The sequence below is a fragment of the Excalfactoria chinensis genome, chromosome 1 (genome assembly GCF_039878825.1).
Source record: "Excalfactoria chinensis isolate bCotChi1 chromosome 1, bCotChi1.hap2, whole genome shotgun sequence".
NCBI lineage: Eukaryota > Metazoa > Chordata > Aves > Galliformes > Phasianidae > Excalfactoria > Excalfactoria chinensis.
The window spans coordinates 24998976-25071064 of NC_092825.1; the positions used below are offsets into that span (position 1 = coordinate 24998976).

Genomic DNA, 72089 nt, shown 5'->3' on the forward strand with positions numbered 1-72089 from the left:
GTCTGTGAGACATTGCTTTAAGCCCTTCAAATACGCTTCAAGATGTGCCAAGGTTTGCCCAGACTTGGCAATTCAGAGCATCCCTACTGCCTCATGAATTGAAAAACCTGGTTGAAAAATACCCCAGAAACCTATTATCTGTGGATCACTGACATGATAAACCAGAATAGCTTTCAAGGAATCATTTGGGTCAGCAGTGTTGCTTTGTACACAGTGCCTGGGGAATCTTTCATCCATCACTCATTTACACAGTCCAGAACCACTCCAGACTACCCAGGTTTTTCTGAGGGAGAATCAAGGCAAAAAATCTGTACAACCTCATAAGCTCAGCCTCCTAAAAACTCTTATAGAGGCTTCTGGTTAAAATTATTGATCTGTGGATAGCTAGTTTTCAGCATTAATTTGTTGTTTTAAAACACGCGCCTGCCATGGCTTTGGCCCTTATTTCCACTCTGGCATCACTTGGAAACCGAAGAACTGTGTCAGCTTCCAGGAGGTTAATCAGAAGATGTAGCTAAAAGATGTGCAGGGTTTTTGTGTCCACTATTTCTCACCCACAAGAGCACTAAAGATAGCTAAAGATATAAATAACTGCAGGACATGGGAACAATAACAGGCCATCACTGACCTGTCTCTAACTTCTTCTGTTCCTCCAGGTTTTAAGTGTTTGTAATCGAGGTCTGTCCTGATCTATTGCAGGCATGTAACCTGGGATCCAGCTTCACAGAAAACAGCCACATTGTGAGAAAAGGTCGTGACCAACCTCCTCTGGGTCCTCATCTGTAGTGGGACCTGCACAGAGCTCAGGCCCCCACCTGCTGGAGGTACTTTGCTGCTCTGATTGCACCTGGCTTTTGATGCTGATGGCCTTGATCGTGGCCCTGACTTGCCTTCTGGGCTTCCCAGCAAAGCCTCATACCTGCCTCATGGCCCCACAGGGCATTGGGCTTTCCTGACCATGTTCCCAGCCCCTCCAACCATCAGCCCACTCCTGACCAACCCTGGCTTAACCCAGTTCAATATCTGTAACGTCCCTGAGGGGCAGGGGAAGGGTTAGGTGGGTGTATATATGCTCAGTCATACAGAAGGCATTGTCAGGAGGAACATGACTTCTTCCACAGTCATTTTCACTGTGATGCTGGGCAAAAGTAGAATTTTCCTCATGTCACGTGCCAATCTGTTGTGTAAAGGTTATCACAATAGACAGGAACAGTACTATTGGCCTTGGGAAGAGACTGGAAGCAGAAGGAAAAAAAAAAATCTATCCATAATAGAGCACAGGAGAGAGAGAGGATGATTAATTGATCTGCTAAATACCCTAATTGTCTGCATATCGTTGCAAGAAGTATGAAACCAAGCCAAATAAGAAGAGCTGGGAATCTTGCTACATGATTAAGGAAGTGACTAAACAACGATAGCATACATTCCGTGGAAAAGCACACAGATGACTCACTTGTCAATATTAAAGGATATAGCTTTTTCACAGAGTAAGCAAACAAAGATATGTTGTCTTGTACACTCAGCTACTATCTTGTAGCTTGGAGACCCAGAATATGGAGAAAACTGAATCATGTGAAACACAGTTTAATAAAGGTTAGGAGTACAGTGATGGGGAACAGCTGATTACAAACAAGAGAGAATAAGTTATGGGGGGGTTTTATCTACAGAGAGTAAAAGTAAGCATAATACCTTTAGGGAAGTCTCAACTGGCTGAATGTCTATGAAAAACAGCCCAGCGGGACAGACAGGTCTTGCTGGATGTCCTACCACATGATGCAAAACTGGCTGGACAACAGTAGTCTAGCAGCTGCCAGTAGATAGCTGTCAAAAGCAGAAGGATATATTGAAGTTCTGCAGTAGTGCATTTTGGCTTTAGTAGCAAATACTATTTTCATTAGGAGCCTGAAGATTAATTCAAAAGGCTTCTTATGCTTTTTAAAAGCACTGAATTATAATTGCTATTACATTTGTATAAGACAAATAAAAAAGGGTCTGCAAATTAAATGCATTGGCATAATTAGAGATTAAATATTAACAAACAAGAAATAAACAACAGAAGAGCAGGGGAAAAAATCTCAAAAAAAGCAAGTTTCTATTCTTAGCAATATCTAACTGCACGAATGCAGATGTACATCTGATTTAGGTAGCTCTTCTTCAAAAATGTGTCTTTGGGTTTACTGTGGATCACAAGCTGAACATAAGCAAACAATGTCTTCTACCCAAGAAAAGAACAGCTAAATATGCTAAGGTTTATAATTAGGAATATGTGAAGTTATGAAATTGTTCCCTTGCTCTGTCTAGCAGGGATTTGATTTGAGCTGAGAAATGAAATCCATTTCTAGGCATGGACTTTCAAGGAAGTTATGGCAATCTAAGCATTAAACAAAAAGCACTGAGAGAAAAAATAAAAAATGAAAGATTGTGGTTATTTAAAAGAGTAATGACTAATTTGGAAACATGGGAACAGTTTTCATGTACACTGAAGGATGGGATGGAATGCAGAAAGGAATGAAATACCCTGTCCATGATGCATAGGACAAGAAGTAAATAGCTTAAGCAGCCACAATGAATGTTCATGGTAGATGTTCAGAAACTCTTCTTAACAGTGGAGGAACGATGCCCTCAAACAGATTACACAGGGAGGCTCTGAAATCTGCCAGGAAAGGTACAATATGTGCTAAAGATCTCACCTTGGTAGTGAGAGGTCATTGTAACATTTTTCTTATGATTAGAAATAAAGCAACTAAACGCAGAGAGGAAAAATTATATTTTCTAATTATTACTAATTTGCATTGTTGTAGAGCTCGATTTGGATTACAAAAGCAGTAATTCATCATGATGGGTTTTATTCCCTTTTCATCCATTTATGATCTGAATCTTTTTCCAAAGTCTCTCTCTTCCCTTGATGAAGAAGTATTTTTAAAAACCATTACTTAGACTAAAGATCTTGAGAGAGATAACATATCTGGTAGCTAAAAGCAATGAATAAGCATGCATCAGATTCAACATTTAATCTTCCAGAAAGAGTGCAAGTATATTTTGTATCACCATAGTCTTAAAATTGTATGTCAACATTATCAGGTTACCTATTGTGTATATTCTCAGTATGGTTTCCTCAGCAACTATATTTTGGGTAGCTTTGCTATGGCAACCAAAGATGATTGCTTAATTTGCTGTTTCAATTAATAATACATGGCCTGAACCATAAAAGCCGTAGTTAGATAACATAACTATGGAAAAACTAAGTAAACATAGGCTCTACAAAGTAGTAGGCTTCCATAAGAGTTATTTCTCCACTATAGGAATAATGCGTAAGGACATCACTAATTAGGCTCTGTATTTCACTGCTAAAAATAGAAACACTGGGTCAGTTCTAGCCTTATATAGAGGAGGACACAATAGCGGGTTTTGCAACACATGTGACAATCAATCATCATCATCATCTTATGGTAGGCCATGAAAATCCAAAGTAAAACCATGGAAGTGTAAGCAAATATGTACATAGTTTTAAAAAAACCTTGGCCCCATTGTCTTGTACTTTGATCCATCCACAGAAGTATCTTTCCTACCAAAAATCTAAGATTTTGAGCTGTACATGTGGTACAGTAGTATCTGAGAATATGGTTGCATAAGTAGCCGTATTATTCTCCATGTCCTTCAGTTTTTTCCTGCTCTCTCAGTGCAATTAGGCAGTGATCCACAATCAACAAAACTCTCCACAAAAGCCAGAGTTCCATAGTTAAATGATTTTTGAACCTCAAATCCCAATGGAGAAACTTCAGTTACTCCATTTATTGGGAAAACTGAATGATCCTAATACAGTCATTGTCATCTAATCTTTTCTGATTAGCTAGCTGATGTGCTTTTCTACAGTTAGCCCACCTCTTTTTAAAGATGGTCACACCAGGATCATCATTTTCTGAGAACACAAGGATTTCTGAAGAGAACATTACCTCATGTCTAATCCAAATGAAGGTGGAAATACATATGAAAATTTTTATGGGCAAGTGTAGCAGTATCTATTGAATTTAGAAAATACAAAACCTTTGTATACACTCCATTAATGAATTCAGAAGCTTTCACTGGTTCATACAACCATCACACTCAATGTCAAGTTGATCTTTTTATTTATGGTCAGACTTTTCTAAAATCCTTATGTTTATCTAGATTGCCTTGAAATTTTCCAGATGTTAAGACATTCAGGCAAGATTTTTCCTTTCCACATTCTGGGCTACTTGTGCAAGGTACAAGCACTAACAAGCCAATTCTATATTTACTTATCTATTCTTACATAACGCAAGAAACTACTAAACTATTAAATCTCAAAATAGTACCTCACTGAGTACCTACTACATCCTATCAATCTGAATCCTGAGAATCCTATTTTCTAGGAGCATGTTATTCTCCATCTGTATGAATTTTTCTCCCAATGGTAGTTTCTGCTTTGCACTGGCATCAACGTTATGTAGTTTAGACATTGATAATTATAATATGTCATTTAGATGTCAAAGTTTGAGTTACTCACCCAATGACTAGTGGATAAACAGGCATCTAAAAAAGGTTTGTGTCTCATTCTAAGAAAGTCTTCTAAGACATTAAATAACTTCTAAAGATCCTTATTTCCTCATTCAAGTCAGGCTACAATATGGTGGGGCAGACAGAAGATGCTGAACAGAAGAAGGTGGAGAAGATTGGAGGAGGGAACAGCCCTCATATAGGAAGTTATGCTTGGCTGGATAAAACTGAACTCCTGCTGTAGCAACAACAATAACAAAAGCATACACAAACAAACAAATGAGCAGAATAGAAAACAGTGCTATGCAGTGAATTTCTGTGTCCAAAGGCAATTATTTGCAGGACTGGATCTTCTCCTGGATAGCAATGTTACTTTTTTTTCCTTGCATATACCATCACAAAGTAGATACTGTTTTATACCTCATTTGTGTCATAGGTTACCCCAAAATCTACCGGCACCCATGACAGGGGGGCAGTCGGCCCGCAGGCCGCTGGCCCAGAAGGAAAAGAAAAACAGGGAAAAGGAAATAAATACAGCGGCAGCGATCTAAGGAGGCACACTTATTTACTAAATACTATATCGAAATACAGAATAGCACAATATAAGACAATATAATTGGAATTAAGGCTAACGAATCAAGTAAAATAAGAGAGAGTGAGTCCCGAAACCGAGAGGCCTACTGTAACTCTAGGCAAAACGGCTGGAACGCTCCCACACGGCTCTCCCCCTGGCTGGCAGGATCCAAGAGAGCAAGTCCAGCACTGAAGTGAGATTATATAGTCCTGGTCATATGACTGACCGTGGTGCTCCCTGGGACATGTAGTCTTCTTTCTGTGAGCAGCAGATTCGTCAAAATTATCTATGCTTAACATGATGTTATGATGTGGAATACTGATAGCAAAATTACAACATTGCAAAACCATGACATTCCACCCCTTATTCTACATCATTACATTATGCTTATTACACACACACACACATATATAGTTGTGAGCAATCAGCAACCTTATTTTCTTAACAATTTATATCTATTTCATGCAAATCCTTAGGCTGAAAATAAAACTTCATAACTTAACACACTATTATTTGCTAACTCGAGAAATGGCAAAACTGCCGGAAAGAGGAACATGATAACGGTGGAGGGAGAAAAAGGGGAAAGGCAACACTAGTGGGGCGTCCCCCACATCAAGGTGCACTCATCCTTTCCCTAAGCTACAGGGCCACTGCACGGAGGACTTCTTGGGACTGTCCTCCTCGGTCTCCATCAATCTGGATATCAGGTCAGGAGCCCAAAGCATAAGCAGAGGGGAGAAGCAGACCAGCATCACTGCTGGTGGTATGGCCATCCTCCAAGTCATCCATTCCCTTCAGTGGAACAGAAGCATCAAGGAGAGGCTCAGCAAGAAACTCCCCAGCAGGTGATCACAGTATCACAGTATTGTGCGAGTTGGAAGGGACCTTAGAGGTCATCGAGTCCAACTCCCGGGATTCGAGCCCTCTGTGTAGCAGAGCGGCACTTCTACCACTTGTGCCACAGCGGGGATTCGAACCCAGGCCTCCGGTGTTGCAAGCGGCACTTCTATCACCGCGCCACCGGGGCACACGATTGTGCCAGCAGCTTCACATCCTGGCCTGGAGAGTTCAGCTCCAAACCCTCATAGGGGAACAGTGAACCCAGGCCTCGTGGCTGCAGGATGACCCCCCTCACTGCGGGGTGGCTCACTTGGCACATCCACACCATCCTCACCATGAGCTCCTGCTTCTTGCCCAGGTGACAGGGATAGGAGTGGAACTGCTGGGGCAGTGTCTGGAGTACCATGCCTCCATAGAACTTGCTTCTCCAGCCCTAATGTGGTATTTCGGGCGATAGCATGGGGTACTGGTACTGCGTATGTTTCAAGCCACCCAGTGGTTGCCTCCACCATGGTGAGCACATAACGCTTACCATTGCGAGATCATGGCAAGGTGATATAATCAATCTACCATGCCTCCCCATATTTATATTTTTGCCATCGCCCTTCCCCCCAAAAAGTTTTCATCCTCTTGGCTTGTTTAATTATGGCGCATATTTCACAGTCATGAATGACCTGAGCAATAGCATGCATAATTAAGTCCACCCCTCGGTCTCTGGACCACTTGTATGTTGCATCTGTTGCTTGATGGCCTGAGGTCTCATGGGCCCATCGAGCTAGGAATAATTCAGTCTTGTTCTGCCAGTCCAAGTCTATTTGAGCCACCTCAGTTTTGGCAGCTCGATCAACCTGATGGTTATTTTGATGTTCTTCAGTAGCCTTACTTTTAGGCACGTGAGCATCTACATGGCGCACCTTTACAACAATGTTTCTTATTTGGGCAGCAATGTCTTTCCACAGTTCAGCAGCCCAAATAGGTTTACCTCTTCGTCGTTGCCAGTTGTCTTGTTCCCACTGCTGCAAACACCCCCATAAGGCATTTTCCACCATCCATGAGTCAGTATAAAGATGAAGCATTGGCCACCTCTCCCGTTCAGCCACATCTAAGGCCACCCCTCATGCCGGACAGCCGGGCCTCCAGTGGGCTGGATGGGGGCAGTGCAGTTCTCCTGCCCCGTGGCCATAGCAGCGGGTGCCTGCTCAGCCCGGAAGCGCACCAACCCCTTCCAGATATGGAACAGACCCACCGGGGGAGCCGAGACCGGTGTTGTCCGCTTGGGGTTGCGCTGCTCCGCTACAGGCTGCCTCGCCTGGGCTCGGGAAGGAGCCTTGCTCTGACCGGAGGTTGTTACACTCGGACTGGAGGGCGTTGCGCTCGGACTGGAGAGTGTTGCACTTGGACTGGAGAGTGTCGTGTCCAGACTGGAGGGTGTCTCTCTCAGACTGGGGTGCATCTTGCCTGGACCAGAGGGCATCAAGTTCGGACCGGAGGGTGTCACGCTGATATAGGAGGTCATTTCTCTCAGCTCTGAGACTCTCCATCTCAGTTCTGAGACTCTCTATCTCAGCTTCAGAAACTTTTTCCCTCTCTGCCTTTTCAGCTCTGAGACTCTCTCTCTCAGCTTCAAAATTGAATAAGGCCCAATAGGCATTAGCCAGGCCCCAAATAATTTGTGCCTCCTGAGATCTGCCTGTGCCGCAACATTCCTGCCTCAAATATGCGATCAAGCTCTCAGGATTCTTCAAGTGTTCAGGAGTAAAGCTCCATGACGCTGAAGATGTCTGCCTTTTTAAAGTCTCCTCAAAGCCTCTCCACACTCCCTGCCACTCAGTATTCTCTGGTTCTGGGGAAGACTTCCTCAGAATGTTATAAATCCAGATACTGAGTGAGATTAATAAAATAACCAACAGTATGTTCAGGGAAATTAACAGTGTGGTCAAATGGACATTCAAGAACTGCATAATGGATTCAGGGAAGGGACAAGGAGCATGCAGTCCCCTGAAAAGCAGTTTTACAAGCAGTTTTAACAGAGCACACATTTTTTTTCCTCTCTTCAATAACGAGATAGCAGAGCTAAAAGTTTACAAAATATTCTGGGGTATTGGCAGTCCGCCTGGACTTTCAAGGTCAAGCTCCCAGGTGCAAAAACGTAAACTTTAGATAGCTCCTTAACGAAAAAAAAACTCGTAGCTCTGTAAGAAGCTAAAGGAACAGCAGGAAAAACAGCAGCTTTTGCAATTTTTGCCCACTTTTGCCCCTTTTTGCCCAAATTTCTTGGCAATCTGCCCGCATTCTCCACCAATTATGTCATAGGTTACCCCAAAATCTACCGGCACCCATGACAGGGGGGCAGTCGGCCCGCAGGCCGCTGGCCCAGAAGGAAAAGAAAAACAGGGAAAAGGAAATAAATACAGCGGCAGCGATCTAAGGAGGCACACTTATTTACTAAATACTATATCGAAATACAGAATAGCACAATATAAGACAATATAATTGGAATTAAGGCTAACGAATCAAGTAAAATAAGAGAGAGTGAGTCCCGAAACCGAGAGGCCTACTGTAACTCTAGGCGAAACGGCTGGAACGCTCCCACACGGCTCTCCCCCTGGCTGGCAGGATCCAAGAGAGCAAGTCCAGCACTGAAGTGAGATTATATAGTCCTGGTCATATGACTGACCGTGGTGCTCCCTGGGACATGTAGTCTTCTTTCTGTGAGCAGCAGATTCGTCAAAATTATCTATGCTTAACATGATGTTATGATGTGGAATACTGATAGCAAAATTACAACATTGCAAAACCATGACATTTGTTTTATTTCATTTTCATGATATTTTCCTCGAGATTTTACCAAGAAAAGTTTCCTTCTTTTTTAAGATAAATACACTTTCAGCTTTACTTTGTAAATATATTTAATCTTTCTTAGTTAAAAAGTCTTTACCAAATTGTAAATGGTTATTTTCACTGAAATCTCGATATTAAATTACAATTAAACCAATAACGACAAAAATAAAATGAAACTCATCCAACAGATATCTTAGCAGAATCACCAAAGAGAAAGAAGAGGAACAGGAAGCAGTTTAGCAACAAATGTAGCTGAAGAAGACATCCTACACGTTCTGAAAGCAATTTAATTTATTTTTACATGTTCTAGAAGTAAAAAAGTATTACAAAAAATACATGTTCTTATTTTATATTTCAAATTAAACAGCATAACCCCAGCTTCTAGAAACTCTTCCAAGAGGAATGCATCACTTTAAATATAGTTTGGGACTGAGCTCCCTGTATAATGACTATATTTGTGCTGGTTTTCACACTCTAATAATTATCAAGCAACTTGCCAATGTTAAGCTTAATTCTTGCCAAAAATCCTGTTCTTGTAGTAATCCATCAACACTTACTCAACAGGAGCTTAACTTCCACAGAAACATTCAAAATATGCCATGAAGTGTAGAATTACTTGTGAGGAAAATGGTGCAGACACTGTTTTCATAGATAACTGCACCATTATTTTCTTTTTATGATCACAAGAAATATTATAATAGTGAAAATAGTGCTTTAAGTCTTCCATTTAGCGAAAAAAAAGATACAAAGTGTAATAGGTAGCATTCAGGTAATTAAGCTGTTGAAGTTAATTTCCTCACAGTAAGAAGGGAAAAACAGGAAACCAGGCAACCAAAGAGACGTTGCCAGCTGAACAATGACATCCCTTTTGGGCTACAGAGATCTGGACCTACTAAAGGTAAAAGATCAGGCTGAAGGAGATAATGCTGAGGAAGAAGTCACAAAATAAATAAATAAATAAATAAATAAATAAATAAATAAATAAATAAATAAATAAATAAATAAAGAGGTCACCAGCTTTCAAAGTAATTACTGGACCAAAAAAAAATGCACTGAGCTGAAAGTTGAGGAGGGTAGTTTTAAATAGAGATCCTAATTATGGCCATGAAAGAAAATGCCAGGGCATGCTGTCTCATGAGAAATATGAAAAAGAATAAGACTCTGAGATTAGGTTCTGGACATCAGGATTTGTCTCTTATCTTCATGATGACACATAAATATGCAAAACCCACAACTAAAATTTTGGTACGTTCAGAAGTCAGATGTTGGGAAAAAATATGTACAAGAAATAAATATAGGCTAGTAGATTTTGGGTGGCTGTCTGGTTGGGTAGGTTTTTGTTTGGTTGTTGTTGTTTTTTTTTTTGTGATCTCATTCCCAGTTAATGAACCACCAGAAGGAAATTCAGAGAAGCTGACATAAGTTCCATGGGAGCATATATAAATTTGGTGATGATTTCTAAATTGTGTAGAGAAGTGACAGGTTGCTAGCATTCAGAACTGTCTGAGCTTAACAAGGGAAACTTATGCTAAGCAGGAACAAGGAAATTTCTATTCAGCCTGTTTGACAACACACAACACAAGGAGTACAATGTAGAAGTTCTTAAACAAATCCTAAAAAAGTAGGGCAGCTGTGAATATTCCGAACCACACACGTATAAATTTAAGAGAATTAGGGAAAACTGGAAAGGAAATACAGAAAGTCCCAGGAAGATCAGGAGGTATGCCAAGCCAGTTTCAAATAGGCACAGTTGCCCTGAATAGAAGTAGGTGAAAAACATGCAGACTTTCTCAGCTTCTAACAAAGCAGAGAAATAGTATTATCTATGTCAGAATTGCCCATCTGGGTCCACACCCTCAGCAGCTATACATTACTTTAAAAGCCCAGCCTTATTACTGCCGCTTTATGAGTTCCAGGTTTAACAGCAACAACAGACAAGACAGAAAAAAGATCTCTGAAATGTGGTTGTTGAAATAAAGTCTATTTCTTGTACCCAGTCTTAACCTATTACAAACATAGTGGGAGGAAATCAAGCTGCTCCATTGAGAAAATTGCTACTGAAGAAGTGGGATCCACTCAGAGGTTGTAATGACTCCTGTTACAGGATGAGGTGGCTTCTGGCCATCATGCTCCTCAAAATTCAGCTGCCAAAATCTGTTTTTAGGAGCACACTGTCACTCCTATAATCTACGGCTAGAAGTGTGTGTGTAAGGCCTTGAGTGACGTGTTGCAGACACGTAGGCTTTTCCTTGAAGAACAAGAGCACCAAGTTTTATGAAGACTGCATAGACACAACTGTTTTCATGGACCATGAAGACTCCCTTCAGATTGTTCATACTTGGCCATACCACCACCAAACATCACTTACGGCAACTGAATTAAAAAGTGCCTGCACAGCTTTGCTTCCTGTAATATGTCTTCACTCACACTCAGCAAGGCACTGACATGAAGACACCAGTACTTCCTGGGAAAGCTGGAGAACACTTTACACCTCTCCTTCCCTCCCTCTGCTACTTTCTGTCCCCATCCCCTAAACTCCCCACTCCCCCGTGGTTCTCCCCAGCATGGTACAGGATGGACACAGGCAGGGGTGTACACAAGTCAGTCTATTCACCAGGCCTAGATTTGTGCTAATCTGTTCATGTAAAGACATACATTAGAAAGCAGTTTTATGGCACTTGAGAACAGTGAATGAGAACTTCTACAGAAGTGTAAAATGTTTTTATGAGATTATTAACCTATTCTTTGAAAAGTAACATGAAAAAAATTTATACATTTATAATGTTTTCTGTTCTAATATTCTTTCTCAGAAAAAAAAATATCTCTTTAAAGTAAATTTAAAAATAAGAATAGTAGGAGTGAAAGCATGCTCACAGCATTCCCCCAGGAACTGACCTTCTAAGGGACATATCAAAAGAGAAATGCAGCCACTGCAGGCAGATGGGCGCAACAGATCAGCTTCAGGAGATGTGTCTGCAGATGCTAAATCAAGAGACCAACCTGCTAACAAGGAAATACAGAGAAAGTGCCAATGCAAATTGTTTAGTGTGTACATTTGTTTTACTGGAACCAAATTAGGACAGTGGTAAAAGCACCCACCATCACAGATTTATTTAGTACTTAGTGATACCTTTGACATGCAATTTGTCTTTCAAGAGGACTGAAATACTGTCTGAATTTTAAAACCACGTAAAAGATTACCAAAGCTGGCATACCTTTGCATTTCCTCTCTGGTCTGAAGTAGCAGAGCTGACAGTAATGTTCCTTGGTGTCACAGTCAGGCTGCAATCATCAAGCTGCCCACTTCCAGAGAGGCGAAAATTTACCATGTTGACATATTCCTACTGGCAGTGTCACTGTTTCATCTCACACAGAAGGAACATACTGTCGTGTTATGTTTTAGCAGGGCTCCAGGAAAAATAAATGCACTTAGCTGGCACTTCTATGTAGAGATGCTGCAATATCTTAACCCACTTCCCTGAAGACCAACAGAAACATTTTCATTACTATTGACAATGCAATCAGCATGATATGGATTTTCATTATAGTGTTTCCCTGTTGGTAGATTTTTAGGGAAGCTTCGAGATTAAAAACAGTGTTTTACTGTTGTCTAATCTCTACCAAGAAATTAGGGACATCAATTTCAAGATGTAAGGACTAACATTTTCTCACAATCACTAACTCCTTTCCAGTTGCTGACTAAAATAAGTTCAGTGGTTGTTAACACTGTGGAAGACATTAACAATTCAGAATCTGAAGTCTAAGGCTCTGCTCTACCTGACTCCTCATCTACCTGAGAGAAGTGAAATAAATTCAACCTCTTTTGTCTACATTCTGGCATCTTTCAAATGCTGCACTGTTACCAGGCAATCATCATTCATTGTTACCACAAACATGTTCTTTCTTGGAAAACAAGCGCATGTTAGTACATCATGGCTTTTATAGTAAACAGTCTAAACAGTATCATAATAATTGGGGAATGAATATTCTGTCCTGCTACATACCCTGTTCTCACTTGGTTGTTTTTCATGACACTTTTCTCCAGCTCCTGAGACAATGGCTTGTCCTGCATTATCCTTGGTGTGACCTCTAACAGCATTTGTTTTGTGTTGTACTGGACTGCCTGTATTCTGCCTTTGGTTACCGGACAAGTCTGACTCACAGGAGCTGCAGCTGAAAGAAGATATTGGCTATTAATAATAATACAAGGATCACACTAAAAATGGTGTACAAACATTACCGATCGTTTATCTAAAGCAACTGGAAGGGCTTAAAGATCAATATTTAGAATACTAGCATAGCATAATTGTCATTATGGTGGAGGAAGAACTGCTTTTGGTATTTCGGCACCTACCCCAGCATATCTAACACCTGCCCCAGAGGCAGTCTGGAGACAAAGTGAGGTGTGTATTAGCAGTGTATTGGACAGAGTATTGGACCTCATCATAAATCTCACGATAGTGGGGCGAGATAAGACTCATGAAATAATCCCGTTATGCTGGTAGCACCCTCTTTCTTGCAGTAAAAATCCTTGTTTGTTTAAATATTGGTGGATGAATCTTCCCCATCAGTAATGTTTTCTGCTTGACACAGTTTCTATCATGCAGGCTCATAACTACAGTAGGCTAGAACTGATTCTGTGGTACTTTTGCAAGATTATGTACAAAGATAATCTTCACTTTCAGAATCACCTATCTGAGTAAAAGCATTACTTCAACATGATAGTGCCACCTGGAGCACCCAGGTCTTGGTACACTTTCTACCAGTTAAATCACCTGGGATTAATTTACCATGCTGAGATTTGGAGAGCCAGTGGTAGGATAAAGACAAGAGTATATTGGTTGATGGATTTCCACCACACAGGAACACCACACAGAGACTTAATCAGGAAATAAAACTACAATTGGTCTCTGTTTGGGTCCTGTACCATCATGTACCATCAAGTCTTCCTGATAAAGCAGCAAAGAGAATGAGTAATTAATGATTTGCAATTCCAAACCGCAGTTTCTTAGCTGGTGTGTTCCTAGGGGCCAACAGCAGCTCAGAGTCATATTCAAGAACAAAAAGCTTTAAGTTCTGCAACACAGAGCATTGCACCATTTTTTAGCTGCTTGGAATCCGAACTCCAAAACAAATCCCACAGACTTCCTCTGCAGTGTGCAGGATGACCTGAGAGGCTCAGGGCCAGGATTCTGAAAGAGACCAGCTGGGAAAGGACCAGCTTAGCACCAGCCCTTCAGAAACAGCTGCACGTTGTTGAGCCCTTCTGCCTCCCAGAAAAAAAAAAAAAAAAAAAGGGAAAAAAAAAAGGGAAAAAATGGGGGTGGGAAGTAGAAACCAGGGTATGGGGTTTGTGTACATATTCTCCAGCCTTCCCTTAAAAATTTGATGGGAGGGAAGCCAGATATGGGCAAAAAATAGATTGAGAAACACTACCTTAATTCCATCCAAGTATAACCCGCTGCTGAACTGTACTACGCATCCTAGGACTCTTGTGTATGCTCTCAAAAAATAGTCAGTAGCAAATCTAAATTGCAAATGAAGCTATTCTAATCTTAGCTACCTTAAATACCTTACTACATGAATCCTTCAGGGTGGCAGATGACTAGATTTAGATTTCTTTCAAGTTAATCTCATGACAGCCATTTGTGAGATAACACAACCTCTATTTTTCCGCAGCTCTGAGGCAGGCTTTGGCTGTTCAGCACACACTAAAGACACCTTTATTGCAGCTCCTTGATTCCCAGCCCAAAGGAGAGCTCAGCTACCTCCTGGTTCTCAGGCCAGGGTCTGTGTAACCCTCTGTGTCTCCACAAAAGAAAATCTTCTAATCAACCAACAGCATGCAAGGTATTACTGAGGTATTACAGCAACATCCATCCAGACAATTACAGCCAGTTTGGCAAAGCACTTTCAGAAATCCACTACAGAGAAAACACTATCTAAAACTAAATCTATTGCATGCTATTTATTAGTTAATCACCAAACATTAAAGTTCTTGGGACGATTTCTCAGTAAAAACTACATAAAACTCAACTGAATCAATTTAGGGAAACAGATACTGCTCTCTGCTCTAATAGTTTTTATCTCAGTGTTTGCTATTGCTAAATTTTCTGTGGACATGTGATTTCAAGTGACATATTTCAAACCCACAAATCTCACACCAACACTGCTAGGGAAAAAAAGTCCCCTATTTTTCCACATCTCAGTGACTGCAGTGAGATTAAACTGAGGACCAAAATCCTAAATTGAACTATTATTACTCTCATTGATGTAAATAATACAGTACTTCAGAACTAAACCCACGCAATGAGAAGTCAAAACCTAATTGTTTTCAGCTCTGCTAGATTGCACCAATAAAAAACGTTAAATCAATGTCAACACCTAGAAATGCAGAGTGAAGACATCTTTTCATTTAAATAGTCTGACAGGCAAACTGATATTCAGATTTCTAAAGTAGAACTAATGGCCTATGCACAAAACAGTGCTGTTTCAGAAATAAATCTGAACTAATGAGCACTTTTAAATACAATATCCACAGCTACGTTGGCACAAGGGATATGGGACATGGACTGCTGCCTTAGGACAAGTGGCATAGGAGTAAATTACTTTCATACCATTTCCCACTCTTTCTACAGGTTTTGTCAGGAGAATGGATATGTCTTACACAGCATTCTGTACTTGCTGTAGTTTGTCACAGGAATGAATTATCACTGTATTTTAATGCTTCAATACTGTGCATTTTTATTCTCATTATATTCTCCCTTTTTTTCTCAATCTTGTGAGAAAAAATTATAATAATAAAGAGAAAATAGCAGAACATTTATCCATTTATCCAGTCCCTTGACACACTTAAGATTGTAACCAGAACAGAAAATTATATGAAAATGATTTGTTCTTACACTAAATATAGACACAAGGAAAGAAATAAGTTTAAAATTAATCAGATCCCTGAAGAATAAGAATCCTTGGTCCATCTCCAGTGCCCTAGAATGCACTTCTACATAGCGTGCTGTCATTAGTTCAGGTTGGACTAGATGATCTCCAGAGGTCCCTTCCAACCCACACGATTCTGTGATTCTCCGATTAAACACTGACATCTGCCACTGTCACATGGACTCCTGTGAGGTAACACTGCAATTGGACCTGATACCCCATTTTGACACAATATGGCAGAGAAAAAAAGGAAGCAGAGCACTAGACCTGTGACTATTTTTAACAAAAGCGTAGATGTTATGAAGACTGAGCTGTACAAGTCCTTGTCTCTAAGCCAGACAGGGACACATTTCTGCTGAGTATGCAGTCTTTAAGGCAAATAACAAGCTACACTACAGGTGCTTAAACTGAGTTTTTCTGGGTACATATTTTTTTCTTCCTTTAATGTAAATTCTATCTGTTTATAAGAGTAACATATTATAAATAGTATCATATAATGCTCTTTCTCTATTTAATGAATATGCATATTTATGTATGTGTGTATTTATAACTGCATCTATATACACATGTATATACGTATGTAGCAATGTTATAGCAAGTATGAATAGCTGAACAACTCTTTGCAGGTAGGCTTAGAATCAGCTTGTAACTGAGCAACCTGTAGTAATTGTCTGCCTGTCTCTATCCAAGGATAAACGTAACAAAAATTATTCAGTGTTGCCAGTAATGCAATGCAACTCAAGCATAATATTTCACCATTTTAATTTTCTTAGATAAATAGTGATCCTCCTGGAAGAATCAGAATGAAATTTTGGGTTGAATTTCCATAAGCATAAGGATTTATTGCACCCCCTCCAACTTCAACACATTCTTCTTGCTTAAAAATAACCAGCTCTTATTGAAATCAATTAAAAAGAGAAGTCCCTCCCTGGTATCAAATTATCATGTAATCCAGAATGTGGGTTGAGGAAGCTCATAATAAATCCATTTTTGGTCTGAAATATACTTTTGTGGATACCTACATATAAATTAAAACAAACAAACAAACAAAAAACCCAAACTGGTTGGCAAGAAGCAACTAATTACAAGCTTTAGCACAGTCTTGTAGTAGTTAAAAATTCACATTGTGTGGAAACCTAATAACAAAGTCTGTTAGCCATATATCGGCAGTGTAGGTAAGCTTTAATAATTTAAGAATCAAATAAGATTTCCATTAGTCCTGGAAAGCAAGCAAATTACTTTCATATAAATAATACAGTGATATTATTTTAGTACCACATTCAAGTTCTTTTCCTAATTATGCGTTCAATAGCAAAATAATGAAAGTATAAATCTATTGGTATTCAGAAAGAAAATGGAAAACTATAGCCAAAGTCCACAACATTTACAAAAGATGTTAGATTTTGTGGATGAGGAAAACATATTTATCTTCAGACATCATAAATTACGGAAATATGGATCACAGAGTCTGAAGCCACAGAGCAAGTAGTCCTTCATAAGTTTCTAGTTCTCGCCATTTGTCATGAGCAAATGATAAATGATACTTTTCAGAAGGTATCATTCCCACTTTGGTCAATACCTTGTCAGAAATGACAATAATATCTCACGAAAGCTTAAGAAATGGTACGTATTAGATGCATGGGCAACACATGAGTACTGCAATTCTTGAAAATCTGAAAATGAAGGATAATATAAATGAATGAAATTGGATATCTAAATTAAAAACAGCAAACTTAAGGACTTCAGATTTTGAAGATCAAAATGGCATAAACAAGAAACCAAGACCACTGTAAAGAAAAGCCTCTTTGCGTTCACAGCAAAAAGAGCAAAAGTTGACTTAATAACTCCCTAACTCTCAGAACACAAGGGAAGATTTGAAGAAGTGGCAAGAATAATGAAACTAAAGATCAGTAAAGACAAAACAATATCAGAGTAAGCATCTCTAATACCTAACAGCATTACTGATTAGTATCTGTGTATTAGATGGGAAGGAATATTAAGAGACAAGGTTTTCACTTTTGTTCTTTCAGGTAGAGTTTAATTCTAACAACAACAGTGAAACCAATTTTAAGACAGCCGTGCAAATCTCTCATGAGAAGTCCTCCAGATGCACATAATAACCTGTACAAGAATTAATTACGTAAATAAGCACTGACACAAATTTTGGGGGCATTAAGAAAGTCTGAGAAAGTAAGATTTAATCAAGGAAAGCTTCAACAAAAAACAGTCTCGATGGGGCAGCAGGACACTGAGTTAAGATACTGCGTACAGTCTATGAATATAAATTTCCCTCTGATTGGGCTTGACAAATGCTTAAATACCTACCTTTCTTGTAGCTGTTAGAGACCCTCTTCAGCCATCACCATGCAGCCTGAGATGGGACGGGTAAGGGGCCTTTGGTTTTCTGCTGCTCAACAAATAAAGTAAAAACAGGATTGGATTATCAGTATGCAGGAGAAATATGCTCTTAGCAGAGACACCTGGTGAAACTGTGAGAGTGAAGAGAGACCTTTCAGGTGTACGTGTGGAACATGCTCAGAGACTACAATGCCAAATGCCGGATCCACTACAGAAGGATTTCTGGTAAAACTCCTTAATACTCCCCCTCCTGGCTATTTATTGTTAAAAACTGCTTGAGTCTCCTCTAGCTAACCATTATGCTTACCACCCCAAAAAGGCTTTTGCATGCTGGAAGAGCTCATTCTCTGCAGTTGCCTGGAAGGGATCCTTGTTGATGCTGAGCTGCTGTCCCTACCAGTTTTTCTAGCAGTGATAACAACTGACTCAATTAAGTGTCCCCTGATTTTGACTCTACCCTTGGCCAAACTACCTGTTTTATTTTTTCCTTATGGTTTTATACCTTTCCAAAATGTTGTTTTGTGTTTTTTGTTGAATGGTTAACAACCTCACTTCAACAATTCTACTTCTGCCTAAAGTTTTACCTTTCTGACCTTTCTGCAGAATTTCTCACAGCATTTCCCAGCAGTAAGAGAAAAGGTTGCATAGTAGGACTTTGTGAGAACTGAGACCTTGAACATCAAATGCATCACAGAACCCTTGTCTGTGAGTTACAAAGACAGACAGTTCCCTGGGTTCTATTCTTTGCCAGCTTTGGGATCCCCATTTATTTAACATGCATTCCTAGGAGGAGAAACACTCTCAGCCTCTCCCAGAGTTGACATAATAAACTCAGCCAGGCTGGAACAGATAGAAGCCCCCTGTCCACTGCCATGTCCAGCTCGAGTCCAGTCAACTGACCTGCCAACATCCTAATGAATCACAACATCTACTGCTAGTTCTGGAGTTTGGATTTTGTCTTTCAAGGCCTCATACAGTGAGCTGCAATATGATATTCAAAGTTTTCAGTTTTCCTTTCCCTTCCTTTCCTCATTTATTTAATAGGAACTGTGGCAAGCTATTAGCACTATGGTACTTTACAGCTGGTGTTTAATACAGCAGTGTGCTCAATCAGCTGTGGCAGAACAAGCCATCAGCCAGATGCAGCCTTCTTCTGAAGGACAGGTGGGACCTGGCTGGCCAGCTCTCTCTCAGTCCTACCAGAGATTTACATAGGTCAGGGTTCTTGGCATGTGTGACCAGTTATACACTCCCCAGTGGTCATGGGCACTTCTCATTAATCACTGTCATAAATATGGTTTCATGTACACATGACGGAAAGTAATGAAGTTTGCAGGAAAGCTGCATTTCCAGCCTTGAGCACTGTGATGAGAAAGTGGTCTGATACAATTCACTCCTATTCTTATAACTGTATTCTGAGAAAGGGAGTGAGCAAAAGCAATTGCTTCTCACTCTGATTACTTTTTGCTCAAGAAGGGCACAGTCAGCATGAGCCCTGTGACATCTAGTTGAGACAAAATCAAGCCACAGCATTTTGTATCACCGCTATCTACAGGTTATAATATCAAGGAATAGGATTGATATTTTATCAAAATTATGAAATATTTTTAGCTAATATCTTCTCTAATGGACCCACATGTGCAAAGGTCTTGTAGATTCTCTCAAGAATATAGAATCCTGTTGCACATAGGTTACACATCTTGGGAGGGTGTTGTCTTACAGTTTGGCACCCAAAATCTTTCAGCAGAAAACACCCTATTTTTTGTGATGCATAAAGGACATTTTCAACTGAAGAAAAATGCAAGAACAGCTTAAAGTGCTAAGAGTAACATACAGTTTTCATTCTGTCTTATGAAATGAACAGAACTGAATAATAAAGAATATAAAGATATTTCAAAGCAATCTGAGGCTCTACCATTGTGTTTGCTTCAACAGACAAGGAGAAAATCACAAAGATTTCTTCTAAGAGACATCAATGTTTCTGCTCTAGCTGTCTGTACTGGCAAGCTAAACCACATCTTGAGGAAGACATAATGGATATGACACACTACTATTAATAAAGTTTAAGAAACAAGAAGTTGCCGGAAAAAAAATCATCAGTCCTGAAGTACAGTGACAATAAATATATAATGAAATGCTTGAATATATCCAGAAGAAGTACTGAAGAAGATCTAGCACCACAACATGAATAAATAAAGGGCTAATGCCATAAAATCTAACTAGTTTAGATTTTTGCAACTTTTACACTGATTGGCAAAAACGAGTATTCCTACTACTGTTCCCCAAGATAGTTACAGTTAAGCAATAGACTTTTCCTGCCAAAACAGCTTTTGCCAGACATGCTATAACTGACAGCTGTGTCTGACAACAGGATTATAGTTTGGAGGACATTCATTTAGGCAATTTAAAATGATATATGTGACTACATGTATGACAGTTCATCCATGTTAATTCCCAATCCAAACAGGAAAAGTACTGTGAAAGTACGTACAAAATTATTAATGTAGGAAAAACATTTCCATCAGTGTAGCAAAAACTCATACAAGACTTTGAGAATGTGAGACAATCAGCTTTATGTTAAAAAAATAATCAGTTCCATTCAGTCATGTCACACACCTGTGCACATACAAGCACTGAAATGGAGGCACCTAGGTGGTCAGTCTTCCCATCTTCGGTGATACAGAGGATGAGGGATGGAGCTACTGAGTCCCCATCAGATCTTCTTGGTTCTTCTTAGGCTGGAGATGACATGCTGGTTTGGATGTGCTTTTCTGTATTCTTTATGTGTAGAGTGTAATTCCTCTTCCTTATGCATTGTTTATTAGGAATTACTCTGTCTCTTGTCTTCTGATCAGTCAGAAAAGCTGTGTATAGACTCCATGATATCCTGAAGACCTGCTAACTTAGGTGCCATCAGGTCCCATTTTTCTGTAGCTGCTTCTGGTACTTCAGCACCGCAGCATTTCCATTCACTTTCTGCTCAAACCAGTCTTCGCAGCTCTTTATAATTCATTGCACAGATAATATAATCACAAAATTATATCAATGAATCATGTGCTGACAGCTCCTGACACTTTGCTAAACAAAAACAAAACACCTGCTCAGTTAGAAAACAATGTCAGACTCACTAAAGAACCTCAGTGAGAAAAAGACAAATTTAGTTAAAAAATAAAAAAATAAAAAAAGAGGCCTATCATTATTCTAGGACTTGACATGTCTTCATGAAAATAACACTGTTCATCTCTGTAATGAGAAACTACTGACACCAACAACTTTCCTGGGAGGTTGCCTCATGGATTACACAAGAGTCATTCTCAGCAAATGAGCAGTAGAGACAGACAGAGATGCTTAGGAGATCTGGGGGAGGAAGGGTTGAGAAACGGGCCAAAGAAAGCACCAGAGAGGGACCAAGCACAGCCAATTAGCCATGGCTCAAACATACAGATCCACCACACGGAAAAGCAGACATGCTGAGGGGCCTGGGAATGCCATTCATCCAAGAGCAAAACAGAGATTAACTGAACATTGTTAGTGCAGGTAGCACATAGTTAAACTACCTGTTTCTTAGACAGCACCTACCTCTGGGATGTTCTTGATCATGACTAAAGGCTGGTTGCCACGCTTCTGAGCTCTCTACCATGTGTATCTCATCACACTGAAGCATAGTTCCACCCTGACATAGCACTGTCCCCAGCTGTTCCTCATCCCTGGTTGTGCAGGAGTACTTCTGTGACATCCTCAGAAGCTGTGCATACCATTAAGACCTCGCTGCAAAAGAAAAGGATCTGGGCTTGAGCTGACATCTGCAGGGACACCCACCCATTTCTGCCTGGAACACCAGCCAGTAAATCTTTGTGTATCTAAGGATATTTTGTCTTTCAAAGAGAAAGAGCAATCTGGATGCCAGAACATGTCCATCTCGTGCAGAAAATCCAAATTCAAGTTCCTACTTACAATCAGTATGGAGAACCAGATCTGAACTTTTTGGATGCAAAGTGTTACTCAGCTCAGTATAGCCTGATGGCAGGATTACAAGCACTTGTGGTCTGACAGACAGCTGGGTAGTACCAACAGCAGTGGTGTCACACAGAGATACATCCAGGACTTGTCCGCTTGATGAATTTGACCTAAGTTTGCTGAGGTCAAGGTTTTACATTTCTAACTGTTTTGTGCTTTTCTACCAATAAATTGTTATCATTATTAATGAAACTATGAGGCGTTTCATTACTCATAATCAAATGTCACAACTGAAGCACTGAACACAACACTCGAAACTCAGTTCAGTAATTCATATGAAGAATAAGCAAAGAGAGAAAATGTACTGCAGCAAATTTCCTTAGATGATCACAGGGAGGATTAAATAACATTAATTCTCTCATTACTCATCTCATCATAAGGTCAACTGCATTTAAAGGCTAAGTGAGCCTGTAACTTTGAGATCTTCAGAGAAGTATGATTGCTGCATCTTAGCAGCTTGGAAATGTCAATTGAAGGAAGTGAACCAAACTAGTCAATAAGGTTTATTCTGCTTTCAGCGTGATCCTAAACTTAGAGCAGACACTTAGGAAACTGTTAGAAAGGAAAATAATAGTAAGTACACTCCGCTACCAGGAATGAGTTATGGTTCTAGCATTAGCTAAGTAACAGAAAAGACTTAGTACTGAACTTCAGCACATGAACACCGGGGTACAGCCCAAAGCATTGATCAGTTGTTTCCTGAGGTTTGCAATGCTAACAGTTGTAACATTTCTGCACCTCAAACTGACACCAAAGGCTCATCATTTGTCCTTCATTTGTCCCTGTTCAGCAGGACAACGCTCACCCTACAGGGACTTTAGGAATAAAGCCAAACACACAGCATTATTAGCAGTCCAGGTAATGCTCTCCATCCCCCTAAGAGCATTGTGTGCACACTAAAATGTTTTACAAATGCATTACTGTCACAGTGACTTATTGTCGAGATTTTTAGTGCAAACACAAAGGAGAAAGTGATCCAATGCAAAACAAAGGATTATAACATAAAGAACTTTAACAGTTGCTGACCTTTCACTATGCAAACCTGTTAGAACAGTTAAACTAGGAATGAGGATTTCTCAGCGTCTGCTTGTAGGTTACACATCATCTCATCTGTGTATTAATTCAAATCCAGCATTCTTCTTACAGCCATACTCAGCTGACTATGGCCTGCCATTGAGTTTGGAATTTTTTTTTAACTCTTTCCCTTCTCTTCTATTGCCCAGTATAAGCCCAGTACTTTGGGAGCTCCTAGGACAGCCCCAACACCATAGCACAAAACATCTGATCCAGTGGCAATGGCAATGACAGAACTGATCAGAAATTACTAATTTTAAGCAGTAAGTTTGGATTGCCTCCATCTGGCTTCATGTGTTAAAACTCACCAGCTAAATCAGCTGTTTTCTTTCCCACAATATGAAGAATACAACCACTATCTGAAAATTGCAATGCAATCTTCCACCATAATTTCTTCCAGGCACCTAAATGTCAATAGTCCTTGTCATAGCTTTCTCCTTAAATCAAAATGCAACCTTTTCTTCTTGTACCTGCTGTTAAAATATCAACCCATACTCCTGTCATCTCCCTCTTTGACCCATATAACCTTCTGCTTTATGGTCTCCCCGTGACACACATAAATTGTCTCATGCATGAAAAATAACAAAAAGACATGAAACAGAAGGACAACTTCTGTAAGGAAAGCAATGTCTAAGCCAATCTGCATATAGCTATTGTGCTCTAAAATATGCAGCCTAAAGGATATATGCTTTCTAATTGCCTGCAATCATGGATAAATAAAAGGCTGCATTACTACGAGCTGGTGAAGAGAAACGATGACTTATTATCTCTATTTGGACTGCAAGTCATAAAAGAGTCAGAATAAATTTTGAATCCCTCAGTGCTTGACACTTCCAGAAGATGACAGATACGGGCAAAAGGAGTCCTCAGAGACTATGAATGTGAGCAATTAGCACCACCTATTAAATACTTTCAAGATATTCTGCAATGGGAACAGGTAGACAATGTGTTTATAATTTAGTCAAATCATTAGAATGCAGAGGCTCATAAAAAATTGGTTTCATACTTGGTAATCTCCTGTCACTCTTCTTTTAAAAATTTATTCTCCACATTCTCAAAAGCCTTATACATTAGAATACATTTTCAAGTGGCCTTTAATGTAGATGCCTTTTATATAATTGCAAAGTTTGTCTGAACAGTTGTTGGCATTCTGTGCAGAGGTGCGCAACAGCACATAACACTGAGGCATAAAACCTGGCTCCTGTACAGTGAAAACTCAACCTTAATACTCAGAAGCATCTTATCAAAAAGTATGATGCCAGCTGCAGGAACAGTTTGTCTCTGTTTGCTGGGATACACAGTTAGGACTTTACCTGTCAGGGATCTCAACACGCTGCTCCTGATGCAGAGAAGCAAATGAAAGACTAAATGTAAACGGTCTCAATGATTATCCTCCTGCCTTGGATGTACTCACAGGGCAGCAGGTGATTAAGTGCTTCACAGGATGCCAGCCAAAGAGTGCAGGCAGTGCTCAGTCTTAGGAAGAAGAAAAAATTCCTAAGTACTGCAAGACCACATGTCTGCATATGTATGCACATACATACATTTCTTTACATAGTTACATACATATCTGTTTGTGTGTGTTTTATGCACATTTTATTATCAGGAGTACTGGGTATTTGGTCTAGCAATTGCTAAAGTTTAAACCTTCATTTGTTCTGGTACTGATGAGTTCACAGCAGATGAAACAGCTACATACCATAGAAACTTCCAAAGAGAAGTAACGTTTCCCTAATCCATAAAGTGTGAGATTTTTCCTGCTCCTGCCCTGAAGAAGGGATTGATTCTCAAAAGTGATTGAGTAAAATAGCAAATACCCCTGTAAGCTAAGCAGCTTCCATTTGAAATTTAGCACTGGCAAAAAAATCTTCCATGATTTAAGATGCTTACAAAACGCTTTGAGAATAGTGATGGAAATATACGCATTTCCATGCGGTCTGCATTACAGTAATAACTGTACCTCAGCTGGAACATAAGGACAATCAGCGTGGAGAACGTTGAACTTTGTCACTGCAGAAGTCTCCTCCCAAGACATTCAGGGGCTTTGTGGGTTGGCACGACCTGACACAATGTTTTCACAAAGGGATTTTCCTTTTCTCTTTCCACAGAAATCTGAGGAAGTTACAATCAGGTATGTGGGAACAGAAATAAGTCACTAAGAATGACTTTCAGCACACATATAATTCCTCAATTATTTTCCAAATAGGGCACAGAGCTATACATAATTAAGATATTTAAGAGCTAGAAGAAGTTGCATCCTTTTCAAGACTAACTATTCAGAACACAATCAGGACCATATCAATATACAAGGAACACCAGTTTCATTTCAAGTGTTGTGGAGGAAGTTTGCCACTGCAGTGTAGCGGCAAGAAGAGGAAATTGCCAATCTGGGATTGTTTAGTCTGGAGAAGAGGAGGCTCAGGGGAGACTTCATTGCACTCTACCACTTCCTGAAGGGAGTGTTGTGATGAGGAGGGGTTTGGCTTCTTCTCCCAGGCAACAAACAGGACCTGAGGAAATGGCTGCAAGCCAGAGGAGGTTTAGATTAGACATAAGGAAAAACTTTTTCTCTCAGAGAGTGGTCAGGCACTAGAATGGCTGCCCAGGGAGGTGGTGGAGTCGCCATCCTTGGCAGTGCTCAAGAGGCATCTGGATGAGGTGCTATGAGAAAAGGTTTATTAGCTTAGTGGGTAGTACTGGTGATAGGAGGACGGTTGGACTAGATGATCTTGTAGGTCCTTTCCAACCTTGTGATTCTATGATTCTATGAAACTGCTGGATCATTTATTGACTGTCCTGTTGATCTTCCACAATCATTTCAGGTATTTTTCTTTCTCCTTACTTATCCCAGACTTAAAATGAGGGAACCATCCCACCTCTCCTTCACACTGCACCATGAAAAATGGTATCCCAAATCCACACATTCTTTGGAAGCTTTTCCCATAACTTTAGTAGCTGAGTCTGGATTAAGTGCCATGATACTAACCCTACTATTATTATTATTTTACTATTTTATTATTTTTCATACATATAGTTACTAAACATACACTGAATATGCATAGTTCCCATTTTTCACATATCTCACATTCTTACCACTGTGGACATTGGAACAGATAAGGTGAGAAAAGTCAGTTTTAATTACATGTATTTACCATTGTAATTCTCAGTTTACTCACGATGAGCGATTTTTCTCACCACACGAACTTTCAGACCGGTCACAGAAGATGAATGTATTTTCCTTTAAAGGTCTGTGTAATCTGTGAGACACAAAGACATTAAGCCATTATATTTTTCTGAAATCATGGTGTCTTTTGTGGCAACAGCTGTGTATTTAGTTCAACAGTGAAACTCAAACTGCTTTTGCTAATGAAAAGGGAGCCAAATAACCAAGTGCTGGAATGAATTTCAAGCTATTGAGAGCGGACAGTTGGCTCATTATATGTGCCCCTCATGAATGATGTCCCTTCCCTTTAGTCTGGCACTGAAATAATCCAGATTTACTTTCTATTTTGCAAAGTATTTTTAGAGCCTTCTGTGACCAAAATAAGATATAGGAGATTTATTCCACAAATACGTTTTGTTAACTTGCAACAGCAAAACTTCAGCATTTACCAAATAAATACGTCGACCTTAGGATAAATGACTTTCAGTGCAATTATTTGTTTATAGGAATCTTTTACAGGCTTTCCCTTCAGCACTGGACTGCTGCACATGTATCAGAAAAACCATGAAATTTCAACACTGAGAAGAATAATTGTCCCTATATTTCAAGTACACATGGAATCATGGCCTCACTGAAGGCCACAGGAAAATTTCAATATGTCAATGAAACAATATTTCCAATATGGAATTCAAGCTCGAAAACACCAAATAAATAATATATTCAAGATGAATTGCAACATTTTAATTAGTCCTTATTAGGGCGAGCTGCAACTTTCAAGTTTTCTTCTTCCTTTGAAGAGTTTAGTTTTATTCTCTTCTTTGATTGTCTCCAGTCAGTGTCACCCTCAGTTTCTCCCTTTGTGGCTTAGCTCTTACTTTTGCCTGTTTTTGTTCTCCAGCTTCTGTTCATTTTTAATTGTGTAAATTTAATTGCTTCTTGCCTCAGATATACTTACATAAAATGCTTGCTCATTTTGTGGCAGGACTGTTCACACTGTGCACAGCAGTTGAACAGCCTGGGCCCTGACCTGGAGATTGGCACAGAACTCTGACAAAAGGGTTCTGAAATGTTTGCGTCAGTGCAAAAAATTCCACCAGAGAGTGTGTAAGGGAAAAACTGAGCAATCCTCTTGAGGCCCCATTACAAGGACTACACCAAACATGTTCTAATGAAGGTCCCAGGACCACAGAGCATTCAACAGTGTGATGACTTTTAACAGTTGTAAAGAGGTGTATAAATTACTCCAATACTCCCTAGTTCTTTGGGTCAGTGGAGAATAGGAGGACATAGCAGTATTGTAGGGTCATAATGTTTGCTGACAACATCCTGGGCTGTGCTAGGTAAAGCACTGCTAACAGACTGATGGATGTCATCCTTTCACTCAGCTTAACTGATGAGACACAACTGGAGATCTAGGACCAGTCCTGGGTTCTCCATTACAATAGTGGCATGGCACTCTTGAAGAGTGTCCAGCAAAGAGCAAAGGTGATTTAGGATCTGGAACATCTGGCATATTAAAAGAGATTGGGTGGGCTGGGATTGCTCAGCTCGCAGAAGAAAAGGGTCAGATGATTTCTTAGCCATGTGTATAAATATCTTCTTAAAGAAGACAGAGCCAAGCTACATTCAGAAGCATCTAGTGACAGGACAAGAGACAAGTGGTGAAAACTGAAACAAAGAAAATGCCATTTAAACATAAGAAAAACAATTTACTGTGATAGCAATTGAACACTGGTGCCAATTGGAGAGATACTATGGATTTTCCACCCTTGGAGAAATTCAAAACCAGACAGGGATCATGTCTTCCAGTGTGACCCATTCTCTGCTTCTGTGATCCTCCTCCCCAGGCAGAAAGTTTGGGCATGAGATGCAGCCCCTCATTCTGACTTCTTCCCCATTTCCCAGATATACCACCTTGAGCCTGATACTAACCTCTTGTTTTCCCTAATTATTTTCTAATTTCAGCCACCTTCTTTTCAGACATCAGTCCTCAAAAAGTATATTTTAGGCATGCAAATTCAATGGACAATTTTATAATAATAGCTTGCTCATCTATGACTGAAACACTCAGATTTAGATAGCTAGAACTCCACAAGTAGCCAAGCTTTATTCCTAATGTCTAAAGCTGATAAGATAAAAAAGGCTATTTACATGTTTCTATAGATAAATATGCATCCAAATATGGATTAGTTCTAGATTTAAAACACTTGATTTTTCAAGCTTATTATCTTTTAAATCAATTTTTATTTTTATTAAACTTCTTATTATAAGCACATGCACAGGAGAAAACATCTGACAGCATCACTTGGGAAAAAAAGATGTACTACACAAAAGAATGTGTGGATGACAGCTGCTACTCCCCCTGTAAATCCCATTCTGTCATTCTTGCATTGAATAGTATCCTCTTTTGCTTACCATTCAGTGCTGATGAACACAGCACATCCAGGTCCTCTGAAGCTAAACTGCTGGTGCTGTATATATTTTCCTGATAATGTACACTAATTCATTTTTTTTAAAGAGAACAAGCCATACAAAACACAATATTCAACTTACCAGTGGAAACGCTGATGAATAATGTGAAAACATCTCAGTCGTTTACATCAGCACAAAGAAAAAACAACAGACTGAAGACTGCATTCAGTCTTAAGTTACTCAGAGCTGAAGGGAATTTGGGAGCATTGTTCCAGCAGATCTCCACCTCTGCTGTATCATACTTCTACAGAAACCCCAGATGCCTGCCCCTCATAATACAAAAGAAGCATGGCATTGCTCACAATAATCATGGGGAATCCCTGGATTTGCCAGTATTGATGAGTAGCTCTTGCATTCCCCTGCGGAGTTCAGCACGGAAGTCAATCAATGGGTGTTTAACTCCGGCTGGCACGCTCTGCACTCACTCCTGCAGTTTCACAGCTCCCGCCTCCTGCCAGCACCAACTCCAGAGCTTTTTTCTGCAGGGCTGGCAGCTGCCTCTGTGCCTCTGCTTCAGCCAGTGCTGCACAGAGACATCTCTGAAGTCTTGGCAAGAGAACTCAAAGAGATTCCAGCAGCAGAGGAGATCCCCTGCCAGACTAGAGGAGCAAAGGACTGAGGGAAGAGGAATCACTGGGCTATTTAATCCTTTATTTTCATGGCTGTGTAAAGGACAGCAGGAAGCATGTGGTGCCAAAGGAAAGAATTTTGTATCAAAAAGTAGCACAATTCCTTCTGTAAGCCTTTCCCCACTCTCAGAAAGAAGTAACTTTTGCTTCTCAGAGGGATCAAAAAGAGTCTGCCAGGGTGACAAAAGAGAGGTAGAAGTTAACCTCATGACATGGCAATAAGATGAACCAGTATGAAGGAAGATTACACTGCAAAGGCCTTCTGTGGCTCAGAAGAAAATTGTCTTTGGTTCAGCAAAAGAGGAAATGTAACACCAGAGGATTATGAAGTGAGGGAACACAGAAAAAATGACAAACCGGAGAGAGGCACCTTAGCAACAGTACTTTGAATAAACAAAGCTGCAGCGGTCACAGCAAAAGAGAATCATTGTCAAGGCATAACTACAGGTAATACATTCAGAAGAGAATGAGCTATCGAAGAGCTGCTGTGCTAGGTGCAGTAAGACTCCAACAACACCAGGTGGGAACAAGAAGGAGGAAGATAAAGAAAACGGGAGTTAAAGGCTGATATCCAAAAACACATTTGTTGATAAGGGCAGCCAATCTATAGAGGCAAGAAGAATCAAGAGTTAAGAAGAAAATTAACAAGTAGAAACCTATCACTATCTCAACAGGAGAAAAGAAAGCAATAAAGATTAAGAAATGAAGAATCAGGAAAGAAAGCTGTTTAAAAAAGCAGGTGAATACTGGATTTTGGATGAGGAATGAAAGTTTCAAAGGCAGTCCATCAAATAGAAAGAAGATAACAAAATAAGGGCCTTCATGCTTGGGACACTAACTAGAGATACCAACATGAGCAGTTCCAGCTGATGGAGGGAGGATGGGGCATACTGAAGGAAATATATAACATAATTAGAGCAATCTGCACAGCAAGTTTGGAGAGAATAGGGATTACAGTAATAAAACCAGCAATGGCTGCAGGAAGGGAATCTAATTGGTGCTTTCATGATAGGGCAGGTCTGTGACTACCTACATTTATTTGAGAAGAAACCTCAAGAAACAAAAATGGAAAAATAAGGCAGGGTAAAACAGATACACATGATAATAAGGGAGGGGACAGAGAAAGAAGCATGTGGAAAAAGTTAATGATAGAAGTAAATCATGCTGCATTTTAAGCGCAGAGTCAAATGAAGTGTATGAAGTAGAATCTGCATTCTGATGGGGAATCCAAAGAAAGAGAAGTGAAGACCAAATAAAGCAAGTCATAACATTTTGTAAGAGGAAAAGTGGATGGAAATGAGTGAAGCGATGCAGTGAGGATATGGCAACAGCCAGCTAAAGTGTCAGATTTGGTATCACCAAGGAAGAGTAGCTCAAGGGTGAACATGCTGGTGTAAAAGCGATAATTGTTGCCCCATAGTCAATGTCTTCTCAATAATCAGAGTTAGCATTTCTCATTACAGCTGAAGTCCAAAAATTGATCGGAAAGCTTCTTAGATCAGAGTGGCCATGTAATAAACAAATGGCTTTCATGAGAAGACAAACTGAGTTGGAGCAAAAAATAAAGAATCCCCCCCTTCAGGGTGCAGCCCTGCTCTGATTATCTCATAACTTTTCCCTGTCCAGAAAGTGCACTTTATTTTCAATTTCCAGTCTCCCGCATACCTCCTTAGCCTTGTGCCTCAGCATTTACAAAGCTTTAACTTGTCAGCTCTGGGAGTTCTCTGCCTTTCCTCTGAATATTAGTTACATAATAGCTTGAGCTCAACAATCAAAGCAGTGATAGGTCAAAAGGAAGATTTGCCTGAGGTGATGGAGGAAGTTGATGGCAGAGCTTGAAGCTGAATACATATCTCTCTGCTATTCAGACAGCACAAAAACCACAAGAGTCTCCTTCACTGTTTAGATTTTGTTGGCATTTTTTCAAAGCACTCAGTATCTGAAGCCAAAGCTAAGAAATGCAATGGCACTGGAAGAGCTAATAAGCCAGAGATACATCCCCAAATGACACTGTTTTCTAACTCTCAATGGCACTTCCATGCTATTGTTGATACACAACATAGCTTGCAATCCAAATTTTCCACAACATTTCTGCCGTACTTCTCTACATCATGTCAACTGTTGAGAAAAAGGGAGAGAAAGTAAGTTAATTTTGTTACATTTAGTCCTGGATTTTACACTCCTCACCTTCAAAATCTGCAGCTCCAAAGATGTCATAACTCTTTGGTACTGACATGATTAAAACAAAGAGTTGAAAAGTCATTGTTCAACTCTCTCACATCTGTTTGGTGGGACTAAAATGACAATTACTGAACATTTTAGCTGGTAGGTACAACACTGAGATCTACAGGAGCACTTCTTGACACGCAGAATGTTCTGACATTTACCTATCAACAATACAGGCTGCAGCAAGTAGGCCAAGCAGGGCACCTGGAGGGCCAGGATTCCAAGGTCACTCTCTAAGACAGCCATGATTAAGGTGACACCAACCTCCTGCACTTCACATTGCCGCTCTTCAGATTCACTAGGGGTTATATTTGCCTGTGATCTGCTAAGCAATGGGTCAGGCACTGTGACATTACTCTCCTTCATGCCATGATACCTTTTTATCAGAAGCTCTAGGTTTTTTCCTCAGGTGAGTAACAAGTTTATCTGTTCTAGCTTCTTGAGTTGCCTTTGGAACTGAGAGACATCAAGTATTTCAGATCAAAAAAGCTGTGAAATGAATAAAAAGGAACGGTTATTATTTGTGCTGATCTTTTTACTATTAATGTTATCTCAGAGTTTAGGCACTTCAGCTTTAAAGAATAAGCTTCCACAGCACTTGATACAAAAAGAGTGCAAAAAAGATTGTTCCTAGTCCTGTAAGTTTATAGACTAAAGGAGCTGATGGATTCAGACAGATGGGGAAAGGAAGAGCAGGAAGAATATAATTACGGTCAGCGCTGCAGTAACATTCCATCTCAGACTTCAAAAGTTTTTATAAGCATGAGTAGTGGTTCAAGGAGTGGCTCAAGGACAATTGCAGTGAAATTATATAAAGCAGAGGCAAAGCTAGATGCACATAGAACAATCTATCCATGTTTCTACTGATGTTTAGGAACCTCATCAGAAATTGTTTCTTAAAAGAGAAATGATTACAGAAACTTTTCTTGCACAGGCATAGGAAAACACTCCGGTAACACAGTCTATCATGAACAAGTATCACAAATTCTTGGCACAATTGCTTCTGGTTATTGCTGTGCTCACTCCAACGAGACATACTTTAATAATTGAGTAGAGGTCTTTCACACAGGTGACAGCATGCACATTTTCCACTGAAAAACTCAAGCTTCCATAGCCGAGAACACTGCTGTGGCATTTGTAACAAAAACATTTCAGCCCTGCTCCGTGTAACAGAAGAATACTATGAGACACAGCGCTCCCACAAGCAGCTTTGCCTGAAGCAGAAGGAACCAGGACTTCTGACTGAGTGCTGTGGACGATCACAGGTAATTGCCTGATTACAATCGGCTTCACTACGTCTTTTTTGTTGTAAAGGCACCATGCAGCTCTGCACGCTATACACCCGTTTAAGACCTGCGAGGAGGCTCTTGTTACGCTGGCACTAATCAGTACTTGGTACCGCTGCCCCATCAGGACCCAAAACGACAGCAGTCATCTCCGACAGGAGGCATCTCGCGCTATTAATGTCCAAAGCGCCGAGCGCACAGCCAGCCGCTTGTCGTTTCACTCGGGTGCATCCGAAAGGCCGGCAGCCTTCCCATGCCAGGCTCGCGGGCTGCAGCCGCTCGCACCCCAGCGGGGTCCCGCAGCCCTCACAGGACACGGCGCCTCCTCAGCCGCTCAGGGTGGAGAGGCGGCGGCACCGCCGAGCCGCGGCCCGCCCGCCCGCCGGGATGCTCGGAAAAGCTGAGGCGGGCCCCGCGGAGGAGTGAAGGCCGCGGTGCGGTACTTCGTGCCCGGCGGGAGGCGGCCCGGCCGGGTCAGCCCGCCCCTGGCTCCGGCCCTCCACCGCCCCTTCCTGTTATGGCGGCGGCCGGGACCCAGCGGCGCGACGAGGTGGCGGGGTGGAAAGCAGCCCTCTCCAGGAGCTGAGCGCCCGGAGCCGAGCGAGGACGCCGCCGAGCCCGGAGTCAGCGGCGCTGCGCTGCGGCAGGAGGTGACCGAGGTCCGCAGTCGGCGGCAGCCGCCGTGAGGGCAGGGCCTGCGGGGCGGGCCGCGTGGGCGGGCGGCGGCCGCTCTGCGCTACCGAGGGAGCGGGGAAGGCGCCACGCGGCGCCCCGGTGGCTGCGGGCCTGCCGGAGTCCGGGGCCGGACGGTTCGTACCGGGGAAGCTACGCGGGGTGGGCAGGCCCCGTCCGACGCTCCCGGGAGTTTAAGTTCTTTCTGCTTGTGCCACCGCTCTTTAGCGAAAGTGGCCCTGGGTAAACACTGCTTGTGTTCTCCTAACCTCGGTTTCCTTGAGGTTGCCTCAAACCGGTTCTGTTGAACTTTGTGGAGCCGGAAGGGACGTTTTGTCCCAGAGCACTTTCACAGGGAGCTTCACTGGGAGGGACAGGCACTTAAATCCACGTTGCCTCTGTCGTCCTGTGTGAGCACAGTTCCCAAGGCCGTGCCGTGCCAGCGGTTTGTGTTGGCCATCCATCCTGAAAGCCCGGGGATGAAGCGTGCAGCGAGCCGGCATGGGACAGCAGGCAGGAGAACGTGCTCTGACCTGCCCCCATAAGGCTTTGGAGATTTGTTTCAGCCAAGTGGCAAAGGAAGTGAAAAGTTGATGACATGAAGTTGCATATTTTTGTAACTGGTTGTTCTAACTCCCACACAGATGTTTGTAATACAGCAATCTCATTGGTTGGCTTTTGGGAGTAGGATCCAAGGGAGGAGGAAGGGAGGTCCTATCTTGTTCCTTTTGTTTTCCATGTAGATATTGCTGAAGGATTTGCTTTCTACTGCTTTCATCGTTTAACTTCCTTGTGGGGTCAGCAGCATGTCTTCCACCGGGTGCACCTCAAAACTCCTCCTGGTCCTCACTTCACTGCTGCTGGTGCTGCCAGTGGTTGAAGCCATGGACGCAGGAGATACAATCGCCTTCCTACTGGGTCTCGCTGTCAGCGTCATTGGATTCTGTGCCTGCCTTGGCTTGTATGCCAGGAAAAGAAATGGACAGCAGTGATTTCAAGAAGATGCTCAAATGAAGTGTGTTTCCTAACGTTGCTTGGGGTTGAGGTCTGGGATTTAAAACTGTGCTTCAATTCTGGATAACTTTTGAAAACTTGTAGTCGGTAATCCTGCAAACCCTCTTACTGTGCAGTACAACAGATCAAGACCGTACTCAGTAGAAGGGATTTGTAGGATCTGTCATCATGACAGTAAGATGATTTTACATTGCTTGTGATTAAATAATGCCTTAGAGAAGGGTGAGAGCTGTTTGAAAGGGAGAAGAGAACCGCTGAGTGGTTCACAGGAGACAATGATAAATGGAATGTATGAGGGAGACCTTCAGTAAGTTCTGCAATTTTGGTTTCAGGGGCTCATCAGGAGGAAGTAACTATTAGTCTTCCAGTCAGGATGGAAGAGCTTTGGAAATACCTCTGATGAGAGAAGTAGCGAGCAGACTGCTTTGACTTGAGTGCATGTGCTCACATGGTTTGTAATGACAGCACCTAACAGCTCACTTCCACTGTTACAGGGATGAGATTTGGGAGAACTAAGAAAACATGGGAAACTCTCTTCTGTTTATATATTTATTTTTATTTTAGAATGTGCCTTTTCTGTAGCCTGCGTTCTTGTTACCAGAGTGGGACCGTTCTACTTCAACATGTAAAGCTATGTGAATCAAGTAGGGGGTATGTTTTGTTGTCACTTCTTTGTTTTCAGCACTCAGTTTTCCTTTAAGCATGCTGAGTAAAGTGTTGTCTTTTGTTTTGGTTTTTTTTTGTTCGCTTTTTCCCAAAATGAAGATTTATCAGGTTTAGTGTGGAATTTATATGTAGTGTTTCTGAATTAGACAGTTATTAAATTTTATCAGGACAATTGTGCACATTTCTTTTGCAATGTGGAAACAACTTGTTTTGTTAAAATCCTGGGTTTAGTAGACAAATCTGTTATTCTTGAGTGTCTTCCTCATGATAAACTCAGTGTTGTTAGTTAAGCATTTAGGCTTCTTATCTAATTGATACCTAAGAGTTCCACAGAAGAATAGGACCAAAAACAAAGTAAAAAGTCTTGATACAAAATTCTATGGATGCTCAGTCAAACAGGGTGTTATGTGGTTGAAAGAATCTACTCGGTAGCAGATCTAGAACCCATTTCTTTCTTTTCAGCTGTGTCATTTCCACATCGCTACTAAAATGTCAACCACAAGCCCTCAGGCTTATGAGGATGTTCTCACTGTCATCTTAGTTGAAGGAGCACATGAAAGCAAATAAATAACAGCAGGGAGAAAAAAAAAAGAAAGAAAGGGGGGAAAAAAAGTAGCAGAATGAGCAGTGGAGGAAGGTGAACTCTCTGCGATTCACAGAATTTAGTTCTGATCTTATGCTGTGGGCACTGCCGCTCTTGCTAGAAATCTCATCTTTTATCTTTCGAAGTTGGAGAAAAAAGGTAAAATGTGATGCAGAGTTATGTATGTCGATACTGTTCTTCCTGTTTCTCTGTTAGCGCCTCTGTTCAGTAGAGCACAAAGCAATGGCTAGAACTGCGAAATAGGTTTTACATAAGTAGTTGGATGGGCAGATCGTGTCCTACAAATTCTAAGATTTTGACATTCCATATACCATTTGTGGCTGTTTTGACTTCTGTCTGCTCAGAAGCTGGAGAGAGGAGTCCAGTTTATTTCAGTCTCATAATTGTGTCTGTCTCTGTCTCATGGTTAATGGAGGAAGGTATAATGAAAGTGTCCAAATTTTGTGGGGTTGAAACCAGGACTCAACCCAGCAAGCCACATGAATCTTGGTTTCTGCTGTCAAGCTACTGGAATGATATTGGTCACAAAGTTGTTCGCTGAAATGCAAGCCTTGCTGACAGTCTCTTCTGGTACCCCCTTTAGTGGCTTCCCAAGTCCAAAATGGGACAGCCCTAAAATGAGCTTTGAATAGTAGTGTCACCTTCTAAGTCCGCTGTGTGATTTTTCAGTGGAGTGGATGCAAGCACACATCATGTGTGATCTTCTGCATTTGTGCTTGGCTAAACCATTATTACCCTTAAAAACAACAGAGCATCCAACAACTTCAGTACGCTTTGTATTGCCCCAAATTTGAGACGTCTGCCAGTTTTTCAGTAGAATATGAAATAATGCTCTCAATAGTAGAAATTTTATCACAAGCAGCTTTTCTCAGACTCCTTTAGCATCTGTTTGGAAAAGATCTGTGGCAACAGTTTCACAGGATTGTGCAACACTTGCACAGTAGGAGTACAACGTCCTTGTGGAATAATTAGCATCAGGCTATGGAGAACTGAGTAACCATGTTCTTTGCCTGAAGCTGTATGTACTTCATTGAAAGGTGTTTGCACAGGATAGGGGCGTTGTTTCCTGGGTTCTGACAGAAGCTTTATTGTTGAAGACTTGCATTTGTCAATTACTTGAGTGTAAAATTTGATATCCCTGTTTTTCTTCTGCTTTAATAAACTTTCACATAAGATCTGTTGTCGGTCTGATGAAGTAATTTTTATGAAAACAGAGATGACAGAAATGACTGAAACTGCTGAAATTCCTTTTATTAAATATTTTCTTGGGTACTTTTGCTTATATTAGATGACTTAGGTGATAGTTCTCTTCCATTCTGTAAAATGTGTGTACATCTCTCTGTCCTGTTATTGGTACACATGAAAATTATCTAATTTCAGTATTAGTGATTTGAAAGCACTTCAGAGAGGCTCATCCTCTTACTTTGAATCTAAAAGCTTGCAGTTGTGCAGGAGCCTGTTTCTCTGGCACAAGGGAAACTTGAAGCATTTATTTTTCTTTTGGACTGTGAATTTTCAGCATTATTACGCAGTCGCCTTTGTATTAGAAAAGCCATTTATGGCAGTTTTCTAGCTAGAGACCCAAGTATATAAAGGACCATTTTCTTCTGAAGAAAAGATGTTCTAATGCTGTATAGCTATTTGAATGATACGTTTTTTACACTTCAAAAGACGTTGTTTTATCCCAGCATTTTATGAAAGTAGGGTTCTTGTTTTTTTGGGACTTCAGTTCAGTAGTGTACAAAGCCACCATTCATGGCTGTATTCTGAGCAGAAAGCAAAAACAGCCTGACAACGCCTACCTCTTAACAAGCAACCTACCCTCTCATTAGTGCAAGAAAGTTGTAAATGAGGAACAAGTAGCTTTTGACTACTGTGATTTCCATCTGCCTTTACAACAGTGTAGCTCAAAACGAGCTGCCACACAGCATTTAACAGCCAGACTACAGTCCCTTTGTGAATGGACAGATGTCGTTTTTGCTCATTGCGCACCTCCAAGTGCTGCACAACAGCCAGGCGTTGCTGCTCTTCTGCATACAGCTGTACCTGAGAACAGAATGCAAACAGTGCATCCAGTTCCTAATGCCCTTGCCTGTCTGTGTGTACTAAAACTGACAAAACACTGCTGTGAACCCTTTCTCCCACACAGATAAATCCTGCTGCTGGCGGTGACACTGCTTTAGTACTATACTGACACTCAGCAATTTTATGCCATTTTCCATCTGTAAGTGTTATGTGTTTACAGATATTAATCCTTGCATACCCCTCATATCCTTCTATGAATGAGAAAAGTGGAAGTAGTGAGTGATTTCACTGTGGTGTCATAGGAAGCATGTGGTATCTCTGGGATGCTCACTGTGATTTCTGGAGCATATTGTGCATACAGTTTGCTATCAGTGTGCCCTGCAATTGGTGCTGCCCCAGGACTAGCCCAGAGACACTGTGTACTGACTAGGCACAGTCTGAGTCCACGGTTCTTTGCAAAAAAGCTGTTTACAGGAGCTTTGTGAAAATGGAGTAGGGGAGTTGAATTCACCATTTTTAATAAGATATCGCATGACTAAATGGAAGAACTGTAATAGGTCTGTTGCCATGGTAAATGCTCTAATTATTATACTACAAAAGTAACCTTTCCATTCATTTTTACATCTGCTGAAAGGTTTGGCAGGTCTAAGCTGATGTAATGTCAGAAGATTCTTAAGAGTGGTGGAGAGGAGGCTTGGATCTGGTTGTCCTCTCATTTTACACTGAACAAATTACTAAGAAGTGATGTGAAATCAACTGGGAGGGGCTTGTTCACCAGATTAGAAAAGTAAGATCAGTATCTAGAATTAAAAGCAGCAAAACATCTAGGGTGAGCTTTGATGATATTAAAGATACACAGCACCCAAAACACTTCATTCTCAGTGAAACTGTTCTTTTAACTTCTGCGGAACAAAGTTTTAAGGTGTTAGATGCTGACTGAAAAGTAAACAGTACCACTAAGGGTTATTTTGTAAGAGAATGTAACCAGCTTTAAAGTTACAAAGTTTTTCAGTTCATGTGAATAGGCAAGAGTACATAGATACTATATTTTCAATATTCAAAAAAAAAAGCTTCTCAGCAAGCAATCTGGAACGCACAAACTAAGGTTTGGTATGGAGACTACTGTAAAAGCACACCTATTTTGAACTGAAAACAAAAAAAAAAGAACAATGAAATTAAACAAATATTCAAAATATTTCAAGATACTGACTCGTCTCCCCAGCTGCCCTATATTTGCAAATATGTGAGAGGTTCTATCAAATTTAGGAGCAGGCACAACAGGCAGCTAGCACAGCATTTTGTTTCTGGATCATTCATTTTACCAGAACCAAGATATTGATGAGAAAATCAGAATGAAGCAGCCCATTGGAGTGCTAAGTAGAGAGAACAAGTTCTTGATGATTTGGAAGACCTGAAAGTAGGGTGCCCCCTCGCAGATCTCCGCTCTACAACTATTGCAATTGGAAGAAAGCATGTTGTTCCCATATCCTAGGGCTTGCTGCTGGGTTGGGCTGAAGTTTTGCTTCTACCTGAGCTTCATTGTGCTGGCTGTGTTCCTTCTCAATTGTTTTGTGTTGGAAATTTCATCTGGAATCCACGTTTCCAACAGCTCTCCCAGCTGCCTTCATTCACAGCACAAAAACACTCATGCACATCTTCATACTGATACTTTGCAAATAAAAGAGCTTGAAAATTACCTTTTCTCTCCAAATGGGGTCAAAATATTGCAGAGCAACAGAGTTCTCCAAAATTCATTAGAGATGAATCTGTCTTTGTCTTTTGTTCTTCTGTTAATACAGTTCTTCATACACATTGCTATAATACAAAGATGAAATGACACAACATTATGCCCCTTCCAAACCCCCTCACAGAAAAGCAGCAGTCCTAAAACATGACCAATTTTAATCCCAGCACAATTAAAGCAAGGAAAATTGTCATTTCTATCAACATGTATTCACGTTCTATTTTGTGAGTTACCTATGAAACCAGGATGTCTTTAATTAATTCCAGAACTGTTCAAGGACATTTTCTGCCAACCTTTTTCAGAACTTAGCAGGCTATGGAAATTACGTGGTAAATACCTGCACTTATTTCTCAGATTTTAACCTAATATGATCTAGCTGTGATTGTTCAGAAATCACATGTAGCAGTTTTTAAATGTATTTGAACCTACTTAAATGAGCATTAGCAGAAGTTGTCCTAACTCATTTTTCCTCAAACGTGTATTTATTTGTGTCTTCACAAATGGCAAGGAACAATTATGCCTTGTTAAAGTTTGAGCTTTAAAGAAAGCCATTTGTGGTCAACTTTCAAAAGTCTACCTGAGGTTTGGAAAGAGTTTATAGCCAACAGTGTTTATATAATCTACATCTATCAAAAAAATAAAAGTCCTTTCTCAATACAAAGTAGTATCTCAATGGGCCTTACACAAATCACTTCTCATCTCTTCATAAAAATTAAAGATGTTGATCATATATCCAGTGCAGTTGCCAATAGGAAACCAGTACTTGGCAATAAACGTCTCAGCCATGTTTTTCATTCTGTTGTATTTGCAGAAAGAAAACATAAATCCCAGAGACCATTGTACATTAAGAATAGGCAGAAAGTGCTTTCTCAAGAACAAGTCAGTGTTATCTAGTAATAATTATGGCCCTGGTGAAAAACTCAGTGAAGTCAGCTCAAAAAATTTTATTGTCTTAAAATTAAATCAAGCTCTCTTAAAGAGGTGATCAAACTGTGTCTTTTGAGCCCCATACAACTTTGTCACAGCCATCTCTCATGCCAGGGTTTTGGCAGCGGGCTGTGCTGATGTAAGGGATGCTTGGTAGCCTCAGAGATGCTGGATAACCTTAAATCCTGCCTGGGGTGTGACACAGCTGGGTGTCCCTGGGTTCCAACTGCACACCCAGGCCGTTACTACTTCTTCTCTCTGAGGAGTCATCTCCTGCTATGACGAAAACTGGATAGTTGGTCAGGTCTTTTTTTAGATGCTCTCAGTTACAATTGCATAGCTTATGAGTCTTTAACCTTCTTCCATGCCAGATTTCAGGTTTCAAAATTCAGTATTGGATATTTCTCTTTGTTTTTACAGATCTTGTATATCTTTTCAAATACAGACTGTATGTGGAATCTTCACTTGGAACTGAGAGAAGTAGGAAAGCAAAGATCACTGCTAGAACTCTAAATTGCCCATCCTCATAAGGGGAAAAGAAAAATCTTATCTGGGAAGAGATCTAGCCACGAAGCAGGCTAGGTGACCTGCTGAGTTCCTTCCCAACCTAATTTACTGTGTGATTCTATGAAATCTTAGTTGTAAATGGGATGCATAAACAGCAGCTCAATTCGCTCGTATCTTTATGGCAAACAAGGATATATTTGTGGTGAATAAATCTAATCACAGTGTGAGCCCATAGGGAACCTGACCACAAAAGCTGTGAGGCTGTTCAGTCATCATGTAAGACCACAGGGAAACCAGATGTACCAGGATTCTCCCACTGCGTCTAGTGAAACTCAATCCCCGAGGCATTAAAAGGTTATGGAAAAAAGGGAGCAAATACAGCATATGTACAATAATCCTCTTTTCGGAGCAGAATTTTAGAGATGGGCTTATGGGGCTAGTGCTGTACTCCAAATGGAATTCAGTGCTTCAGTTCAAAGCCTCAAATGTGAATTACCTCAACTCCTGACAAATTCAGCGTTTCAAAAATATTAAGATTTGAAAGCCTGAGAAAAAAACTGTGTCACACATGGTGTTCACATTGCATCGGTGGGAGGTTTGGACAAGGTCAGAGACAAAACACAGGTTTGGATGCAGCAGCTAAGTCAATAGGATCGAGGACTTCCATCTTTTGACCCACAGAACACCTTGCAACAGATGGTGCCCAGGGGGAACTACAGCCACATTAGGCTCCATCCCCATCTGATTTGTTATGAAAACATTAGCTAAGTTATTTATTTGATTAACTGAATGCCAAATTTTCATCTGGTTAAGAAAGGGCTTGAAGTTGCTGAAATCAGTACAGTCATCCTGATTTAAATTCATTTTGAACAGCAATCACAAGAGGCTTCATTCTGACCTTGCACCAGCCCTTACACTTCTGTGTAATGCAGTAGAATTATTCTTGATTTCCATTTATGTGAAAATCTAAATTGGTTCTTAAAATAGATGCTGTCTTTTTTTTTTTTTTTTTTTTTTTTTTTTTTTTTTTTTTTTTTTTTTTTTCCCTCTCAGTCCGCTACCAGTAAATTATTTGACCTACATCTTAATAAATATTGGGAAAAAAATGTTCTCCCCACTCCTATTCTACAAATACATTTCAGAACTCGTATATTCAATTTATACTCCACTGGTTTTCCCCCAAGATTTATCACCCAAGGAAAAGGGAAACCCACAGGGCAGCCCACTCTCAAGGACGCCAGACTAATTTAAAGTGCCTGTTCACTCACTTTTAATGCATGTGTGCTGTACACGCCTGATGTGCATCAGCTTATGTTTCTGTCTTGTTTTTCCTCCGTCATTCCAGTAGTAAGACAAATCAGTTTTGCCTCTGTGTCAAACAGTTCTCCAAGAGCTCCCTCCACCTAGTCTGCATAAGGTTCTTTGTATTGAGTGGGAAGCCCTTTGTAAATCTTTTTCTATCCAGAAGTAGCAAACAAATCCCAGTAAGAAAGATTATATATTCAATTCCTGAAGGACCAACAAGTAAATTATTGTAGCTGTAAGTTAGAGATGTAAAGCACTCAAAATCTGAACTTTCATGAGTTTTGCCAGAAGTTTCTTTGCTTAACTCCCAATAGACTTAATGGGAAATAACCATGAAAATCCCTTCTGCTTCCAAAGGAGTACTTACTGACCTTCCACTGCTGAATGAACAGCATGTGATCGCTGTATGCACACCACCAAAATAAACTGAGTGTCTTCAAAGTGAATTCTCAATTATTTGAAACTGGCCATACTTATTAGATAATCAGTTTGCTGCCTTAATATATCACAGTGACATCTGTCTTAATGCAGGACAACAAAAATTGATAGATTCACTGCAAAATGCATGTTTGCAAAGCAAATGTCATAAAAGCAAGGTGAAAGGCACTGACAAATAGACCTTAAATACACCCTCATCCATGTAGCAGCAGCTGAGATATTTGTTCAGAAGGGTTTCCACATCCTCTCACAGGACTGAGCTTTCATCTTTATCTGCTGTGGAAAAGAACACTTTCCTCTTGCCCTATGTTTGCAGCAGCTACACTCATTTCTCATGAAGAAATGAAAGCTAAGGAAGTAGACTTCATGAATGAAGTACTGCTTTTTTTCCTTGTTGAACGATTTGATCCCTACTAGCAGCTTATAGTAACTATTTCTGGTCTCATTACCACAATGGAGAAATGTGCAGGTTATATAGAACTAGGACATTTGCAACGTGTTTTATAAGTACTTCTGTTTCTCTAAACGTACCACTTAAATAAAACCGTGTAAAGTACACTGGTTCAAAAAGATCCTTCTGTGGTCTTCTCATTGAACAGGTCAGGACAAATCTTTCACCATCCCCTGGTGCAGTCACTTCAGAAATTCTTTCTTAAAACTGCTAAGCCACGCAGTTTTATTCACATTATAGCCTATCTAAGCTTTAAGACATGATCCTGATTCAAGGTCTACTAGACCTGTGTCTCTTTCTTCTTTTAGTACTTAAGAATCCAGTGTTTATATCTCAGCATATTCTTAGTACTAGTCATTATTAATCTTTTTTATATGGTTCAATTTCAGAAATCTCTAGGCATGATTTAAGACACGTTTTGATATTAAAAAAGAGGCATTTAGCATTGTTTTTCAATGTGCCTTTTTCTATTCATTAGGAGCTATATTTGAATATCTGTATCCCCAGTTAAGCAGATTTAAAAGCAAAAGTTAGTGGGCTTAAAGGTCAAAAACCCACCTTGCCTTAACATTATTTTGATATTAACAGGTCCAGCATTGTACTCCAAGACTGCAAAGTGAAGCAGATGTCTGAACGTTTCAAACTAAGGCTGTAACTATAGCTCTCTTCTCCTCCTCCCTGTATCTACCAAAAGCTATCCCAACTCCATTATATAACTCACCCAAATTGGCCAAAAGTACATTTAACTCTAGCCTTGTGTTTCCACAAATTCTATGTACTCAATTGCCTCTGGCTGCTTGTGACAGCAGAAAAACACTTCTTTCATTTCCACTACACACTTTTTCTTCTCATTTCTGCCTCATTCCAGACTGGCCATTAGGCTGCCCTCCTCCTTCTTGAACTGTTCTTTCTTGGTCAGCATCACCAGGTTTCCTCAGGATGTGGCTCATGTTTTAGTAACTAATCCACTTTGGCAAATAAATCCTTCTGAGCAATTGCTAAGTCTTTTTGTCTGAGAATCTTGTCAGCATTGCATGATGTTCCACGGTTGGCCCTTTGAAAATTCAATACACTGAAAAGCTTAGGAAAAAAATAACCCTGTTCTTTTCAGTACAGAGCATGCAGGTTGAAACAGAGATATCTGGAAGACCCATGATATCAAAGAGAATTCGTAAGTTCTACATAAATTCCTCAAATTGCCACAGTTTTGTTACACATGCATATTTATGAGGAGATATTATACATAATCGAGATATACAGTATATCAACTAAATGTTCTGTTAGTTTTTGAAGCATAACATTAATACCAAAGACAGCACAGAACTACCCAACAGGTGTCTTCCTTGGCTGCCTGTCCTGTACTGTAAGGAGCTGATATGTTCACTCATCAAAGGAAACGAGTGCTTTTATGTCCAGGCACACATCCCAAATTAGGAAAAGCAGATCGCTAGTATTTAGAGCTCTTATTTCCACATTTTATTATAACAATAGGAAGTGAATAAGTTCACTGAACGTTTTAAAAAAATATGGATATGCAGCAGAATCTCTGCGATCCAGATGTGAGACAGAGGATGATCTATGTGTCTTCCTCCCAGAAAAAGTCCTACCTTAGAAGAGTCCCACCTGCCTGATGTGTTTAAGTAAGGGGAAGCAGCAGCTCTGAGTCCAGAGCACATACAAATACTGCAGGAAACCTACCTTCTGTATCACCACTTAGCACCAGGAGCTGCAATCCTGGAACACACGATTTTGTATCTGGATTCTCTGAATATAAAAATAGTAGGGCAATGGCACTACAGAACAAAACAAAAGAAGTGAAAAGAGAAATTGATTATTGTGTTCACTGCCTAGGACACTTGCCTCTAACAGTAAGATTTAGGTCTTGGCTGCTGCTCCATGGCCTGACCTGATGTAGTCAAGCAGAAAACAGAATGAAAACATCACTAAACAATTCAGGTAGCAGGGATCAGATCCCATGTGTTTCTCCTGCCATCTGAGTGTCTTATTTAGTGCAGCACAATATTCTGTTGCTGCTCTGTTTTTTACTCTTTTCTTTAAATACCGTTAGACATTCAAACATTGCCTAATTATATGCAAATACTAGTCCAATTAAGGACCAGATCTTGCCATTTGCTAACATTAGGCTAATTAGTTCTGTAGGTGACATTTCAATAAAACATTCATTCTTTCACACTGCCATGAAATAGGCAATTCAGTAATAACTTTGTGTTTAAAATTCCATTACAGAACTGCAATCATGCAGTTCTTCCCACTGTACCGTCACAGTGCTGCTCTGATAGTATCTGCAGAAATCAACTCATGTTTCTTACAGATGACCTACCTTTGCTGACATAGGCTGTTTCCTGCATCTGCACCATAAGTATCTTAATGCTTCCAGTCTTCCCTTCTTTCAGTACATAAAGGGGCTTCTCCATATTCTACACATAAATGAGAACATTTCATACTTAATAATCAACACACTTACAAAAGGAAACCATGCCACTAGACTTCGGCTGTCAAGTAAGTTGCATTAAACAGGTAACAGCTGAGGTGACACTCGAGTACCCAGGAGTATTTCCACATTCGAGATCATAAAACCTGAAGATCAGAAGTAGGAAATATATTCATGCTAAATACTCACAAAGCCAGCACTCACTTCCCATCCCAGATGTTGTTACAGGCTTGACTCTCCACTGATTGAATCCTAAGCATACAAAGCAGTTATCATTCAGAACAACATATTGCTTTTTGACCATTGTTTTGGGGTTCATTTTGGCTGGTTTTTTTTTGTTGTTGTTGTTGTTGTTGTTGTTTGTTTTTTGTTTTTTGGTTTGTTTTGTTTTTTGTGGGTTTTTTTTTTTTGCATATCTTTGGATCAATCCAAAGTCTGTATACTGTATGTGTCTGTATTCAAATAAAAGCTGAAACAATAAATGAGTAGGAAGTCTAATGCCTAGCTGTGAACCGACCATATTAGCAAAAATAGGTATTTCTAACACTGACATTGTTAATTTTTGTCCCTGAGCATGGCCTAAAATGTCTCTGAAAGCTGTCAGTGACAGTTATCCTATTTTATCCTATTATTTTTAATCCCTTTCTCAGTATATTGCTAGAAATAGAAAACGCTATTGCCAAATAGTGTCTGTAATCCGACAACATGCTGTCCATTCATGGTTCACCTCTAACCTAACCTTAAAGATGGCAGAAGATTGGAGAACTGATACTCTCAACTCTGCAAAAAGGGATTGAGATATATCGCTGTAGACAAATAACAGCCCTGCAAACAGTTCTTTGAGCACTAGAAGAAATGGAGCAGTAAGTGCAAGAGAAGCAAGGGGGAGCTCAGCAGTGTGACTATTAATCAGTTTGATATCAAACTAATGAACAGGATATCTTCAGTCTATCACAGAACCAGCAAGGTCTTTGGTTCTATTAGCATGGTGTCTGCTACTTGCCATTCTGAAGAGGCTGCGCATCTGTGCGTACCCAAGCCTGGTCACAAAGAGTTTGGGTTAGAAAGGGATGTCCCTAAGTTGTTCTGGGAATACAAGTGGGAAGAAGGTAAACTCCGTGGCAAGCTGCCAACACTTCCATTCACAAAACTTCAGGGACCTCACATGACTCTGAGATCATGTACCTAACTTCGCTAAAACTTCACTGCAGGCTCAGTGAAAAGGAGGAAATGTGCAGAAATTTACTTAGTCATTATATAGCTTCATGATAGAAAGTATATGAAAAATAATGAACTACCATCACTCCTCTCATTAGGCCCCAACCACTTCCTAATTATCTCCAGTGAGCCAACAGCACAAAAATAAATGGGATAGAATAGCTTTACATAACTGGTATAGAGACATGCATGGCAAACATGAGACCTTCTGCACTTTGTTCTGGGTGCATAAAAATGCTGGACAGAGCTCAGCTGGAAGAAGTCAGCCTTCCCTCATCTCTCAAGCATTTTTAGGTTCCTCTCTCAAGGCAAGCAATCTCTCTGTAATGTCACCAACCTTATTCATTTTGCTCCACAGTGTTCCAGTGGCATCTGTAATGGTGATAAAAAAAAAGGCTCTTGAATGCTGATTGGCACTGCTAATGACCGTGACACTGCAGAGCTGCTGTGCGTTTCAGCAGTGGCTGGCTTATTTTGAGTCCTGATTTTCCATTTAGCAAAGTAAACCAAGAGCATGACATAGCCTCTGAGTAAGCATTTTATTGAAACTCCAGTGTTAAAATAGCACAGACCAAAAGGACCATCAAACATAATACCTGAGAAGGGGTAAGGTGGGCAAACAACCAAAACCAAAAACTTCTTTTGTTTAAAAAAGAAAATCCACATGCTTTTGACTAACATTGGTTTCTTCAGCTAGTAGGCTGCACTTTTAAATTCACTGTAACTCAGTTTCCCACTGAAGTACATATACACAGCTTTCTATGTGAATTCTGAATATGAAAATCTCTGCTGGTTCCAAACCACATTGCTTTTGTTCTACAGGTTAGGGAAGGCGAATGCAAAAGTCATACCACTCACCTGAGGTGACTTAGTCACAAGTTCATAACCATGCTCAGCACTGGTCCTTTCAACTACTTTCGTTGCTGAATTGTACCACTATAATGACTTCATGTAACTATATGTTGCGCACAGAAAAAAATATATGAGTGCAAGGAATGCATTTACAGCAGTTGAAAGATGCACTGCAATAAAGCTTACAATAGATATGTACAATTAAATGGATTAATTAAACTTCAGATGAAAATACATTAAATGCATGAGGCGTCACTTCTTTGAGACTAGCCCCAGTGTCTGTGCATGTGCTTCAACAAATCCCATCTACTGCATTGGTAGGAAAGGGTATTTTACTTCTGGCACGGGAGAAAGAAGAAAGTTTTTTCCTCCCATTCCACATTCAATTAACAGAACATCAATGGAATTTCTGGCACGTGAGGAGAGCAGATAGACAGTATATAGCACAAACTTCTGTAAGCTTGGACCACGTTCTCTTAAAGTAAAGTACTGCTGAGTGTAGGATATAATACAGGAATAACAAGTGTCTTCCCAAGGTCAGCAGCTCAGGACCTCACCGAGGACTGCACAGCTGCTCATACTAACTGAAAACTGTTGATGGAATGAGGATTTTAATTCTGCCCACTAACAAAACTGCAAGTGCAGTGTTATTCACATTAAAGAAATGACACATGGGTCCACAAGACAGTGTTTACTCTCTGTTTTGCTTATTATTATTATTATTTTTCATGTAAGCTGAAGAAATTATTCAAAAACCTAATTTAAAACCTGACATTATTTATATGTACAATTTCTGAGGGACCCAAGGTGGCAAAATCAGATATTCTCAACCATTCAAAAATATGATCTCAACAAATCTATCTACTTGGAACGACTCCTTCAGCTACTATAAGGTTATTATTTTTATACCTGTGGAACTGCATAGATCACTTTGAAAGTAATGCCTCCCATTAATTTCCATAGAAAGTACAACAGACACAAAGAGCACAATAGCACTATTTGACAGAGAAAATTATCGGTTGAAAAACACTGTTTTTCAACACTGCCACCACCATTACCTGTTTTTCATTTTCACCGGTGATGAAGAAGAGCCTGCAGGCCGCACTCATAAACATCTGCATCAGAGGAGGTGACCCACTGTCACTGTTGCCACAGATGAAACGCATTGCCCATTGCCTCCCTGTGCTCACATCCACTGGTTGATCTCCACAAACATTCAGCAAGCATCTATGTATGTCAGTGCGTGCCGTTTTTTCCTCATGGAGGAATTCAGTGACACAATTTTGCTTAATAGCACTTCCATGTCAGACACCATTTTGTCAGACTGCCCCTCTGCTGCCATCTGTCACAGGGCAAGAACAGGATCCTGGCAGAAGGTTCAATCTCCACTGCCAACATCCGCCTCTGACGTCATGGGCCAACATCATAAAATAGGAGGCTTTACTTTCTGAGAAGCCCTGTAAATCACTGATTTGCATAACTGTGGATATGAGCAGCTGTATCCTTGATCAGTTTTTATTACCACTCTGTTATTACCTGGCTATGAAAATAATTTGGTAATTCTTTGGTACAGGACAGCACACATATGATGAACAAACCACAAAGGCAGCATGAATCTCTTTCTCTCCCTAAATCACATATATATAAAAAGGCCAACTTTTGCTTCCTTTACTTGCTCGCACAAATAAATTAGTAGTGCAGTTTCATATAGGTAATTATTTATGGGCAGGGTTAAGCTCATTTGTATTTTTGACTATCTGATAGAAGTGAAGTCCACACTACCTAAATAGCACCAAAAATAACTGAACACTAAAATACTTACTTAGTAGTTTATCTATGAAAGCCAGATGCAAAAGATGTCTCAAAAACATCTCTCAAATACTGGAAAAAAAAAAAAGTCTTACAAAGTGTTTAGAAGCCTGGGGGTACAGATAAATAACTAATGGGATTTTCAGAAGCATACTGGTGTCTTTCCATTACAGTCACACAAAGTAGATATTTCCTTCTAAAGGCTTCCTGTATTTTCAGAAGACAACCTTTTGTATATTTGCCTTAAATCTTTATTTATCCCTGTGTAAATATGCAACACGGATCAATTTTCAAGAACAAAAAGTAAGTTTCAGATGGCACTTTTGAAACAGTTTTAAAGTATGTCATCAAACACTTCTGAGAAATATTAAATAAACCAACTGAGGATCTGGTTAAAAATTAATAAAAATAAATTACGATAATTATCCATACGAATTGTTCTTGATAGTCATGTGAATGCAGTTTTGTTATAGGAGAAAATAGGCATCACTGAGAGGGAGACCACTTCAGGCATCTTCAGCAAGGGGGTAAATTTATGTCTGCGTTCAGAGCTAACCCGGGAGCCAGACACTACCAACGATGTCTTTACTCTGCAAACACTTTACAAAGCATGGGAACCAAATATATTGCAGGTGAAATTCTCCACTGCGCAGGGGTCTTTCACAGGTCTCTGTATTACATAAGTCCTACTTAAATACTATTCTCAAGTTGCACAAATCTACAGCACTGGCATGAAATTTCCCTTGGAAGAATTCCTTGAGCCCTTTGAAAAGGATGTACTTTGATAGCATCTATCACAGTCTCTTAAGCAATACATAAATCTTGTGCTGGCCTCTGCACTGAGGTGGGTATACCTTGCAGAGTATCTCTTCTGTTCTGAAGAAATGTCACAAAAGCCTACTGTGCTTTACAGTTTGCACTTAGCAGACTGAGCAGACGTTACATACCGCCAAATTTGCGAACCACCAGTAAATACCTTAGTTTCTGAAATAATCAAAAGAGCAGAGGCACGAATATTTTACAGTTTAGCTACTCACAGTGTCTGACCCTAGACTTGAAATCCTGATTCCGCCGAAACTGGTGAGAGTTGTTACTGACAATGGTGAGGCCAATATCTCACTCCATCTTTTCAACTGATAGGCGCTTGTCATCACTAGCCTGTGCTCCAGCCCAATCTCTACCTCAGACTCCATTAGTGAGATTTCTCAGTGCCAGACTTTTCTAAAAAGTCTCTTCCATTCTGAGCAAAAAGACCACAAGAATCTCCTACCAAGCATGCCTAACTTGCCCATGACTTCGGTACATGATTCCTCAAAAGAAATCAAGTGCCATGCACCCAAACTACTGCTGTTTCTTTACAATAGTATTCAACCATCTGCCATGCAGGTTCCAGAATTCCTGACACCTGGCTGCACCCAAACAGAAACCTCATGGGAATGAGCTGCCTTGATCTCTTGACAAAGACCAAATATTGCTAGGTATGATGCTCCAATAAGGTGATCCTGATCTAGGAGCAGATCTAATAGGTCCAATTCACTGCACCCAGACCCTTGTTTATTTCTCAGCACCGTCTGAAAAGAAAATGTTAACAGTCCAAATATGGGAACCTTAGTTAGGAGCAATAATGCAGTCTACACTGATTCTCTCTTTATGAAAAGTTAAATAATTGTAAAGGACAAAATGAAAGAGCTCCGTACTATAACTCTCAATTAATTTACAGTAGGTATGCACAAGCCTGTAAATACAGGAAATAGTCTCATCTCTGATAGCTTGCAAGGAATGTTCTAATCACTCTGCTGTTAGCGCACATGGGGTAAATAAATTCTCTTGCTCCTATGCTTCACTTGTACTCTGCCCTCTTCCCCTTCTTTCCAGGGGAAAAGCACACTTAAGACACTTCATTAAGAAGGGAGGGAAAGATATTTACCTTCCCAACAGTAATCAGTTCTTCACTCTGAGATGCTTACATGGCACACAGGTTCCTTCTTGTCCTTAATGATGCCACCCTTACGCCAAGGAATGGGCCACTCGCACTGAGTTCTTGATCCCTTCTTGTGGCAAAGCCCCAAGAAATGCTGCTTGGCTGTCCTAATCACCTCACTTTGAGACAGAAGCTTCCTCAGAATTCTTTTTCTGTGCCTTTCCATTCCCTAGAATGCTTGTTCTGAAGAATAATTCAGAGCAGATCTCTTCATCTGTCCTTAGAAAATACTGCACGACACCTTTTTTGGAATGGTGACAATGATAATAATGTCACATTGTTTACGCATAATACAAAACCTAAATTAAGAGTCTACAAATAGGCTGGCTGTGAACACACTACAGCTGTCCCATAGCAGATACGATCAACCTGCTCCCTAATCTGGTATTTTAAGTGCTAAATTTACAAAGCACTCAGATAATTCTTTGCTGTATTAAAATGACTGCTCTTAGCAGCTTGGTAGTCATTTTCTTGTCCTCCACATTTTAACTTTGAGAATGACTATAAAAGTCATGGTAGATGTATCTTTGTGTGCATATATTTAACAACAGGAGTAGCTGGAAAAGTCTTTGAAAAAGGGAAATTAACCCCAAAGATGAGTCGTCAACCAGCTTCATAGTGATTACATTAATGGAAAAAAGAAAAAAAAAATATGTGGCAACTGAGCTCTGTATGAGTTTTCTGTTCAAGAAAAAGACACGTGTGAAACAGTGTGATTTATAAAGTAACTGTATTGTCCAGTGACTAACCGCACTGCCACTGAAACCAACCTCGTGGTTCGGCCCTTCATTCCGGTGATTTTTAGATAGTGACAAAAAGAACCCAAACTTTGACAGCAGCTTTGAAGATACCTGTAGTCTACTAAGGGTCTCAAAAGATGTGGCACACATTACGAAGCACCCCCACAGATCTACTTCCCTGAGTAACCCATTTTGACACAAATGGAAGATCCTACTGAGAAAGTTAAAAGGAGCATATGAGGGAACTGGGGTTGTTCAGTCTGGAGAAAAGGAGGTTCAGGGATGACCTTATTGCTCTCTACGTCTCCCTGAAAGGAGGTTGTAGTGAGGTGTGGGTCGGTCTCTTTTCCCAGGAAACAGCAATAGGACTAGAGTTAAAGCTTTAATTTGCACCAGGGGAGGTTCAGGCTGGATCTTAGGGAAAACCATCTTCTCAGAAGGAGTGGTGAGGCATCGGCACAGGCTGCCCAGGGAGGTGGTGGAGTTACCATCCCTGCAGGTGTTCAAGAACCGTGGAGGTGTGGAACTGAGGGACATGGTTTGGTAGGGATGGGTTGGTGGTTGGACTACATGGTCATAGTGGCCTCTCCAGCCTTAACGATTCTATAATTCTAAGTTCCTCAGGACCCCAATCTCTCCATCCAAAAGAAGTTCCACCACCTCTTTCGAGCCAAAGCAAATTGCATTGGGAATTGCCTGAAGGGGCAAGAAGGCTGAGAAACAGGCCCTTGCAAGGTTTTTTTTGTGTGTGTTTTTTTTCCCCCAAAGCCCTTCCTATTTTCTCCAGGTTGCCAGACAGCGGCACCCCACACGGGTCTGCCCACCGGCTGACAGCATCTAGGCCGCACCGGCCTCGGGCCCCGCCGGCTCCGTCCGGTGACACCGGGCCCCGGCCCATCGAGTCGCCCCACCGCCCGGCCCATCGCGCCGCGCGTGAGGGGAGCGCCAGCCCCGCTGGTGCAGAGCGGGCTGACATGAGCGCTCGGCCCCGCCGCCATGCAGCGCGCTGGCATTTCTGCGCTGTTCTGCCTGAATTTCGCGAAAGGCGCTTTGCCGGCGGCACAGTGGGAAGGCTCGGGGGAACCGCAGCGCCCTGACGACCCCGCAGCCAATACGCCTTCCCCGAATCGAGGCGGGTTTCAGGGACCCCCCCCCGCTCGGAGGCCGGCGGGAAGGCATCCCCGGGCGGGGACGGGGCAGGGACCGCCGGCGGCGGGATCCGAGCGGGTGACAGCTGCGCGGCGGCCGCTTCCTCGCCCCCGTTTCCAGGGAAAGGGGAGGGAGGGGGAGTTCAAAGGCATAAACAAGGAGCGCAGGACCAAATTCCTCCCCCTCCCTCCGCTCTAACGGCGCTCGGCGATAAATCCGGCTCGGCTATGCTTCGCGATGGGGACGTGCCGCCGCCTTCCCCTCGCTGAGGCGGGGGCCGCGCTCCCCTCCCCGCGGAGACGGCGGCTGCGGAGGGGGCTGCCGCGCCCCCGGCGGGAGGGCGGCCGGCACTGAGGTGCCGTGTGCCCCCGGCCAGCCCGCCGCCGCCGCCGCCGCGGTACGGGGGGGACCGTGCCGCTGCGACAGGGGAGGACGGGGCTCGGCGCGGGGAGGAGGCGCTGCGAGCATGCGCCGGGCGAGCCGCTGACTGGGCGCTCCGTCAGGGTACCGAGGAAAAGGAAAAAAGAAAGAAAGAAAGAAAAAAGGGATGAGGGGAAGGAGGATGAGCGACGGCGGAGGGATGCGAGGAGGGTTTTAAAGGAAGCCGGCGGGATCCCGCGGGAAGGAGCGGCTCGTGGCATGCGGGGCTCTCCGGCACCAACAGGTAGGAAAGAGGAAGGGCTGGAGCGGGGCTGCCGCAGCCGCGGGTGCGTGAGGGGAGCGCTCCGCGATGGCAGCGGACAAAGCGCGGGGAGAGCGCTGCCCGGCCCCGCCGCGGGGCTCCCGCAGGGCTCCGGCTGCGGCTGGCGGGCGGCGGCTGCGTGCGGTGCGGCGCGGCCCTGCATGGCCGTGGGTGGGGGAGCGGGCGGCCGGCGGGGGTGCGCGGTGTGTGCGGTGCGTGCGGTGTCCGTGTGCGCGGAGGCAGGGCCGCGCGGCGGGGACAGCTCCGCGGAGGAGGGGAAGCGGCGGGGCCGGCGGGAGGGGGAGGGGGAGCCTGATTTCATGGTTTTAAAACGATGCCATGATCTGATCAGCCTCTGTTTACACAGCAGCAATCAGGGCTCTTTTGTGGACGGTAAGAATGGAAGGATCTTGCTGGGGATTCAGCGGGAATATCCTTTGCACGCCCGAGGTGGCGGAGCAGCGCTCGGTGCGGGCGGCGGGCAGCCCGGGGCTGCTGCGGGGCTCTGGTCCCCGGCGCGGGGGGAGGAAAAAAAAACAACGGCGGCACAGCGGCGGGCAGAGCCCTTCCATTTATTTCGTTTTGCTGCATGAAATGTGCCCCGGTGCGTTCGCCGGGAGGATTAGCGGGTGTCGTGGAGCCCCAGTAAGCGGGAAATAATAATTAATAATAATAATAATAATAATAATAAAAGATGCAGTCGATGTACGAGATGTTTGTTTAAGCATAACCCAATGCAGCCCTCCCCGAAGGATGGGCATTATGTCTTGGGTGTGATGCCTGTTTTGTCTCGGTATTTACATCGAGCGTTGCTTATTCCGAATGATGTCGAGGCTTTAAAGATTTGCATTAAAGCGGAGAGGGGGGGACCCTGAAGCACAGTGCCATCGGCTGCCTGGCGTACCTGTTTGTTTGGAAGCCGAAATGATGAAATTACGGTTTGCAGGAGGAAGGGAGGGGGATAATGAATACCGTTTCTCTTAGGATGTGCATGAACTAACACGGCGTGATTAATGTGCTTTGGTGACTCGGGTTAAAAAACATAAATTCTGCAGGGTTTCTTTGGGTGTGATCCGTATCAACACAGCAGCTGCCTCTAAAACACTGGCAAAACACCGTAGCCGTAAAATAAACATAGGTAATGTCAAAATACCAGCAGCCTTTGGGGATTTTTTTAAGGATGTCAGTGATTAGCTCTTGGGCTTGCAAACTGGGAATCTTTCGATTCATAAAATCTCCGAGGCTTTGACTGTAAAATGACATACGCTACCAAAGCTAAGGGGCACTGGCCAGTTCTGAGACTGTAAGCGGCTAGATCTGTGAAATGCCAGTGATCAAACGTGCTGAACAGTAAGTATGTACGTATGTATCTGTGAAAGCCTCGTGATTTTTAAAAACAAACAATAGTACTCAAATTTACAACTTCATTTGCTTCTCCATAAATTACCATCTTTGTTAGCACTTTCTGACATCATTTCTTGTTAACTTAAGAACTGATAGCTCGATTTTTTTTCAGATATTTTGATGGCATGACAAATCAGAACGAAGAGGATGTACTGTATGACTAGACACCAGATCAGTTCTGTTTGTGGATTACATTTTCAGTAAGATGTATGGATCTATTTTTTCCTTGTTCTTATATATAGATCATGAGACTTGACTGAGGCAATATACATATCATCCATCCATCTATGGCGAACTACAGCCATGCAGCTGACAACATTTTACAAAATCTCTCTCCTTTAACAGCTTTTCTGAAACTGACTTCACTGGGTTTCATAATAGGAGTCAGTGTGGTGGGTAACCTTCTGATCTCCATTTTGCTAGTCAAAGATAAGACCTTGCATAGAGCTCCTTACTACTTCCTGTTGGATCTTTGCTGCTCAGACATCCTCAGATCTGCAATTTGTTTCCCGTTTGTTTTCACCTCTGTAAAAAATGGCTCTACGTGGACGTACGGGACTCTTACTTGCAAAGTGATTGCCTTCTTGGGGGTTTTGTCCTGCTTTCACACCGCTTTCATGTTATTCTGCATAAGCGTCACCAGATACTTAGCTATTGCCCACCACCGTTTTTATACAAAGAGGCTGACCTTCTGGACTTGTTTGGCCGTGATCTGTATGGTGTGGACTCTCTCTGTAGCCATGGCTTTCCCCCCAGTTTTAGATGTGGGCACCTACTCGTTCATTAGGGAGGAAGACCAATGCACTTTCCAGCATCGTTCCTTCAGGGCTAATGATTCTTTGGGATTTATGCTTCTTCTTGCCCTCATCCTCCTAGCCACACAGCTTGTCTACCTCAAGCTGATATTTTTTGTTCACGATCGCAGGAAAATGAAGCCAGTCCAGTTTGTTGCAGCGGTGAGCCAGAACTGGACATTTCACGGTCCCGGAGCGAGCGGTCAAGCAGCTGCTAATTGGCTGGCTGGATTTGGAAGGGGTCCCACACCGCCAACCTTGTTGGGAATCAGGCAGAACGCCAACACCACGGGCAGGAGAAGGCTACTGGTTTTAGACGAGTTCAAAATGGAGAAGAGAATCAGCAGAATGTTCTACATCATGACATTCCTCTTTCTGACCTTGTGGGGTCCCTATTTGGTAGCCTGTTACTGGAGAGTTTTTGCAAGAGGGCCTGTAGTACCGGGGGGATTTCTAACGGCCGCTGTCTGGATGAGTTTTGCCCAAGCTGGAATCAATCCTTTTGTCTGCATTTTCTCCAACAGGGAGCTGAGGCGCTGTTTCAGCACAACCCTTCTTTACTGCAGAAAATCCAGGTTACCAAGGGAACCTTACTGTGTTATATGAGGGAGCATCTGTAAATCTTTAGCCTTGTGAAACACTACCATTCTCTGCTAAGCAATTGTGGCCTGTAGCCATGTCTTGAGAAGAAAATCAAGAATGGGATGTCAGCAGTTGTAAGGATTTGGGCAACATTCTGCAGTCTTTGCAATAGCTCACCTCTAATCCTATTTTAAACCTAAACATGTTCCTGCTGACCACTGCTGAAGGTTTGTAATTAAGAACAAAGGACTGAACTACTGCCCTGAATTTCTTTATGTGGTTGAAATCTAGATTATGAAAGTAGCAGGTGCTAAGTATCAGTGCTAAATGCTGTGTATATCACTACATAAAATAAGACCATCAGAAACATTAGCATTGGACATCTTAACAAATTAAGTTGATATGAGGTTAATGTGTTGATAAAACTAATTTTAGACATCTGAAGACCTTTAAAACATTTCATACAATTATTGTTTTGCAAAGACTGAAAACTGGGGACTCAAGTACTGTAACTGATTAAAGATGTGCCATGCATTATTGGATTATCACACTTACAAATCTGTTTGCCTTGTGAGTAAGTTTTGGGGAGCATTCCAAAGCAGTATTTTTGTTCTCATTTAGACTTTTTTTTCTTTTCTTTTCTTTTTCTTTTTTTTTTCTTTTTCTTTTTCCCAAATATATTACTCTTTCTAAATGCCATTTTCCTTAACAGTGAAATAATAACATTTAACTGTATTCTGTGGTTTTTGCTGATTTGGTATAAAGTTTAATAGACACTTATTTATATTTTTTAAAAAGCTAGATATCAGTCTGTTAGGCAACGTTAACGATAATATCCAGTCATAATTGAACAGTTATAATTATACAGAATAAACACATGTTGCCTTAAAGGGTTATCTAGTATCTTCCATTTTGTTTAGCATTGAAGCAAATAAGCAAGGAAAATTGAATCAGTGACTCTGGTCAGTCATTTGGGAGTGCATGAACGATCACTTAGTCCTCTTTTTTCCTGTTTACTCCGATGGTTCCCAAAATCAGTATGCACATCACTGGGATGATACGATTTTTTTCTAGGTGTGCCGCCCTTTCTAGTTTGTTCTGAGAAACACAGGCAGTTGATGTATGTTTATATTTTAAGACAGCTGTCATGGGGAGACCGCAGCCTTAGTATGATATCTTGCACAATTTGTGAAGCATTTATTCTACTGAAGGCACAGTCTTGTTTATATTTTCTGCACATTTTGGTGTATTGGTTGTTTTAAATTATTTAAGTTTTAACTTGTGAAAGCATATAATATGATTTCTTAGTATTTTAGAAATACATTAGAGTCTGTGAGTCTTTCCTTCTTTAAGATACAGATGTGTGGATTTCAATATAAAGTTGCATTTGCCAAAATTTACCTGTGTAGCTTGTTAATTTTCTTGGAATAAAATTTTACATTTTTCCAGTTATACAATTAACCTTTTTTTATTTTGTCTAGTGAGCTAGCATGAAGTACTGAGAATGTAGCCATTATGAATTATTATCCTTTGCAGTCACTGTATTCCCAAACTGTAAATGCATGAATGATGGGGACCACAGGATTGATAAATGATATTATCTACAGTAGCACTATTGTGTAGTTTATCATAATTACCCATCTATCTGTTTTAATATGTCAGTTATATTTAAAGTTACAACACAGTATTTGACATCAACTTCACAGTTTGATTTTGGAAAAATGTGTATATTTGAAGCACAACATCACGAGTCAGTCAATCATAAAGAACGTTGATTTTTTGTCTTAATTTCCGGAGCGACAAGACTAGAGGTCTTGATTCAGTATTGGTGTATCTTGTCCTTTGTTGTAGTTTTATGATCAGCAAGTTAATCTGTACGTACACAAGCAGCAGTCGATAACGGAAACGCTTAAATTTGTATGATAACAGTATACAACATATGCAACAATTCAGAGAGTTGTGTCTATATGTGATCAGACAACTTGATCAAAGATTTAGTGAGCAATCTGTTTGACCTCACTTACACTTTTATACTGAGGTTGATTGGTTGAGAGGCATGGCCTAATATACTGTGTTGAAACAGAAAAATTGCTGAAATAACGAGTCCTCATCAGTGCGAGAATGTTTCAGAACATAATTTGAAACGGGACCAATAAACTTCTACCAAAAGGACTTTTTTATTACGCTGGAAAAGGCTTTGAAATTAAGGTAGTTAAGCAATTGTCAAAGATGGAAAGAGTGCATAAAAGCTGAATCGTGTGTTGAGAAAAATTCTGAAAGTTATCCCACTTAAGTTTATTAAAAGGTTGATTGGCAATAACTTCAGTCTAATTTCTATAAAATAGTAACCTTTACAAGGAACATTGATATTACATATTGTAATAAAGAAGTACATATAAATAAAGTTGTAAATAGTGTTATAGTCGTAGAAGTAGTCGGTTCTGATAATTAGCCAGAAAACGATGACATTTCAAGAGCTGCATATTCGGGGCCTGGCCTAACTCCTAATAAAGTCAGTTGGTGTTTTCCCATTAACTTCATTTGGAGCAGAAGCAGGCCCTAACGTTTCTATAGTACTATGCTTCTGAAATGCTAAGAAGGCTGTGTTTACTATGCAGTGGGAAAAGAAAAAAGAAAAAAAAAAAAGAAAAACAGTTTAAAATTATTTCCCTGGAAGTTTTGCAAGCAGTAACTGATGTAAATTAAAATAATAAACAGTAAACAAGTCTGAAAGCAAATATTTTGCTAAATGTTTTTCTTTTGATATCAACAGAATTCCTTTGACTAACTGAAAGATACACAAGTGTGTTACTACCTGACAGAGAAGCGCTTTAAGAGATTTTATTCTATTTTTCCAGTCTCGTGTAAGATGTAATTCCTTGTATTCTCTCCAGTGTTAAAAGAACAAGGGGATATGCAGAGAAGTTCAGTGACAACATATGAAGTAACATTCCATGCCAAGTTACTACTCACTGGAACTCACTGGCAAAGGATGTCGAGTAGTTGAGAGGTTCCTATGAGAATTACACGTATACATGAACCAAAGCAGTAGTTGGAGATATTGACATGGTTGTCATTTTGATCCTAGCTGCCACATCAGACCTCATGCATTAGGGTATAAATTCAGAGGAGCAAGAAGCTTCCTTCCAATTCAGTACATGATTGCATGACAGTATGAAAAGCTTTCTGCTTTCATTTTAGTATGGATGTGAAATTGGTGCCAAATCTTACTGGGCTGGTAGGTTACTCTTCTATTTCAGAATAGCAAAGAATATCACACTGGCTTATGTCTGCATTGATGTTTAATGTTCGTGGGTAATGAGAAGTTAGTAGCAGAAAAAAAGTGTAAGAACAGATGCTGTCTAGAAAAAAATGTCTGCCTCTAATTTTTCCTCCATCTATTCACATCACTGGCCCTTTGGCAGCCTCCATCACTTCTTCAAGGTGAGATATTCTGTATATTGAGTCCTACATTTTTCCTACCTCAGTGCTCTTTAAGTATCTCAGCCATCTCTCCTCCACTACAGACAGACAAGCTGTACTTCCTTGCAGTGGCTGACCAAAGTTTGTCAGTGTACAAGTTTCCTTCCTGAATACAGAGAGACCACTGGTTTCTTCCTGCTGCCTTCATAGTTGCAGATGTCATGCCATGGTGCTTGTCTTGCACACTGGGTATCTCTGGCTTTTGGCTTTGATCGTGAAGTAGATGCTGTCTGTGTTATGCAAAGAAAAAACGAGGATGGGGAGAGGCAACAGGAAGAAGTTTCCTCTCTTCCAACCCCTTCATAAAGAAACCACAGTTGTTGCTGCATGAACTCTCTAAATAAATCAAATGTACAGTTAGCAAATTAATGCGAGGTTTTTGGTACAGCCATAGAAGATTATTATGCAATGGTTTTCAGCCATCCTCCAGGCCTTGGGGGCAGAGGAGTCCTCTGCATCCATCTCCTTTTAAGTGCATTGAGTTTGTTCGCTTGTATTGTCTTTGCTTTGCCTTTCAAGCGTGAAAACATTTTACTTACAGGATTGCAGTGTCACAGCAAGCTGCTATTACCTGTGCCTTTAATAAATAAAGTCAAAAGGAAGTCTGACGGTTTTTGAGGTAGATTAGAGAGGTACTTGGACTAACATTTGTTTTTTAGCGAATGTTAAATAGAACTGTGGGTTGCCAGGCTCTTCCATAGTTACACAGTCAGATGTCAATTGTTGACAATAGAAATGGTGTAGACTACCTTGCGTAAAGCTAAATCATAGCTAATACAAAGCATACGCACTCTAGACTGTAAGAATTTCTTGTGTTTATTACATTTTTTTTTTTTGAGGAATGAAGTTAAGCTGAAGTAAAAAGCCGAAGTAGAAACTCAAAGTAAAATGGTGGGTGTTTTTCCTTTTTTTCTGCTTCGTTTTAGAATAGCTGTGTTAATGTGCAACCTGGGTTACACACCCACAGACAACCAGGAGTTGACTGTGCAATTCTTCATACCACATAGACAACTTCCTTCCAGCTTCTGTTCATTGAGAGCTATGTAAGTGCACGCTACTAATCTGACTGAATTTTCAGAAAAAACAAAGGGCTCACTGTAAGATACTGTTCTGCAAAAGTAAAATTCAGTAGATGTTCTCCCCTTTTATTTACTGAAGTGATTTTGAGTGTGAAGAAACCAGTGATCTGAATTGGTAATGAACGTAAGCATGCTGTGGCTGTGTCCATGAGCAGCAGGACAAGATGGCATTTTGGGATGCAGATGCCAGCAACAAATGAAAGGGTTTGATATTACATACCACGGCTTTCCTTGAGTGGCCTGAAAATAGCTCACGCTTTATATTTAGAAAAAAAAATATGATGAAACTGTCCATTTCAATGGATAAAGTCTTGAACTACAAAGTATGGGAAGAAACATGAATCTTAAAAGTTGCTCATTATAAAAGCAGAGTTTTTGTGGTGTTCTTTGTTTGTGTTAAATGAGTAATTACGTAAAATATACAGTGATCAAAGGAGTGCCACAGTAAATAAGCTATATTTGTAATAGTCTAAACAAAGAACAACAATCTTCAGCCATTTAAATACAAATAAACGTATTCAGTATTCAGTGATTTTGTGTACCTGATGCACTTAAAGAGCAATGTCTTTAGACAGTGACTTGACTGATGCAATACAGTGAGACTTACTCTTTGCATCACAGTTTTTGTACTGTGCTTTATAATGAGCGCAGGTTTTCAAGACAGAATTTGTCTGATATAATCTTCAACAAATTGCGTTAGCTACAATAAATATTAGACAATTTACTGTCTCCAGAGATTATTCAAAATTATCCCCATGCTAATTTGGGAAGAGTCTACTTCACCTTTGTTAAAGAGCCATCTAGCCGAAGATGCATATTTTTTTGTCATCCTGTCATTTCTTGGTTAAGACGAGTTATTCTGTAACGTGGAATTTAAAATCCCAAGTATGAAATGATATGTTTGAATTTCAGTTAGTTTGCCACTTACTAAGTGGTTGCAGTGACATTTTAAATAAACCTATGAAGCTTATGGTTGAAAACTGTAAGCAATCACTTAGGAAAACAAACAAACAAAGTCCAGTCTCACCCTTCCAGTTGATTATTTCTCATATTTTCCTGGAGTATTAGATTTTCAATTGAAGGGAAGCAAAGGCAAACTCTGAACAGAAGCGTGTTGGAGAGATGCAAGACAGAAATACATTAGATGAGGTTATCTTTGCAGTGAAAAAGGTTATCGTATACGTATTGCATTTTCTGCATGGTTATAGTCTATCAGCTTGTCTGTGTTTTGCTAGCGTCTATAAGCAGGATTAAATTCTCATGTTACCATTAACTATATGATTTTCATTTTGTAATCATAAAGCTCAGGCATGTTAACATCCTTAAGCAAATTGAAGAAGTTGCTAAAAACAGAGTTCTGCGTAATTTGGGAGGATTGGGTGCTCGAGACACTTTAAGAGAATCATATGTATATATGCTGACTACATCAGGCAGCAGGTGGGGGGGATACAATGTTTTCCATTCCTGTTTATGAGTTAGATAAAATCTTGCCATTTTCCTTCAGTGAAACCACCCTCCAATGGAACCACTGCATCTCCAGCCTGTGGCCACTTCCACACTGATCTTAGGTCAGGCTTCATTTGTGCATAACCCTGGTATTAATGGGTGAAATGGAGCAGGGAGCAGAGATCAGAAATGCCCAAACAACATTCCAAGGCTGCAGACAAGTGATACGTGTTTGTCTTCTCAAAACAAAAAAAGTAATGGGAGAAGCAGAGGTCCAGAGGTAAATGTTTATGTCAGCTGGTTGGTGTTTCATGCTCTGTTGCCCCCTCAGAAGTAACTGAGATCTGGTTTACTCTTGATTTGTTTTTATTTTATTTTATTGGAAAATGTATTCTATCTATCTCTGCCAGTCCTCTCCATCCTACCCCTCACAAGTTGATTTTATGCTTAATCAAGTTTGCATAGTCTTTACAATACATACTTAATGGTAAAACATTTGTAGCTTTGCCCTGATTATGGAGGTATATATCAGAGCATGTGCTTGCGCATTTCCATAAGCAGTTCCTGTGTTACAGACAACACAAATCCTATTTCTGAAATTAAGGCACTCTACAATTATGTTTCCTGCATTCTCTGTCAAGGCCCTTAAGCTTTGGAAATTTCTCCTATTTGATCCAAAACACTCAATGCAGATTATTATGGCACACCGCAGGGAACATTCGATCTCCCTGACTGCGGGACTATTTGGACATCACTAAGACAGGAAATGTATATTTAGCTTCTGTGTAATAATTTATGGTAATGACTGGGCAATGGAAGTGATAGTGATGGGGCTCCTAAAATAACATATTTGGATAACTGCAATTTTAAATTTAATCCTAAGAAATCGAGCAGAAAAGAGAAACGTTCCTTTTGTAAGATGATTATGTAAATGAAAGTAAACACGAGTAAACACACAAATAAGTACAGTTATATGCAATTAATATACTCTGCCAAAGCTATAGGAACAGGGGCATAAAGCAAAAAAAAAGAAGAAAAATAGAGCATCATTTGACATGTAATCCTTGTAACTTTGGCTACAGTCCTACAGTCCCTCTTCAAGGAAAATTTTCCCTCTTCTGTGAAATCTTGTCTCAATAAAGACTAGAAGATTGTGATGGCTAATGTAAGCCTTCATGTTTTTTACTTGACTAGTTCTCAGTGAGATGATGCTGTGGCAGTATTAGTGATCCATGTCATAGGCTATAAGCAAAAGCAGACTGCCGATTGCTTTCAAGGGAGGATGTATATGCATGTATGAGACTCCTCAAAATACTGCAGAATAGTTGGTAATGAGTAGAGACGCTTCAGGCTCCTGTGGAAGGCATGGAACATCACACTGGAGCATGATGAGTATAGGGTCAGGCACAAGGAAGATGAGGGACATTTAGTAGCATCTTCCTGTTCTAGTACTAGTAGATAATGCCTTTGGACTCATTTCTGTACCTCTTTGTTAGTTCCTAAGTGGAACCATACCCTTGTGTGTGCAGTAAGGGGGCTAGAATGCTGCTGGCAAAACCTCGCTCCCACTTCTTTACATAGGGGTGGGCTGGAATTTGAACCCATCATAGCAGCTTGTGTAGTGGTTCTGGTCACTAAGCCCATCAGCCTAAGGAGCTAGCCCAGATGGGCTGTTTGGACACGGTCCATGCTGTTCAAATGTTTGAAACTTGTTTTCCTTTCAGCGCTTGTTGTGAGTAGTTTCTGGTTTTCATGGGTGAAAAAGAGGTGTGTGCAAAGGGAGTGAATGGGAGATCAAATAATTTCCTTGTAAAAATATAAACGTAAATCTTGAAGCAGACAGAAACCACTTTGTGGAGACTGTTCTGTATGGATGACCTTCCTGTAGGAGGCACACTGGCGTAAAGGCTGGGGTGTATTGTACTCGTTTGTATTGGAAAAAAAAATCTGTTTTGTATCTTTTGGATTAAAATTTCATGTGGAATTTGCTTCTTAGCATCCTACCTTAAAGGCGGTGTCACAACAGTGCCCATCGCCCTCTCCCAGCTGGGGGAACCCCAAGTCTCAATGCAAAACACAGTATCAGTGGGAATATTGTGATGCTTTTATTCTAGTTAGTTAAATGCTGATGCAGTAACAGTTATTGTAGCCGAAGGAGTTAATTTCCTGCTTTGACGTGTTTCTTACGCAAACGTCTTCAATCCCTTTCATACAAGACAGGTTTGGCAAATATGGTTGTTTGGGGTGGTACTGATATCTGAACCATGCTGTCTAAGGACAAGTGCTGACTGCTAAATAATGTATTAAATTAAAGTTCAGAAGAGGCAGTGTAAAACTACAAAACAAGCTGTGTTTTCTTAAGTCGTGTTTGTGATCCGTTAAACATTGGCTTTCTACCTGGGTATTGTCAGATTTAGCATACAAACGTAGTACAAAATTAGAAATCAAGCTGTCAAGATAATTTCTAGTCACTGAATATAAGTGTGAAATGCTGTAACTATAACTATTTCTATTTGACTGCTTCTTTGCAAATATTGAAAAAGACTATTTGATAAGACAGATGGAAAATCCCTTACCATACTGAAATTAGTAATAAAATACCTATTGCTTTCAGTGAAGTCAAGCATAAACGTTTATTTCTAAAGACAATAGATTCGCTTGTATTGGAATTGTCTAAGAAAAGAGTTTTAAAGGCCCAGACCACATTCTTAAGCATTTTGGTTCTATTTTCATCACGTCAAGGTTTTCATATGGTGATTGCTGCAGTGAAATCTGAACTCCTGTTGCAATTTACATTTATATAACCATGTTGCTTAACAGCTTCATTATGGACAAGTGCCTTTTTGTATTAGGTTCTGTGAAAAAGCAGCATCTGTGTAAAAGCACACAATTAAAAGAAGGGTACAGATAAGTGAGATTCTAAGGAAATTCTGAGACAGGGCTGGTAAGCGTGATGGGGGAAGAGATCCCAGTGTATTGGGTTGGTTTTTGTTATTGTTTGGTTGGTTGGTTTTTTAATATGGAGGAGAGAGATGATAAAAAGGCAAGTTTTTAAAGGACTGAAAAATAACAAGAGGATGGATTTTCAGAAGAGAAGAGCAGCTTGGGAGAAAGTACAAAGGCTGTTTCCTGAAAATGTAATTGTCAGTGATAATTGTCAGTGATAGCCTGTCAACATGAGCAGATTGGAACCTCTTGATAAAGAAAGAAAGATGATAGACCAAGAAGAGCAGAAAGAAGCTGAATGAGGAACAGAAAATAACTACTGATCCTTAGCATTAGGTAGGAAGAGGTCATCAGAGGTCGTGTTGAAAGGAAGGCTCAGTGAAAACAGCTGGTGAAAGCCAAAGAGATTGACTCCACATAGCGACTGCGGTCAGTGACCTTAAGAAGGAGAAGCAGACTAAGATGGCAGGGTAGTTGTGAAAATAAGGAACAAGTGGGGTACAGAAACCAGATTTCAGTTTTTGTTTTTCCAGATTAAGATAGAAGTTACCTAACCCCTGAATTGTTATGGCAGGAGACAGAGGAGAAAAGATGCTGATGAAGCCAGCCAGAGAGACTGAGGGATATTTGGAAGAGTGGTGGGAGGTGAGGACAGTTGAAGGGAAGGTTGGAGGAATGGCCAAACTTGAGTAAGTGTTCTTCAGTTAAAGAGGATAGGTGTGCATTTGAGACTACAGTAGATAAAGAACTCCAGCAGGGATAGAAGGAATGACAATAATGAGAAAAGGAATGGCATTAGTTGGAGAGTGGGAGGGTGAAAGAAGGGAAGAGCTGCTATATCGCGAAAGATTTGGGAAGAAACAGACAGGAGCAGGTTGCTATTGTCTACTAGAGGATCTACTTTGTGTTAACCTGTGGCAAAAGAAAGCAATTATAAGGGTTTCTAACAGTGGTGCCTAGGCAGCTGTGGTTCCAATGCTCTCAGTGTCTTGTAGTCACTGTAATATCTGAGTTCAGTTGGAGCCTGAAGAAAGATTAGTATCCATTATTTACCTGTTCACTCCTTTTTTTTTTTTTTTTTTTGACACTGTGATAGGTTTTTCTGTTCTACTCCCATATTCTTATTCTTTCTCTTTTTTGTAACTCTACTTTTGTTACTCTACTAAGAAAAACTACATATTCTTCCTAAGTGACACTGTATTTAGAGCATGTTGGCCCAGCAATTTTGATGACTTTTAGACTGAATGACAGCTTTTCAGAACAGTGAAAGTGCCATTTCTGTGCAATTTGAGAGCACTGCAGTGTTTTATTATCATTATCTCCCATAATGGTGGTGTCTTGGTCTGGTGAAGTGACCATTAGGAAGGAAGCCAGTAAGTTCTAGGTTTTCATTGCAGCTTTCCCGGTAATATCATTGCATGGGTGACCTTGCATGATTTACACAAGCCAACTTTCATGTTATCCTAGTTTTAAACATCCCAAGGACTTTGAGGATTCTTAGTTTAAGACTAGTTAACCAATTTGCATGGCGATACAGCACCCTTAAGTATAGATTATGTTAGTGAAATAGGTATGTGGGTGGTAAAACTGATCAAAAGTGTTATGGTTAGAGTGCTTTGCTAAGTCTTGGCCTTCTGAAAAGTGTAAGCTGAAATTCGCTGCAGATATTTTCCTTCTTGAGAAACTCAAGATATGATGTGAAGAAAAGCTTTTTTTGCTTTTTTTTGACATCTTCATGTAGATTAAGCCAAGCAGTATTTCAGGATAAACTTCCAAAAATAAGATAGCCAGATAATTTGTCAGCTTGAAAATGTTTAGTTCAGGGTTTTGCTTGCTTGGTTCCCCCTCAAACTTTTATTTTTCACAGTTTGCCAGTTGAATAGAATGACTGATAATGTAATTTAATGGAAGGATAGGAGAATTAATTAGTGAATGTTTCTAGATTTTTGAAACTCGTTATAAATCTGGATTTACCCCTGTAATTGACAAGGCCCTGTATTACGGCTGTAGCTGCTCTAGGCAAGCAAATAATTGTTACAGCTTTTTCAGCTAAAGGTTGATGAGACAGCATGGTGGCCAGCTCTTGTTGCTGACAGTAGACTGCAGCCCAAAAGTTAGGAGACAACTGTGACTGATGATTTGGGATGCTCAGATAGCCTCATCTTGCCAAGAGATATGTTCATTAAGTTGTCAAAGAACTGAGATCTATGCGTTGCCCATCCATCTGGCATATAATTTAAATACAGCTGAATTCCTGACCTCAGATATGATATAAGCATTTCTGAGTAGACACGACTGATACATTTGCATAAACAGAGGCACTTAGAATAAAAATATATTTTAAAAGGAGAGTGGGGGAAAGAGAAAAAAGACTTCTGAGATCTGGGTACTTGTGACAACATTGATAGATGGTGGCGTACTCAAATGAAAGAAACATTTTACTGAGTACTAAATAATATTTTTTAAATGTTTGCGCAGGGTTTTTAGTACAATTAATAAAGTCTCTCTCTCTCTAGCCTGAAGAAAGGTGTCAGCAGTTGAAGTGCCTGAAACTGAGATACTGAATTCATCACAGTGAGTTTTCTGAGGACTGAATAGATAATCTGCATGATTTTAAATATTAAAAGCCTTTGTCAGGGTAGATACGCCTGCAAAAATACAAGCTGGCAGTTACACACGACTAAGGCATAGTTGCCTGGGCAATTCAGTATCTGGGTTACCACAAAATATTATAGATAAATACAAGTGTTAATACCTGATTTATTTATTTATTTATTTATTTATTTATTTATTTATTTATTCATTGCTTTTGCCAGGCTGCAACAGTATCATAAGTTAAGGTGATTTTAGTGATGCCTAACATTTAGTATTTGAAACTGATCGCATCAGTACTATGCTAGAACCCAAACCTGATCAACACGCAAAAGGCTGTGCAAGACAACCCAGTGGGAACAGCAGCTCTGTGGATTGCTGGTGCATCCCCTGGGGGTCTGTGTGAGCAGTTGTTGGGGTTCCTTTGGCTCTCGGTAGAGCTCCAGCAGTCCAAGTGATGGTTTGGCTGCTCAGCTGGGAGAGAGGGAAGAGACTTCTACCAGTACTGAGGTGAAGAAAGTAAGTGCAGGCTGGTAGCTTCCAGAGGTACAGGTGTTAGGTGTTACCGGTATCTCCCAGCTTCTGTCACCATTTTCCTTTGTTGTCCTCCATGCTACACACCTGAAACTGTGCTCTTCGAGGGCAACAGCAGAGCTAGACTACTTGCCCCTGTTCAACAAAAATTAAGCAAGTAAAAATCCCTATCTTGAGCTACTGCTGTTTTATGCTCCTTTCCTTGCTTCTAGGTGTCTCATTGGAGAATGGCACTGTTCACTCTCGGGTGACAACTTCAAGCTTTTCTTTGCCAGCACTGCTTAAATCCATAAGCATTTAGGGGAGGGTCTTTAGTCCTCCTCTTGGTCAGTGATATGGAGGCTCAAGTGCAAGACGAGGAACAAAATGTTCCATGACCCTTCTTCTGTCCCTCACTGATTTTTTTTCAGCTTGCAATGACCACCCTTTCTTTAATTAGGAGGACAGTTTAGGCACAGCCATGGTGTCTTTGGTTTAGAGGTAAATTTGAAAGATACATAAGAAATAAGATAAATGCAGATAGAAAGTTCTCAAGGAGTTTAGGGCTCAGTGGCAATTGGACCCAGTGACCCTGGCTTTTCCAGGCCGGCAAACAGTGCTGGCACATACTCCATCAAGGGCAGGGAAGGCAGAGGGAAATTATGGTAGGCCATGACTGGAGAAGATATGTGACTTAGTATTTCCCCAACAGCCTTTCTGTGTGCTCCTATGAGGCCTTAATCAGGACTGAGAAGTGCTGTTCTTTCGCGGAGCTCCTCAGAGAGAGTGGGAACATCGCTGTCTTGTGCCCTTGTTGAGATGATTTCTCTCTTCCCTTTCCCCCATGTGACACGAGCAGAGAAATTTGGTGAAGCTAGCACATCATTATTTAAGATTACCATAATTTTTAACCATATATTCTTTTTAAATTGCTTCCATCTAACTCAGCATTTGAAAAACCTCAAAGATCACAATATGTGCACAATCACAATTAATATGTTTGTTGCAAGGGCTCCAGTCGTAAAATGTGTATACCCAAGGCTGTTGTGGAATTAAGGCGTAAGGTCAATTTAGCAAGTCTGTATAATAAATAAGTCTCCTGGTGCCCAAAAAGTAGCCAGGCGAAGCCCACAGAACCGAAGCTTTCAGTGCAACACTGCCCTCTGGAGCATTCTGAATCACTCTCCTTACAAGCCAAACAAAGGACAAACGGGGGAAAAACAGAAAAAGGCCTTGGTCTCCAATGTACAAATGAATAGCACAAGTGCAGTGAGTAATGGAAGCAGCTATACTGCAAAAGCAATGAAAATATAAAGACGTTCATTCCTGTCACAAATACCAACAAGCATTTTTCAGCATTGAACGAAAGGCAGAACGAAATGGAATTTTGAACAGACCTGGAGAGAATGCTTTATAATAACAAAAATGCTTTTTAATTTTGCTCAGAGGTCTTGGCAGGATTCTAACAAAGAAAAACCAACACGCTATTGTGAAGGAGGAGAATAATTTGCTCTCTCAAAAATCTATTTTGGATGCAGATCTCTTACTGCTAGGCATCCTTTCACATTTTGATAGTGTTTGTGTCAACACAACGATGATATGTTACCTTGTGCTGTCAAGAGCTTACCAAAATAAACCTCATCAACAAGGCATTAAATAATAATATCACCTTTCCCCAAAGTTTTGATATTCTCTGTGATGTACTTATGGATATTTTTAAAAGAACATAAATTATTGATTCCCTCCTTCCATCAAACCTGTCTAACCACTGAAGTGTGTATAGAATGCAGTCCTGTGCTAAGTTCTGTTAAAGAACAATCCACAGCATGTAATTGAAAGCATGGGCTCAATGGAAGTGAGTCTCTTCAATTTACAAAGGGCTTCATCTTGCAAATACAGCATATAGACAGTATCAACTCATTGCTGCTGGCCCTCCTGGTGGCAGACATTATTCTCAGTAATACATGTGCACGGAATTGGATTCAGCAGTGTAAGAGCCACGTTCCAACACCAGCTTCCCACCTATGAATCTGTTTACCTGAAACCATGGGAAAGCTGAGGCTGGAAAAGACCACTGTAGATGACCCAGTTCATAGGCCTGCTCAGCTGGGGGTCAGACAGAGCGGATTGGTTGGGACCACATCCCGTCAGGCTCTGAGTGCTTCCGACAGTGGAGCATCCACAACCAGTGTGGGTAACCTGCTCCAGTGCTCCACCACCCACACAGGAGATTTGATTTTTTATTATTTTTAGCTGGCATTTTCTGTTTTTTGTTTGTGCACATCAATCTCCTCTTATCTTGCCACTGAGAATGAGGCCCCATCTTCTTTATTTCCCAGTTAGGCATTTACTCACACTGGTAAATCCCTCCCTAGGGATCCTCAGCCAAACAGTCTCAACTCTTAGCCTCACCCCATATGTCACAGCCCTTTGTTTTTTAGATGGCCTTTAGATGGACTCACTTCTGTGTCTCTTGGTCTCTGTTGTATAGTGTGAAGCTCAACACTGGGCCCAACACTCTAGACGCATCTCAGTAGTGCTAAGCAGAGGACTCCCACACTTCACCTGCTGGCACTGCTCCTCCTAAAGCAGCCCAGGAGGCTGCTGGTTTCCCTTGCCACAGGGACACATTGCTGGCTTGCATTCAATTTAGGATCCACCAGAATCCCAAGGGCCTTTTCTGCAAACTTTACATCAGAGCTTCCAGCTTGTGCCGATGGATGGGGCTGTTCCTCCCAAGAGGAATTCATAGCGCAATTAAGTATCAGCAGAATAGTAGCTGCCAATGTTTGAAAAGAACTGTAATAATGACTTGGGAATAAATGACTTGTGTTCTGTAGTTGAATGAAAGGTTATTTGAATACCAGTAGACTGAGGGGAATGGATTGCAACAAACAGAAATGGCAAGAAAAGGGAAACAGCAGTCCCCCGGCAAGTGAATGTCTGATCACAGAAACAGAGCTCCTGAATGATTCACTCCAGGCTTGATCTAGTCGCTGTTTAAGCAAGTGAGAGTTTCCCCAAGGTTTTGGGGCACACTGTAGGAAACCCAAATGTATCGTGAAGAAAGGGGGAAGTTGCAT

The 72089-nt window shown here is 40.8% G+C and overlaps 2 protein-coding genes and 2 long non-coding RNA genes across 5 annotated transcripts; 2 read left to right on the top strand and 2 right to left on the bottom strand.

The window, feature by feature from the left end:
- Window positions 1–12780: 12780 nt before the first annotated feature.
- On the bottom strand, window positions 12781–21825 carry LOC140263551 (uncharacterized). Its single transcript, XR_011905922.1, has 3 exons — window positions 21644–21825; window positions 18032–18113; window positions 12781–12943 (listed from the first exon to the last, which is right to left on the bottom strand). It is a non-coding gene; the product is annotated as an uncharacterized lncRNA (long non-coding RNA).
- Window positions 21826–25132: 3307 nt separating this feature from the next.
- LOC140263546 (uncharacterized) lies at window positions 25133–29222 on the bottom strand. Its single transcript, XR_011905921.1, has 3 exons — window positions 28872–29222; window positions 26308–26412; window positions 25133–25267 (listed from the first exon to the last, which is right to left on the bottom strand). It is a non-coding gene; the product is annotated as an uncharacterized lncRNA (long non-coding RNA).
- Window positions 29223–33102: 3880 nt separating this feature from the next.
- Window positions 33103–37241, top strand: SMIM30 (small integral membrane protein 30). Of its 2 annotated transcripts, none has more exons than XM_072358481.1 (2): window positions 33103–33581; window positions 34347–37241. In XM_072358481.1, exon 2 carries the CDS (start codon window positions 34410–34412, stop codon window positions 34593–34595), a length of 186 nt encoding a protein of 61 aa, XP_072214582.1. In that variant the 5' UTR covers window positions 33103–33581; window positions 34347–34409; the 3' UTR covers window positions 34596–37241. The 2 variants fall into 2 exon arrangements, with proteins under 2 accessions (XP_072214582.1, XP_072214574.1); XM_072358473.1 differs by having other exon boundaries at window positions 33120–33590; window positions 34347–37238.
- Window positions 37242–53891: 16650 nt separating this feature from the next.
- Window positions 53892–59676, top strand: GPR85 (G protein-coupled receptor 85). Its single transcript, XM_072354233.1, has 2 exons — window positions 53892–54149; window positions 55684–59676. The coding sequence occupies exon 2, from the start codon at window positions 55859–55861 to the stop codon at window positions 56969–56971; it is 1113 nt and encodes a 370-aa protein (XP_072210334.1). The 5' UTR covers window positions 53892–54149; window positions 55684–55858; the 3' UTR covers window positions 56972–59676.
- Window positions 59677–72089: the final 12413 nt, after the last annotated feature.

What these genes read in the sequence shown, in the direction of transcription:
- SMIM30 (XM_072358481.1), top strand. Translation starts at nt 34,410, where the DNA reads ATGTCTTCCACCGGGTGCACCTCAAAACTCCTCCTGGTCCTCACTTCA.
- GPR85 (XM_072354233.1), top strand. Translation starts at nt 55,859, where the DNA reads ATGGCGAACTACAGCCATGCAGCTGACAACATTTTACAAAATCTCTCT.